Source organism: Pristiophorus japonicus, chromosome 4 (genome assembly GCF_044704955.1).
Source record: "Pristiophorus japonicus isolate sPriJap1 chromosome 4, sPriJap1.hap1, whole genome shotgun sequence".
NCBI lineage: Eukaryota > Metazoa > Chordata > Chondrichthyes > Pristiophoridae > Pristiophorus > Pristiophorus japonicus.
Genome location: NC_091980.1, coordinates 309,402,640 through 309,461,859, shown reverse-complemented (window position 1 = coordinate 309,461,859; position 59,220 = coordinate 309,402,640). Strand labels below are relative to the sequence as shown.

General features: G+C 46.8%; 1 protein-coding gene across 1 annotated transcript; it reads right to left on the bottom strand.

The window, feature by feature from the left end:
• Positions 1–2,832: 2,832 nt before the first annotated feature.
• LOC139262798 (uncharacterized) lies at positions 2,833–36,582 on the bottom strand. Its single transcript, XM_070877950.1, has 4 exons — positions 36,387–36,582; positions 22,031–22,304; positions 3,710–4,590; positions 2,833–2,864 (listed from the first exon to the last, which is right to left on the bottom strand). The coding sequence occupies exons 1-3, from the start codon at positions 36,580–36,582 to the stop codon at positions 3,990–3,992; spliced, it is 1,071 nt and encodes a 356-aa protein (XP_070734051.1). The 3' UTR covers positions 2,833–2,864; positions 3,710–3,989.
• Positions 36,583–59,220: the final 22,638 nt, after the last annotated feature.

The window sequence follows — 59,220 nt, the reverse complement described above, 5'->3', positions numbered from 1 at the left end:
TCACATTATACTGCATCTGCCATGCGTTTGCCCACGCACCTAACCTGTCCAAGTCACCCTGCAGCCTCTTAGCGTCCTCCTCACAGCTCATACCGCCACCTAGCTTAGTGTCATCTGCAAACTTGGAGATATTACACTCAATTCCTTCATCTAAATCATTAATTTATATTGTAAATAGCTGGGGTCCCAGCACTGAGCCCTGCGGCACTCCACTAGTCACTGCCTGCCATTCTGAGAAGGACCCGTTTATCCCGACTCTCTGCTTCCTGTCTGCCAACCAGTTCTCTATCCACATCAGTACATTACCCCCAATAACATGTGCTTTAATTTTGCACACCAATCTCTTGTGTGGGACCTTGTCAAAAGCCTTTTGAAAGTCCAAATACACCACATCCACTGGTTCTCCCTTGTGCACTCTACTAGTTACATCCTCAAAAAATTCTAGAAGATTTGTCAAGCATGATTTCCCTTTCATAATTCCATGCTGACTTGGACTGATCCTGTCACTGCTTTCCAAATGCGCTGCTATTTCATCTTTAATAATTGATTCCAACATTTTCCCCACTACTGATGTCAGGCTAACTGGTCTATAATTACCCATTTTCTCTCTCCCTCCTTTCTTAAAAAGTGGGGTTACATTAGCTACCCTCCAGTTCATAGGAACTGATCCAGAGTCGATAGACTGTTGGAAAATGTTCACCAATGCATACACTATTTCTACGGCCACTTCCTGGGATGCAGACTATCAGGCACCGGGGATTTATCGGCCTTCAATCCTATCAATTTCCCTAACACAAGTTCCCGCCTAATAAAGATTTCCTTCAGTTCCTCCTTCTCACTAGACACTCGGTCCCCTAGTATTTCAAGAAGGTTATTTGTGTCTTCCTTCGTGACACAAATAACCTTCCTTCCTTGTTTTTTAAAATACCAGAAAAGCACCACTTCCCTGAAAGCACCGAATTCCGAGTTTAGCATTATGTAGAGCAGTACTCTCTCAAACTGGACTCCATTTTACTTACTCTGTGCGTTAGCAAAAGCCTCATGTATTCATACCAGCAGAAATTCCAGATCCTTGCTGACAGTAATCAATTCTAGCTAGCCAGCTAATTAACTGTGCAAACTGCCACAGGCAGGCAGCTTGTTTACCACTGCCTAACATTGCGAAAGAAACTACAAGTTAAGGTTAAAGTTAATAAAAACAGAGAATGCTGGAAATCTCAGCGGGTCAGGCAGCATCTGTGGAGCGAAAGACAGAGTTAATGTTTCGGGTCGATGACCCTTCGTCAGAACTGGTGGATGTTCGAAAAGGCACTTTACAGACTTCTGGACTCAACATCGAGTTCAACAATTTCAGAGCTTAGCCTCTGGCCAGCTTTGGCTCACTATCTCTCCCCCTCCATCTTATGTTTTTTTTTTCTTCTTTATTCTTTTTTTTCTCTTTGTCTATAATGGCAGCCAGTCATTACTACGCCATTTACACCTTAAAGCACTGAAAGGGGGAGGGGAAGAAAGAACAAAAGGGAAGATCTGTGATAGGGTGGAAGGCAGGAGAGATTAGAGAGACAAAAGGGATGATGGTAATGATAGATGTTAGAAAAAGTTTTATATGGATAGGGTGTGAGAGGCGTCTGCCATTATAAATAAAGAGAAAAAAAAAGAATAAAGACGAAAAAACAACATAAGATTGGGGGGGTGGGGAGGCGGGGGGGTGGCAGGAAAAGGGAGCCAAAGATGGCCAGAGTTTCTGGTCTGAAATTGTTACTCGATGTTGAGTCCAGAGGTTGTAAAGTGCCTAAACGAAAGATGAGGTGCTGTTCCTCGAGCTTGCATTGAGCTTCGTTGGAACAGTGCAGGAGGCCGAGGACGGAGAGGTCAGAGTGGGAGTGGAGCGGGGAATTAAAGTGACAGGTGACCGGAAGCTCAGGGTCACTCTTCGGACTGAACGGAGATGTTCCGCAAAGCGGTCACCCAATCTACGCTTGGTCTCACCAATGTAGAGGAGACCACATCGTGAGCAGCGAATACAGTATACTACATTGAAAGAAGTACAAGTAAATCGCTGTGTCATCTGGAAGGAGTATCTGGGGCCCTGGACAGTGGGAAGGGAGGAGGTAAAAGGGCAGGTGTTGCATCTCCTGTGCTTGCACGGGAAGGTACCGTGGGAAGGGGCGGGGGTGCTGGGGGTGACTGTGGAATGGACCAGGGTGTCACGGAGGGAGCGGTCCTTTCAGAACGCTGAGAGGGGAGGGGAGGGGGAGATGTGATTGGTGGTGGGATCACATTGGAGGTGGCGGAAATGGCGGCGGATGATCCATTGAATGTGGAGGCTGGTGGGGTGAAAGGTGAGGACAAGGGGTATCCTGTTGTGGTTCTGAGAGGGAGGGGAAGGGGTGAGAGCAGAGGTGCGGGAAATAGAACAGACACAGTCGAGAGTCATGTTAACTATGGCGGAGGGGAATCCTTGGTTGAGGAAAAAGGAAGACATGTCAGAGGCACTAGTGTGAAAGGTGGTGTTGTCAGAGCAGATTCGACAGAGACAGAGAAACTGGGAGAATGGAATGGAGTCCTTACAGGATGCAGGGTGGGAGGAAGTGTAGTCCAGTTAGCTGTGGGAGTCAGTGGGCTTATAGTGGATACTGGTCGAAAGCCTATCCCCAGAGATGGAGACAGAGAAATTGAGGAAGGGGAGGGCAGGTTAAAGTTAAGTTGAATGCTAAATGCAAAAATTAACTACTTTTTAGAAAGATATTGACCCTTTAACCCTTAAAATTCCCTCACTCACCAAATTCCGAGTTTAGTACTCTGTAGAGCAGTCTTGTGTCGAACTGGACCCCTTGCTTTTATACGAGTTTTGCAGCTGTCACCTATTCAAAGCAATGGAGAGTTGTTGAAAACCCGACATACTTACCTGACATGATCCCTGAGTTATGGGAACCTCGTGGAAAAAGTTCAAAAAATGGTTAGTAGCTGGTAAAAGGCTGCTTAAATACCTTTAAATTGCTTGACCTGCCACTTAGTGCCGGGTCTGCAAAGCACAGGCAGAGCAGGCACTTGGGAAGCTTACAAGGAGGCGGGTCAGAGCGGGATACCGCCCCGCTGTCAATCTTTTAGATTTTGACAGTGGACCCGCCTCCAAACGCCAGCAAAATCCAGCCCAATAAGTGCTTACTTTTCCATTAGTAGATGCTTACACTAAGTATAAGTGTAAAACCATGGGCATTTCACTCAAGGTCACAAGATAGGTTTCTATCTTGAGGACACGTCAGGTCACTTCTTCCAGAATACTGAAGCTTACTATGCCAGCATTAGTACAGAAGAATGGGGCCTCTTGCGTATGCTCAGTTGTTGAGTGTATTCAAGATGGAGATTGGATTTTTGGACACTATGGGAACCAAGGGATAGGGCGGGAAAGTGGAGTTGAGGTAGAATATCAGCAATTATCTTATTGAATGGTGGAGCAGGCTCGAGGGGTTGTATGGCCGACTCCTACTCCTAATTCTTACGTTTTTAATGTTCCTTCTTAATTTGGCCATTCCTCTTGGAAGGGACTGTTCTAGGCACAATGGGGCTGCACTTAGAATGAGAAGGTGCTATGGAATGGAAAATAAATGGCAGCTTACTTAGAGAAGAGGGGGGCAAATGTAATAATAAAGTGGCATTGCAGGATGAAAGGACTTAGCTGCGAATTAGAAGGGGATATAAGCCAAACCTCCAGGGAGATGAATCCTCAGTAGCAGGTGAAACCTTAGAAGCCGATGAACCCCGGGCAGATGAAACCTTAGCAGAAGTTGAGCATTAGCTGCTGATGATCTGTAGCTGCCTGCTTGGCAGACAATAGATTTATTGTAGGTGAGCTTGAATATTTTGGGGCTATTTGCTGTTGTGTATGTAAACTTCTGTTAAGCCACCTGGAGTGAGATTTATGTATGTGAAGAAATCTGATGCTAAATAAACAATGAATTATTTAAACTCATCTATTTATTCACGTGTTAAACCGGTCCCCTCTCCCTGATTAGTGAACTGCAGTGTGGTTCGACAGAGATATCAGTCAGTAGGGAATTATTTGAGATAGAAGTGGTCAGGTCCCGACCCTGTCTGTCAAGACAGCTGAAGTGGTTACTGTACACTTGGGAAAATGTGCCAAGCTCCTTTTTCAGAGATTTCAATGAGTTGGACGTTGGAGATTCTGCCACTTTCTCAGTATAGATACCCGAGAGAGTGCTGGTCTCACCATGGCCCTGCTCAACACTGTCATTCCGAATCCTGGTATCTTGAGGTAATGGAGATCCAGCTGCTTTGATTCTCAACCCCTTCTTCAGGCCCAAGGAGCTCTCTGTCTTCACGTGGAATTTGTACGGGTTTTCCTCAGGGCCTGTTTTCAGGCTTTGCCTCTGCTGCTGTCCATCATTCCCAGTCTGCAGAGAGTAACTGGAGAGTCCTTGTTGTTTATCCGTCAGGCCTGTGATCCAGTGCTGATGATGAGGAAGGACAGACTCTCCCATTCTTGTAGCTTCCTCTTCGTGCCCACATGCGCTATCCGAGAAGTCCAAGCAATTGCACAATGCTGATTTGGAGGCAGCTGATGATATTCTGTGGATTCAATATTGCATTTAGCACAATAAATATTTACAGCAGTTTTACTGCATTACAAGTAGCAACAAAGGAACTTACATACTAGCAAAGAACTACAAAAAGATTCATAGTAAGTTTATTCCTTGTAGCATAGTGATGTGGTGGAATGCATACTACATGTTAGTTACAGTTTGTGTACCAACATGCAGTTTATACTTTGATTGCAGGGAGATTATATTAGTGTGAAGTTAAGTGCTAGCATATGTGTCTATTTAATTTTGGTTGGTCATGTGTCTGACTGGCACAAAAACCCATCACCCATCTCCAGGAACATGTCTATCCCTCCAGGTTCCCTTTGTGAGCCAGCTTGCCATGTCAGTTATCACCAATGCCCCGAAGTATTGCAGACCTGTCTGGTTCAAGGTATTGGATTACCAAGTCTGCCACAGAGGATTGACTCAGTTCCTATATTTCATCATCAGGTCAGGTGTAACTTGGAACCACTTCAACCCCAAGGAGACCCTGCTTGCCTTTCTCGAAGGAGGATGGTCGGCAGTTAGCCATTAGACAACAAACAAAGGCAGGTCTAAGCCCTTGCTAGGGATACAGCAGCTTCCAGGTGCTTGTCGTGAGTGACATGGAGAGCAACCTAACCCACTATCAATCATGTAGGTAAATGATCACCATCGTCCTGAGCACAGCATGGGCATACACTACACCCACTGAACAGGTGGAGGTGCAAAACTTTAACAGCAGCTAAGTGCCTACCTGCAGCCCATTCATGATCGGACTGAACCGAGGATATATGGGCGCACATTCTCATACCCAGGTAACTTCCCACCATCAGCTGTCATCCTTATCGAATTTCTTTATCAACTTTACAATAGACCTCTGCCTTCTGTGTGCACCACACTTTAGGGAGGGCATGAAGGCTTTGGAGAGGGTACAGAAGCGATTTACTAGAATGGTTCCAGGGAAGAGGGAATACAGTTACATGGATAGACTGGAGAAATTGGGGTGGTTCTCCTTGGAGCAGAGGAGGGTAAGAGGAGATTTGACAGAGGGGTTTAAAATCATGACGGATTTAGATGGAGTAACTAAAGAGAAAATGTTTCCAATGGGCACAGATTTAAGATGATTGGCAAAAGAACCAGAGGTGCCATGAGAAAAACATTTTTACGCAACGAGTGGTTAGGATTTGGAATGCACTGCCTGATAGGGTGGTGGATACAGATTCAATAACAGCCTTCAAAAGGGAATTGAATAAATACTAGAAGGAGAAAAAATAGCAGCGATAATGGGTAAAGAGCGGGGAAGTGGGACTTACTGGATTGTCCTTCAAAAGAGCCGCCGCAGACTCAATGGAGCAAATGGCTTCCTTCTGTGCTGCACTATTCCGTGATTCTATGTAAGGACAGCTTGCAATGTGACGAGTGCGTTGATGCTCTAGGCAGCTAAGTGCTGCAGTGCTGCACACCAGGCTTACTGAATACCAACTGCCTGGTCCAGGTAAGAGCAACATGCCTCAGCAGCAGACCAGTGTCGGTTGCAATTCTTTCCTTGCGACCATTTCTCCCTTTTGCCACAAACCCATCACACAGCTTTAGTTCTGGATTTCACATGTGGGATAAAGGTATGTTCCACACCTAGGAGGTCCAAACCATGAAGGAGTGATATTTGGACATGCGTTTTATTCATCACAGTGTTAGCCTGCATTCCGATTTGGCTATCATCGAAGCAGAAGCAATGCATCTTTCAACTTTTTTTTTAGTTCAGTTCTAAAGAACTGTCTCCAAGCTTAAGTTAGAATCCACCAGAACCGAATGGTACCAATACAAATCAGCAATCAGGATGTAGGACCTTGTATCTTCCAATCAATACCTTAAAAACCCATTTTTGAGCCATAATACCGAACTTAGGCCCCCGAACAGTAGCAACTCTGTTGGTCGGAGTATAAACCAAGAAATAATGCGGGCTTGTAAAAAGGGAACAAGAATAATCAAGGATGATTTTAACCTCCATATTGATTGGACAAATCAAATTGGTCAGGGTAGCGTTGAGGAAAAGTTCATAGAGTGCATAAAGGGCGGGTTCCTTGAGCCGTATGTAACAGAACCAACCAGAGGGCAGGCTATCTTAGATCTGGTCCTGTGTAATGAGACAGGATTAATAAACAGTCTCCTAGTAAAAGATCCCCTTGGAACGAATGATGATAGCATGGTTGAATTTCAAATTCAGATGGAAGGTGAGAAAGTTGGATCTCAAACCAGCATACTAAGCTTAAATAAAAGAGACAACAAAGGTATGAAAGCAGAGTTGGCGAAAGTGGACTGGAAAAATAGATTAAAGTGTAGGACGGTTGATGAACAATGGTGTACATTTAAGAAAATATTTCATAACTCTCAAAAAAAATATATTCCAGTGAGGAGGAAAGGGTGTAAAAGAAAAGATAGCCATCCGTGGCTAACTAAAGAAATAAAGGATGGTATCCAATTAAAAACAAGAGCATACAAAGTGGCCAAAACTAATGGGAGGACAGAAGATTGAGAAGCTTTGAAAAGCTGGCAAAGAAAGACTAAAAAAAATGATTAAGAAAGGGAAGATAGATTATGAAAGTAAACTAGCACAAAATATAAAAACAGATAGCAAGAGTCTCTACAGGTATATAAAAAGGAAAAGAGTGGCTAAAGTAAATGTTGGTCCCTTAGAGGACGAGACCGGGGAATTAGTGATGGGGAACATAGAGATGGCAGAAACTCCGAACAAATATCTTGTATCAGTCTTTACGGTAAAAGACACTAACAATATCCCAACAGTAGATAGTCAAGGGGCTATAGGTGTCATGTATTCAACTATCATTGGAACCCATGTATAAGCTGACCTAAGTTGTACACCTTGAGAACATTGACCACTAGGTGGTGAACTTGTGGGAGACACTCCTAACCGGACTTTCAGGTATAACAGGGGAAGCTCTACCCACCTTCATCACTTGAGGACTTGGTAATAAACGTAACTGGTCAAAGAGTGACCTTCTCTCAAGTATGGGCCTCGTGAGCATTTATACTGTATAGTAAGGATATATCATTGGCGACGAGAAACTGGGATTTAAACCATGCGAGCATGGCCACTAGCAGCACAGAAGAGAGATACTGTGTTGGTGATGATTGGGACAACTTTATTGAGAGATTATAGCAAAGTTTTGTCACTAAGAAATGGTTGGGACAGGATTCGGCCGACAAATGTCCGATTGCCCTTGTCTGCCTAGAGAACTGTGTGCCGTATTAATAATGTTGACTCCCTGGTCGTTTGCCGCATTTGAGCCTGACGGTTTGTGGATCCAGAACGTACTCCCTGATGAAGGATCTTCTAGCGCCAGAGAAGCCGGCGGACAAGACGTTCGAAGAGCTCAATAAGTTGATCGGGGAACATCTTAAACCGGCGTGCAGCATGCACATGGCGAGACACCGGTTTTACACGCACCGGCGGCGAGAAGGGCAAAGCGTTCCAGACTTCGTGGCAGATCTCCGGTGACTGGCGAGCCTATGTAAGTTCCCAGATGCATGCAGAGCGGAGATGCTGCAAGACATTTTTTATTGAGGGCATCGGGCACGCTGGGGTTTTCAGGAAACTGATTGAGACCAAAGACTTGACCTTGGAAATGGCGGCTTTGATGGCCCAGACATTTATAACAGGGGAGGTAGAGACCAGAATGATGTATGACAAAAATCTTGGCTCAAATGCGGCAAACGACCAGGGAGTCAACATTGTTAATACGGCACACAGTTCTCTAGGCAGACAAGGGCAATCGGACATGCCCCAGCATGTACTCGAACCCAAAGGGGGAATTCAACAGAGACAATGGCTAGCTGAACGGTGATTCATGCATTCGCAATGGACAATGCGGCCAGTAATGGGGCCATCAACACCTGTTAATGGTGCGCTTAAGGACAGTTACAGAGACAGTCAGAGATGATCGACTGGTAATGGACCTTTTGTTTCCAACAACGGGGCCCCCAGCTCATGCAATATACCTGCAGAAACCGCAATGTCAGCGGTCACTTGGCGCGTATGTGCAGGAAGCCTGCAGCCAGGTTGATGTACGAGGAGGACAGGCCTAATGTAAGCCCTACGAGGCCAAATGAATACTGAGGGAAATCGATGGAAGCTGAAGGTCAGCGAGTTTATGTGAAGCACATATACAGTTCATATACCAGGACGCCACCGATAATGTTGAAAGTGCTCCTCAATGACATCCCAGTATCAATGGAGCTAGACACGGGGGCCAGACAGTCCCTGATGAGTATCAAACAGTTCGAAAGGCTGTAGGTGTCCAAGGCCAGGAGGCCAAAATTATTGCCGATTGACGCACAGCTACGGACATATACAAAAGAGATCATTCCGGAGTTAGGCAGCACCACAGTAGTCGTGACCCAAAAAGACTCGGAGAACAGGTTGCCACTCTGGATTGTCCCGGGGGATGGTTTCGCACTACTGGGGAGGAGTTGGCTTGCTGTCATGAACTGGAAATGGGGCGATGTCAATGCAATTTCTTCTGTGGAGCGAGTATCATGCTCACAGATCCTGGACAAATTTGACTCATTATTTCAACCCGGCATCGGCACTTTCATGGGGGCCATGGTAGTGATTCACATAAACCTGAACGCCAGACCAGTACATCACAAGGCCAGAGCGGTGCCGTACGTGATGCGGGAAAAGATAGAAGGCGAATTGGACCGCCTGTTGAGGGAAGGCATCATCTCGCCAGTCGAATTCAGTGACTGGGCGAGCCCGATTGTGCCGGTGCTCAAGGTGGATGGGTCGGTCAGGATATGTGGCGATTACAAGGCCACCATCAATCGGGTGTCACTCCAAGACCAGTACCCGCTACCGAAAGCAGAGTACCTCTTTGCGACGCTATCTGGTGGCAAACATTTTTCAAAATTGGACCTGACCTCAGCTTACATGACCCAGGAGCTGGCGCGTGAGTCGAAGAAGCTGACCACCATCACAACACACAAGGGGTTGTTTGAGTACAACAGATGTCCGTTCGGGATTCGCTCGGCCGCCGCGATCTTCCAATGAAATATGGAAAGCCTCCTCAAGTCGATTCCAGGGACGGTGGTTTTTCAGGACGACATCCTCATTACGGGTTAGGATACTGAAGAACACCTCCACAACCTGGAGGAGGTGCTACGCAGACTGGACCGGGTAGGGCTGCAACTGAAAAAGGCGAATTGCGTCTTCCTAGCTCCAGAGGTAGAATTCCTGGGGATGAGGGTAGCAGCAGACGGGGTCAGCCCTACTGCATCCAAGATGGAAGTGATCCAGAGAGCACCCAGACCCCACAACGGAGCTGCGTTCGTTCCTGAGGCTCTTGAAGTATTTTGGGAACTTTCTTCCCAAATTGACCATGCTGTTAGAGCCGCTACATGTGCTCCTATGCAAAGGTCGCGAATGGGTCTGGGGGGACAGCCAGGAAAGAGCTTTTGATAGAGCACGCAATTTGTTATGCTCCAACAATCTGTTAACGCTATATGACCCATGTAAGAAACTTGTTTTAACGTGCGATGCGTCGTCCTATGGGGTCGGGTGTGTGTTGCAGCATGTGAATGCCAATGGTCAGTTACAGCTGGTAGCTTATGCCTCCAGAAGTCTGTCCCAGGCAGAAAGGGGCTACGGGATGATAGAAGAGGAAGTGCTAGCATGTGTATATGCTGTAAAAAAAATGCACCAGTACCTGTTTGGCAGGAAATTTGAGCTGGAGACAGATCACAAACCCCTAACGTCCCTTTTGGCCGACAACAAGGCCATAAATGCGAATGCATCGGCCTGCATACAGAGGTAGGCACTCACGTTAGCCGCCTATGACTACACAATTCGGCACAGACCGGGCACTGAAAACTGCGCTGATACACTCAGCAGGCTCCAACTAGCCACCACTGAGGGGGCAACTGAGCATGATGCTGAGATGGTCATGGCTGTTGAAGCTTTCAAAAGCAAAGGCTCACCTGTGACAGCCCGTCAGATTAAAGTCTGGACACACAGAGACCCGCTACTGTCTTTAGTTAAGAAATGTGTCCTGAATGGGGACTGGCAGCCACGTACAGGGCATGCCTGAGGAATTTAAACCGTTTCACAGGCGCAAGGATGAACTCTCGATTCAGGCCGATTGCCTACTGTGGGGAAACCGAGTAGTCATGCCCCAGATGGGCAGAGAGGTGTTTATCAGAGAACTTCACAATGAGCACCCGGGCATTGTCATGATGAAGGCAATTGCCAGGTCACACAATTGGTGGCCAGGGATAGACGCAGATCTGGAACTTTGTGTTCGCAGGTGAAACACGTGTGCCCAGCTGGGCAACGCACCCATGGAAGCCCACCTTAGCCCCTGGCCATGGCCCGCCAAGCCATGGCCATGCATCCATGTGGACTACGCAGGTCCTTTCATGGGAAAAATGTTTTTGGTTGTAGTAGACGCCTACTCCAAATGGATTGAGTGTGCCGTTTTAAATTCAAGCACATCCTCTACCACGGTAGAAAGTCTACGGGCAATGTTCACCGCCCATGGTCTACTGGATGTCTTGGCCAGCGACAATGGCCCGTGCTTCACAAGCACTGAATTCCAGGACTCCATGGGAGGCAATGGAATCAGCCATGTCAGAACGGCACTGTTCAAGCCGGCCTCAAACGGCCAGGCGGAACGAGCAGTGCAGATAATCAAACAGGGGACGCTCAGAATCCAAGGGGGTTCTGTGCAAAGCCGCTTACCATGCCTCCTGTTGGCCAATAGATCCCGACCACACTCGCTCACAGGGGTTCCACCCGCAGAGCTGCTAATGAAAAGGACGCTCAAAACCAGGTTATCCCTTATACACCCCACCATGAAAGAAATTGTTGAGAGCAGGCATCAGTCACAATGTGACTACCATGACAGGAATGCGAGGGCGCAGTGTATTGATGTCAATGATCCTGTTTTTGTCCTTAATTACGCTGCAGGGCCCAAATGGCTTGCAGGCACTGTGATTGCCAAAGAGGGGAATAGGGTTTTGGTAGTTAAACTTACCAATGGACAAATCTGCCGCAAACACGTAGATCAAACTAAAAGGAGGTTCAGCAACCCCATAGAAGAAGCAGAGGAAGAACACGACGTAGAGTTTACTCCACCACAGGTGACCGAACACCAGAACCAAGTGGAGGAGAGCCCAGTCACTGTGGACAGTCCGGACAGGCCTGAGGCACCGCAAACAGCAGACACTCAGGCCAGCGCCCAACAACCGGAGCCCCAACTCAGGTGCTCTACAAGGGAGCGTAAACCACCAGAGAGACTCAACCTGTGATCTCAATAAGACTTTGGGGGGGAGGTGATGTCATGTATTCAACTATCATTGTAACCCATGTATAAACTGACCTAAGTTATACACCTTGAGAACATTGATCAAAAGGGGTGAACTTGTGGGAGACACTCCTAACCTGGACTTTCAGGGATAAAAGGGGAAGCTCCACCCACCTTCATCACTTGAGGTGTTGGTAATAAAGGTAACTGGTCACAGAGTGACATTCTCTCAAGTATGGGCCTCATGTGCATTTATACTGTATAGTAAGGACATATCAATAGGGGGGGAGGAACTTATCACAATCACAATCACTAAGGAGGTAGTACTGAGTAAGATAATGGGATGAAAGGTAGTTAAATCCCCTGGACCTGATGGCTTGCATCCTAGCGTCTTAAGAGAAGTAGCGGCAGGGATTGTGGATGCATTGGTTGTAATTTACCAAAGTTCCCTGGATTCTGGGGAGGTCCCAGCTGATTGGAAAACTGCAAATGTAATAGCCATATTTAAAACAGGAGGCAGACAAAAAGCAGGAAACTATAGACCAGTTAGCCTAACATCTGTGGTTGGGAAAATGTTGGAGTCCATTATTAAAGAAGCAGTAGCAGGACATTTGGAAAAGCAGAATTCAGTCAGGCAGAGTGAGCATGGATTTATGAAGGGGAAGTCATGTTTGATAAATTTGCTGGAATTCTTTGAGGATGCAACAAATAGAGTGGCTAAAAGGGAACCAGTGGATGTGGTGTATTTGGACTTCCAGAAGGCATTTGACAAGGTACCACATAAAAGGTTACTGCACAAGATAAAAGTTCACGGGGTTGGAGGTAATATATTAGCATGAATGGAGGACTGGCTAAGAAACAGAAAACAGAGAGTCAGGATAAATGGTTCATTCGCGTGTTGGCAACCAGTAACTAGTGGGGTGTTGCAGGGATCAGTACTGGGACCCCAGCTATTTACAATCTATATTAACGACTTGGAAGAAGGGACTGAGGATAAGGTAGCCAAGTTTGTTGACAATACAAAGATGGGAAGAAAAGCAATGTGTGAGGACACAAAAAAACCTTCAAAAGGACATAGACAGGCAGATGGAGTATAATGTTGGAAAGTGTGAAGTTATGCACTTTGGCAGAAAAAAAATCGAAGAGCAAGTTATTATTTAAATGGAGGAAAATTGCAAAGTGCTGCAGTACAGCGGGACCTGGGGGTCCTGATGCATGAAACACAAAAGGATAGTATGCAGGTACGGCAAGTGATCAGGAAGGCCAATGGAATCTTGGCCTTTATTGCAAAGGGGATGGAGTATAAAAGCAGGGAAGTCTTGCTACAGCTATACAGGATATTGGTGAGGCCACACCTAGAATACTGCGTGCAGTTTTGGTTTCCATATTTGAGAAAGGATATACTTGCTTTGGAGGCAGTTCAGGGAAGGTTCTCTAGGTTGATTCCAGAGAAGATGGGGTTGACTTATGAGGAAAGGTTGAGTAGGTACGGCATCTATTCATTGGAATTCAGAAGAATTAGAGGTGAATTTATCGAAATGTACAAGATTATGAGGGGGCTTGATGAGGTGGGAGTTGTGTACAGACCACCAAACAATAGTAGGGAGGTTGGAGACGGCATCAAACAGGAAATTAGAGACGTGTGCAATAAGAGTACAGCAGTTATCACGGGTGACTTTAATCTACATAATGATTGGGCTAACCAAACTGGTAGCAATACTGTGGAGAAGGAGTTCCTGGAGTGTATAAGGGATTGTTTTCTAGACCAATATGTCAAGGAACCAACTAGAGAGCGGGAGTTCGGGCAGTCGAGCGGCCTATAAAGGCCCGAGAGTCGGAGGAGGCGGCCACAGGAGCGGGAGTTCAGGCAGTAGAGCAGCCTATAAAGGCGCGAGAGTTGGAGGAAGCGGCCACAGGAGCAGGAGTTCAGGAGTCGAGCGGCCTATAAAGGCCCGAGAGTCAGAGGAGGCCAGCTGGTGCAGGGGCAGAAGGTAAACAAAGAAGTAAAAAGAAATCGAAGTGGGACGTCACAGCAAAACGGGTAAGTGATTGGCTGGTTGGTGAGTATTTGATCTTTTATTTTTCTAAGTAGTAAGAAACCTTTGGCATTGTGACAAATTAAGTTAATCTAAGGGTTAAGTCATGGCAGGAGAGCCCAGATCTGTGTCATGCTCCTTCTGTGCTATGTGGAAAATCAGGGACACTACCAGTGTCCCTGACTACCAGTGCCCTGTGCTGGAAGTGTATCCAGCTGCAGCTCCTTACAGACCACATTGCGGCACTGGAGTTGCGGATGGATTCACTCTGGAGCATCTGCGATGCTGAGAACGCCATGAATAGCACGTTTAGTGAGTTGGTCACACCGCAGGTAAAGGTTACACAGGCAGATAGGGAATGGGTGACCATCAGGAAGAGCAGTGGAAGGCACGTAGTGCAGGGGTTCCCTGCAGTCATCTCCCTCCAAAATAGATACACCGTTTTGGGTACTGTTGTGGGAGGTGGCTCATCAGGGGAGGGCAGCAGCAGCCAATTTCATGGCACCGTGGGTGGCTCTGCTGCACAGGAGGGCAGGAAAAAGAGTGGGAGAGCTATAGTGCTAGGGGATTCTATTGTAAGGGGAATAGATGGGCGTTTCTGCGGCCGCAAACGAGACGCCAGGATGGTGCAAGGTGCAAGGGTCAAGGATGTCTCGGAGCGGCTGCAGCGCATTCTGGAGGGGGAGGGTGAACAGCCAGTTGTCATGGTGCATATAGGTACCAACGATATAGGAAAAAACGGGATGAGGTCCTACAAGACGAATTTAGGGAGCTAAGAGTTAAATTAAAAAGTAGAACCTCAAAGGTAGTAATCTCAGGATTGCGACCAGTGCCACATGCTAGTCATAGCAGGAATTGCAGGATAGCTCAGATGAATACGTGGGTGAGGAATGGTGCAATGGGGAGGGAATAAAATACCTGGGACATTGCAACCGGTTCTGGGGAGGTGGGACCAGTACATACTGGACGGTCTGCACCTGGGCAGGACCAGAACTGATGTCCTCGGGGGAGTGTTTGCCAGTGCTGTTGGGGAGGGTTTAAATTAAAATAGCAGGGGAATGGGAATCAATGCAGGGAGGCAGAGGGGAGTAAAAAGGGGGCAGAAGCAAAAGGTATCATGGAGAAAAACAAGAGTGGAGAGCAGAGAAATCAAGGGCAAAAATCAAAAAGGGCCACATTACAACATAATTCTAAAAGGACAAAGAGTGTTAAAAAAACAAGCCTGAAGGCTCAGAGTTTCAATGTGAGGAGCATTCGTAATAAGGTGGATGAATTAACTGCACAGATAGCTGTTAACGGATATGATGTAATTGGGATTACGGAGACATGGCTCCAGGGTAACCAAGGCTGGGAACTCAACATACAGGGGTATTCAATGTTCAGGAATGATAGACAGGAAGGAAAAGGAGGTGGGGTAGCGTTTCTGGTTAAAGAGGAGATTCACACAATAGTAAGGAAGGACATTAGCGTGGATGATGTGGAATCTATATGGGTAGAGCTGCGAAACACCAAAGGGCAGAAAACATTAGTGAGAGTTGTGTACAGACCACCAAGAAGTAATAGGGAGGTTGGGGACGGCAACAAACAGGAAATTAGGGATGCGTGTAACAAGGGTACAGCAGTTATCATGGGTGCCTTTAATCTACATATTGATTGGGCTAACCAAACTGGTAGCAATACTGTGGAGGAGGAGTTACTGGATTGTATAAGGGATGGTTTTCTAGACCAATATGTCGAGGAACCAACTAGAGAGCAGGCCATCCTAGACTGGGTGTTGTGTAACGAGAGAGGATTAATTAGCAATCTGGTCATGCGAGGCCCCTTGGGGAAGAGTGACCATAATATGGTAGAATTCTTCATTAAGATGGAGAGTGACACAGTTAATTCAGAGACTAGGGTCCTGAACTTAAAGAAAGGAAACTTCGACAGTATGAGACGTGAATTGGCTCGGATAGGCAGGCGAATGATACTTCAAGGGTTGATGGTGGATAGGCAATGGCAGACATTTAAAGATCACATGGATGAACTTCAACAATTGCACATCTCTGTGTGGCGTAAAAATAAAAAAGGGAAGGTGGCTCAACCATGGCTAACAAAGGAAATTAGGGAAAGTGTTAAATCCAAGGAAGAGGCATATAAATTGGCCAGAAAAAGCAGCAAACCTGAGGACTGGGAGAAATTTAGAATTCAGCAGAGGAGAACTAAGGGTTTAATTAGGAGGGGAAAATAGAGTATGAGGGTAAGCTTGCAGGGAACATAAAAACTGACTGCAAAAGCTTCTATAGATATGTGAAGAGAAAAAGATTAGTGAAGACCAATGTAGGACCTTTGCAGTCAGAATCAGGTGAATTCAGAATGGCAGACCAATTGAACAAATACTTTGGTTCTGTCTTCACTAAGGAAGATATGAATAACCTCCCGAAAATATTAGGGGACCGAGGGACTAGCGAGAAGGGGGAACTGAGGGAAATCCTTATTAGTCAGGAAATGGTGTTAGGGAAATTGAAGAGACTGAAGGCCGATAAATCCCCAGGGCCTGATAGTCTGCATCCCAGAGTACTTAAGGAAGTGGCCCTAGAAATAGTAGGTGCATTGGTGGTCATTTTCCAACATTCCATGGATTCTGAATCAGTTCCTATGGATTGGAGGGTAGCTAATGTAACCCCACTTTTTTAAAAAGGAGGGAGAGAGAAAACAGGGAATTATAGACCGGTCAGCCTGACATCGGTGGTGGGGAAAATGCTGGAGTCAATTATTAAAGATCTAATAACAGCGCATTTGGAAAGCAGTGATAGGATCGGTCCAAGCCAACATGGATTTATGATAGGGAAATCATGCTTGACAAATCTTCGAGAGTTTTTTTGAGGATGTAACTAGTAGAGTGGATAAAAGAGAACCTGTGGAGGTAGTGCATTTTGGACTTTCAAAAGGCTTTTGACAAGGTCCCACACAAGTGATTAGTGTACAAAATTAAGGCACTTGGGGGTAATGTATTGACGTGGATAGAGAACTGGTTGGCAGACAGGAAGCAATTAGTGGGAATAAACGGGTCCTTTTCAGAATAGCAGGCAGTGACTAGTGGGGTACCGCAGCTATTTACAATATACATTAATGATTTAGAGGAAGGAATTGAATGTAATATCTCCAAGTTTGCAGATGACACTAAGCTGCGTGGCAGTGTGAGTTGTGAGGAGGATGCTGAGAGGCTGCAGGGTGACTTGGACAGGTTAGGTGAGCAGGCAAATGCATGGCAGGTGCAGTATAATGTGGATAAATGTGAGATTATCCATTTTGGTGCCAAAAACAGGAAGGTAGATTATTATCTGAATTGTGACAAATTAGTAAAAGGGAAGGTGCAACGAGACCTGTGTCATGATACATCAGTCATTGAAGGTTGGCATGCAGGTACAGCAGGCAGTAAAGAAAGCAAATGGCATGTTGGCCTTCATAGCGAGGGGATTTGAGTATAGGAGCAGGGAGGTCTTGCTGCAGTTGTACAGGGCCTTGGTGAGACCACACCTTGAGTATTGTATTCAGTTTTGGTCTCCCAATCTGAGGAAGGACATGCTTGCTATTGAGGGAGTGCAGCGAAGGTTCACCAGACTGAATCCCGGGATGGCAGGACAAACATATGAGAAAAGACTGGATCGGCTAGGCTTATGCTCATTGGAATTTAGAAGGATGAGAGGGGATCTCATAGAAACGTATAAAATTCTGACGGGATTGGACAGGTTAGATGCGGGAAGAATGTTCCCAATGTTGGGGAAGTCCAGAACCAGGGGTCACAGTCTAAGGATAAGGGGTATGCCATACAGGACCGAGATGAGGAGAAACTTTTCACCCAGAGAGTTGTGAACCTGTGGAATTCTCTGCCACAGAAAGTCGTTGAGTCCAGTTGATTGGACATATTCAAAAGGGAGTTAGATGTGGCTCTTAAGACTAAAGGGATGAAGGGGTATGGAGAGAAGGCTGGGGTGGGGTACTGAGGTTGAATGATCAGCCATGATCATATTGAATGGCGGTGCAGGCTCGAAGGGCCGAATGGCCTGCTCCTGTACCTATTTTCTATGTTTCTATGTTTCTATGAAAGGGAGATTAGAACTAGGGGGCATAATCTTAGAACAATGGGCCGCCCATTTAAAACTGGGATGAGGAATTTCTTCTCTCAGAGGGTGGTAAATCTGTGGAATTTGCTGCCTCACAGAGCTGTGGAAACTGGGTCATTGAATACATTTAGGACAGAGATAGACAGTTTCTTAACTAATAAGGGAATAAGGGGTTATGGGGAGCGGGCGGGGACGTGGACCTGAGTCCATGATCGGATCAGCCATGATCGTATTACGCGGCGGAGCAGGCTCGAGGGGCCGTATGGCCTACTCCCTCTCCTATTTCTTATGTTTTTATGTTCTTATATATAGAAAGATATGAACACAGGGCTAGAGGGTGTCAGCGATCGGCACGAAATGAGGAGGGCGGTTGGCAGGTTGGCATGTTGTTATCCGGGTGCATGCAGGGTTGGGCAGCTGGGGTGTGCAAGCACTATCAACAACTTGCTTCTATATAGCGCCTTTAAAATATTGATACGTCCCAAGGTGCTTCACAGGAGTACTATCATACAAAAATTGACATCAAAATATAAGGAGCTATTAGACAGGTGACCAAAAGCTTGGTCAAAGAGGTAAGTTTTAAGGAGCATCTAAAAGGAGGAGAGAGAGGCAGAGAGATTTAGGGAGGGAATTCCAGAGCTTAGGGCTTAGGCAGCGGAAGGCATGGCCGCCAAGGGTATGACGATGACAATCGGGGCTACACAAGAACAGCTAGGGTGGCAAACGCATAGCATATATACTGACTACGACTGTGTTGTCCAATAGAAATTGCTGACTAGCTAGAGGTGTGGCCTTGCGACACCACTTTAGCCACATGCACTAATTTTAGTAGAAAAAGTCTTACATACAATAAAGGTAAACATACTTCGCATTTGTATATTTACTTAACAAACATCTGCCACATTTAGTAACCAAAGCTCAAGCATTCACAATTATATAAAAAAACACATACACTGCTCTTCATCTCACCATTTTACCAAGAAATGCACAGAAAGGTTAAAATACACATGCATACACCATGCAAATTGAGGTCACATAGCCAATGCCGGTAAAAAAATCCTAATTTTTTACTTGCTAATCAGAATGGCAATTAGTCATATCCAGATTCCCAATTAGCCACATGTGGCTAGTGGCTAACTATTGGACAACATTAGACTAGGGTAACATAGAAGCATAGAAAATAGGTGCAGGAGTAGGCCATTCGGCCTTTCGAGCCTGCACCGCCATTCAATACGATCAGGGCTGATCATGCAACTTCAGTACCCCTTTCTCTCCATACCGCTTGATCCCTTTAGCCGAAAGGGCCACATCTAACTCTCTTTTGAATATATTTAACGAACTGGCCTCAACAACTTTCTGTGGTAGAGAATTCCACAGGTTCACAATTCTCTGAGTGAAGAAGTTTCTCCTCATCTCGGTCCTAAATGGCTTACCTCTTATCCTTAGACTGTGACCCCTGGTTCTGGACTTCCCCAACATCGGGAACATTCTTCCTGCATCTAACCTGTCCAATCCCGTCTGAATTTTATATGTTTCTATGAGATCCCCTCTCATTCTACTAAATTCCAGTGAATATAAGCCTAGTCGATCCAGTCTTTCTTCATATGTCAGTCCTGCCATCCCAGGAATCAGTCTGGTGAACCTTCGCTGCACTCCCTCAATAGCAAGAATGTCCTTCCTCAGATTAGGAGACCAAAACTGAATACAATACTCAAGGTGTGGTCTCACCAAGGCCCTGTACAACTGCAGTAAGACCCTCCTGCTCCTATACTCAAATCCCCTCGCTATGAAGGCCAACATGCCATTTGCTCTCTTTACTGCCTGCTGTACCTGCATGCCTACCTTCAATGACTGATGTACCATGACACCCAGGTCTCATTGCACCTCCCCTTTTACTAATCTGTCACCATTCAAAGAATAACCTGCCTTCCTGTCTTTGCCACCAAAATGGATAACCTCACACTTATCTACATTATACTGCATCTGCCATGCATTTGCCCATTCACCTAACCTGTCCAAGTCCCCCTGCAGCCTCCTAGCAGCCTCCTTGCAGCTAGCACTGCCACCCAGCTTAGTGTCATCTGCAAACTTGGAGATATTGCATTCAATTTCTTCGTCTAAATCATTAATGTATATTGTAAATAGCTGGGGTCCCAGCACTGAGCCCAGCGGCACCCCACTAGTCACTGCCTGCCATTCTGAAAAGGACCCGTTTATTCCCATTCCTTGCTTCGTGTCTTCTAACCAGTTCGCTATACACATCAATACATTACCCCCAATACCATGTACTTTAATTTTGCACACTAATCTCTTGTGTGGGACCTTGTCAAAAGCTTTTTGAAAGTCCAAATACACATCCACTGGTTCTCACTTGTCCTCTCTGCTAGTTACATCCTCAAAAAACTCTCGAAGATTTGTCAAGCATGATTTCCCTTTCATAAATCCATGCTGACTTGGACCGATCATGTCACTGCTTTCCAAATGAGCTGCTATTACATCTTTAATAATTGATTCCAGCATTTTCCCTACCACCGATGTCAGGCTAACCGGTCTATAATTCCGTTTTCTCTCCCTTCTTTTTTAAAAAGTGGGGTTACATTAGCTACCCTCCAATCCATAGGAACTGAACCAGAGTCCATAGAATGTTGGAAAATGACCACCAATGCATCTACTTTTCTAGGGCCACTTCCTTAAGTGCTCTGGGATGCAGACTATCAGGCCCTGGGGATTTATTGGCCTTCAGTCTCTTCAATTTCCCTAACACTATTTCCTGACTAATAAGGATTTCCCTCAGTTCCCTCTTCTCGCTAGACCCTCGGTCCCCTAGTATTTTCGGGAGGTTGTTCGTGTCTTCCTTAGTGAAGACAGAACCAAAGTATTTGCTCAATTGGTCTGCCATTTCCTTGTTCCCCATTATGAATTCACCTGATTCCGACTGCAAGGGACCTTCATCAGTCTTCACTAATCTTTTTCTCTTCACATATTTATAGAAGCTTTTGCAGTCAGTTTTTATGTTCCCTGCAAGCTTACTCTCATACTCTACTTTCCCCCTCCTAATTAAACCCTTAGTCCTCCTCTGCTGAATTCTAAATTTCTCCCAGTCCTCAGGTTTGCTGCTTTTTTTGGCCAATTTATATGCCTCTTCCTTGGATTTAACACTTTCCCTAATTTCCCTTGTTAGCCACGATTGAGCGACCTTCCATTTTTTATTCTTACACCACACAGGGATGTACAATTGTTGTAGTTCATCCATGTGATATTTAAATGTCTGCCATTGCCTATCCACTGTCAATCCTTTAAGTATCATTTTCCAGTCTATCCTAGCCAATTCACATCTCATACCATCGAAGTTTCCTTTCTGACATTAGCTTGGATGGTGTGGAATCTATATGGGTAGAGTGCGAAACACCAAAGGGCAGAAAATGTTAGTGGGAGTTGTGTACAAACCACCAAACAGTAGTAGGGAGTTTGGGGATGGCATCAAACGGAAATTTGGGATGTGTGCAATAAGGGTACAGCAGTTATCATGGGTAACTTTAATTTACATATTGATTGGGCTAACCAAACTGGTAGCAATACTGTGGAGGATTTCCTGGATTGTATAAGGGATGGTTTTCAGGACCAATATGTCAAGGAACCAAATTGAGAGCAGGCCATCCTAGACTGGGTCTTGTGTAATGAGAGAGGATCAATTAGCAATCTGGTCGTGGACAGCAAGCTCCCACAAGCTCTCTTGGGGAAGAGTGGTAGAATTCTTCATTAAGATAGAGAATGACACAGTTACTTCAGAGACTAGGGTCCTGAACTTAGAGAGGGTACTGGCTAATGGTGATATTTCCAGTAGGAAGGACTATCGGATGTGCCAGATGGGTGACTAGAAGTGTACACCAGACCTAGGATAATAACTGGGAATGGATACACACATATCATAGTGACTAGATATGCTAGGAGAATCAGTGGAGCTGCCCAGATGTTTCCCTCACCTGTTTTCAGTGAGTGACTCGTTGCTGGCCTTTAATTCTGCTCCACGTTTTGTTGTTGGCAAATTGAACCTGGTGGACTTCGCTGACAAGGTGCGAGAGACAACTCTCATTGGCTGCTTACTGCCTGACTGACAGTTGTGTGAATGTGTGCCCTGCCACATTTGCGTAAAGGCAGTCATTTGATCTGATCCAGGCCGGCTCTTCATTCTTTCCTTTATGATCCTCAACCTTGTATTTGCACTATCCAAGGTATCCACCCGCTCCTCACTGAAAACTAAGAAAGGAGAGACAAAAGTGTCACAAAAAGTAGAACCAGAGCCACTCAATGTAATGTGTCCTATAGAGCCTATGTGTCAAGCTCAGCAGTTAAAGTCGGCAGGATATTCATACAAGGGCCTATCACTGTTGAATCCAATCTTGTCATCACCTAGCATCCAACCATGCTGTAGGGGGTGCTCTGGTCTACACTGAGTAAGAAGGTTGTGGGTTCATGTCCCACACTTGAGCACAACAATCTAAGCTGACACTCCACTGCAGTGCTGAGGGAGCGCTGCACTGTCAGAGGTACCGTCTTTCGGCTGAGACATTAAGCCGAGGCCCTGTCTGCTCTCTCAGGTGGATGTAAAAGATCCCATGGCACTGTTTCGATGAAGAGCAGGGGAGTTCTCCTTAGTGTTTTGGCCAATATTTATCCCTCAATCAACATAACAACAGATTATCTCATCATTATCACATTGCTGTTTGTGGGAGCTTGCTGTGCACAACTTGGCTTCTGCATTTCCCATATTATAACTGTTAAGTCCTGACTCTAATGTACTGACTTACACGAGACACATGCTGAAGTCAAGGTCACTCAGGACCTGCACCTTTAATTCCAGCTCTCCAGTGCTGCGCTTGCCTGAGACCTCCTTTTATATACCTCAGTGGGACAGGTATGGAGTGTCTCCTGCAAGTGCACCCCTGGTGGTAAGGTATGCTTATTGTTACAGGTCATATCCAGTTACAGTTATGTATAGTATGGTAAGATACAGTAATGTGAGATACATGACATCACCCTCCCCCAAGGTCTTATTGCCTTTATCGATTCAGTCTCTCAGGCGGTCTGCGCTCTCGCGAGGAACGTCTTAGTTGTGGTTCAGTTGTTTGCCTTGGTGCCTGTTTTTCGTTCGGTGTGATTGCTGGTATCTCGCCTGGGCTGTCTGTTTCGTTCAGTGTGATTGCTGGTATCTCGCCTGGGCTGTCTGTTGAAATTGCCCTTTCCTCAGGTTGTTCCACCTGTCTGTCCACCAGGTGTGGTGCGAGTTCCACATTGTAATCTGCCTCTGGTTCTTCAGTGTTATCAGTGAATCTATTCTTTACTTGGTCTATATGCCTCCGGCAGGTTTGGCCATTGTCCATTTGTACAACCAGTAGCCTGTTTCCCTCTTTGTCTGTTACTGTCCCTGCAAGCCATTTGGGACCCCTGCCATAGTTTAGCACAGACACTTTCTCCCCTATCTCATTCCATCTCCCCCTTGAATTTCGAGTTAGCTTTTGACGCTTAGCCTCAACAATTTCATGCAAGTCTGGGAGGATTAACGAGAGCCTGGTCTTTAAGGTTCATTTCATCAATAGTTGCGCGGGGGGAACCCCAGTCAACGAATGCGGACGAGATCTGTATGCCAGCAGCAGTCGCGACAGGTGGCTCTGCAGCGTGGGACCTTTTCAGAATGGCAGGCAGTGACTAGTGGGGTACCGCAAGGTTCTGTGCTGGGGCCCCAGCTGTTTACATTGTACATTAATGATTTAGACGAGGGGATTAAATGTAGTATCTCCAAACTTGCGGATGACACTAAGTTGGGTGGCAGTGTGAGCTGCGAGGAGGATGCTATGAGGCTGCAGAGTGACTTGGATAGGTTAGGTGAGTGGGCAAATGAATGGCAGATGAAGTATAATGTAAAAACAGAGAGACAGACAATTATCTGAATGGTGACAGATTAGGAAAAGGGGAGGTGCAACGAGACCTGGGTGTCATGGTACATCAGTCATTGAAGGTTAGCATGCAGGTACAGCAGGCGGTTAAGAAAGCAAATGGCATGTTGGCCTTCATAGCGAGGGGATTTGAATACAGGGGCAGGGAGGTGTTACTACAGTTGTACAGGGCCTTGGTGAGGCCACACCTGGAGTATTGTGTCCAGTTTTGGTCTCCTAACTTGAGGAAGGACATTCTTGCTATTGAGGGAGTGCAGCGAAGGTTCACCAGACTGATTCCCGGGATGGCGGGACTGGCATATCAAGAAAGACTGGATCAACTGGGCTTGTATTCACTGGAGTTCAGAAGAATGAGAGGGGATCTCATAGAAACGTTTAAAATTCTGACGGGTTTAGACAGGTTAGATGCAGGAAGAATGTTCCCAATGTTGGGGAAGTCCAGAACCAGGGGTCACAGTCTAAGAATAAGGGGTAAGCCATTTAGGACCGAGATGAGGAGAAACTTCTTCACCCAGAGAGTGGTGAACCTGTGGAATTCTCTACCACAGAAAGTTGTTGAGGCCAATTCACTAAATATATTCAAAAAGGAGTTAAATGTCGTCCTTACTACTAGGGGGATCAAGGGGTATGGCAAGAAAGCAGGAATGGGGTACTGAAGTTACATGTTCAGCCATGAACTCATTGAATGGCGGTGCAAGCTCGAAGGACCGAATGGCCTACTCCTGCACCTATTTTCTATGTTTCTATGGTTCTACCTTGGATTTTAAGCATGCCTTGTTTATGATCTGCACTGCTCGCTCCGCCTGGCCATTGGAGGCCGGCTTGAAAGGTGCCGTCTTAATGTGATTTATACCGTGGTCAACTATAAAATCGTGAAATTCTGCGCTGTTGAAGCACGGACCATTATCACTGACCAATATGTCAGGAATGCCGTGCGTTGCGAACATGGTTCCAAGGCTCTCCACAGTGGTGGAGGTGGTGCTCAAGTTTAAAATGGTGCACTCGATCCATTTTGAAAATGCATCAACGACTATGAGGAACATTTTGCCCATGAATGGGCCCGCATAGTCTACATGTACCCGCCACCACGGTTTGGTGGGCCAGGGCCAGGGGATTAGGGGAGCCTCCCTGGGGGCTTTACTGAGTTGGGCACAAATGGTGCACCGACGGACGCAGAGCTCTAAGTCTGCGTCAATGCCAGGCCACCAGACGTGGGATCTGGCTATGGCCTTCAGAAGGACGATCCCCGGGTGCTTGCGATGGAACTCCCGGACAAACGCCTCTCTGCCTCGCAAGGGCATAACTACTCGGTTGCCCCACATCAGGCAGTCTGCCTGTAGTGAGGGTTCATGCATGCGCCTATGGAAGGGTTTGACCTCCTCGAGGCAGGCATCTCGAGCCTCTGCCCAGTCACCGGTTAAAACGCATCTTTTAACTAGAGATAACATGGGGTCGCTGGTCATCCAGGCTCTGATTTGGCGAGCCGTCATGGGTGAACCTGTGGATTCAAAGGCATTCACAGCCCTGTTCGTCGGACCCTTCTGTGGTTGCCAGGGGTAGCCTACTAAGCGCATCGGCACAGGTGTCTGTGCCTGATCTGTGCCTTATCGTGTAGTCGTAAGCCGCCAGCATGAGTGCCCACCACTGAATGCGCGCCGAGGCGTTGGCGTTGATTGCCTTGCACTCGGATATTAGGGACGTGAGGGGTTTGTGGTCGGTTTCTAATGCAAACTTGGCCCCGAAAAGGTATTGGTGCATCTTTTTGACACCGTACACACATGAAGCGCCTCCTTCTCAACCATACCGTACCCGCGCTCCGCCCGCGAAAGTGACCTGGAGGCATAAGCAACGGGCTGCAATTTACCCGCATCATTGACGTGCTGTTAAACGCACCCGACCCCGTACGCTGACGCATCACACGTAAGGACTAACTTTTTGCCTGGGTCAAAAAAGGGTAAAACACTCTTGGAACATAGAAGGTTGCGTGCCTTATTGAAGGCGCGTTCTTGGGCGTCCCCCCAAAACCAATCACACCCCTTTCTGAGTAGCACGTGGAGAGGCTCCAGCAGCGTGCTCAAGTTCTGCATAAAGTTCCCAAAGTAATTGAGTAGCCCGAGAAAGGTACGCAGTTCTGAGACATTCCGGGGCCTGGGTGCCAGGCGAATCGCTTCAGTTTTGGATTCGGTTGGGCGATTCCATCAGCGGCAATCCTTCTGCCCAAAAATTCAACCTCAGGCGCGAGAAACAGACACTTGGATTTCTTAACTCTGAGGCCTACCCGATCCAATCGACTTAGTACTTCCTCAAGGTTGTGGAGATGAGAGTCGGTGTCCCTGCCCGTGATGAGTATGTCATCTTGAAACACAACCGTCCTCGGGATGGACTTGAGCAGACTCTCCATGTTGCGTTGGAATATAGCAGCTGCCGACCTGATGCCAAATGGGCATCGATTGTACACAAAAAGGCCTCGATGTGTGTTGATGGTGGTGAGTAGCTTAGACTCTTCGGTCAGTTCTTGCGTTATATACGCAGATGTGAGGTCAAGTTTCGAGAAAAGTTTTCCTCCAGCCAACGTGGTAAATAGGTCCTCCATTCTGGGCAGCGGGTATTGGTCCTGTAGGGAGACTCTGTTTATGGTAGACTTGTAATCCCCACAGATTCGCACGGATCCATCAGGCTTCATGACGGGGACGATGGGGCTTGCCCAGTCGCTGAATTCCACGGGAGAAATTATGCCTTCCCGCAGAAGCCGGTCCAGTTCGTTTTCAATCTTTTCCCTCATCACATAAAGCACAGCTCTAGTCTTGTGATGGACCGGCCTGACATTCTGTGTGATGTAGATTCTAACTTTAGCCCCTTTGAAGGTGCCCACACCTGGCTGAAAGAGATGTTCAAAACGGCTTAGAACAGTTGAGCAGGAGGTCCGTTCCTCTGACGACATGGCGTGAACATCATCCCATTTCCAATTAAGTTCTGCTTGCCAGCTTCTCCCCAACAGAGCTGGGAGATCCCCGGGGACAATCCACAGGGAAAGTCGGTTCACCATCCCTTTGTGTGTGACTGAGAGCATGGCGCTGCCAAGGACTGAGATGATTTTTTTAGTATAGGTCCTTAGTTTGGTGTCAATCTTTGTGAGTTTTGGTCTGTTGCTTTTGTGCGACCACAGCTGTTCAAATTGTTGAACATTCATGAGGGATTGACTGGCCCCCGTGTCCAGTTCCATGTTGACGGGTATCCCGTTGAGTAGAACCCTCATCAGAATTGGAGGCGTCTTGGTGTAAGAACAGTGGACATTGATCGTGTTAACCCGCTGTACCTCGGCGTCCCGTGCACTGTTCCAACCGTCTTCTGATCCGCTTTCCGACCCTTCCAATTCATATACCAGCTGAGCTGCTGTTTTTCTGCACATGCGAGCCAGATGCCCTGTGTAGTTGCAGTTTCTGCAAACGGCATGCTGAAATCGACACACCCTGGTTGAGTGCCTTCCCCCACATCTCCAACACAGACCGTTTCCATTGTTTCCAAAGGATGAGCTGCGTCTGGCTGATCTCCCTTGAGCTTCCCTCAGTCTGTTGTTGATTGCTCGCCTCGTGGGTTGATGAGGTGTGATCGGCCGTTCATGTGGCCCTTGATTTTGATGGCTTCTGGCGCCACTGTCTGCTGTTGAAGGCCTGCTCTCCTGCCTTTGTCTGTGTGTGGGGGTAACGGTTTGTTGAACACCTTGTTCCGATGCCTCGTTGGTTGTCGTACCCGAAGCATAGATCAGCCTCGTTTCTTCTTCGCCTGCCAAGAACATCTGTGCAACCAGTGCTGCTGCCTCTAGAGTCAAGTTCTTAGTCTCTATAAGCTTTCGGAATATGCCTGCGTGGCCTATTCCTTCAATAAAAAAAGTCTCTCAGTACTTCTCTCCTTAGTTCATCGGGGAACTCACATAAACTAGCCAACCTCCGAAGTTCCGCCACGAAGTCGGGTATGCTTTGGCCCACACAGCGTCTGTAGTTGTCGAACCTGTGTCTGGCCATGTGTAGGCTGCTCGCTGGCTTCAGGTGGTCTCTCACCAGTGTGATCAACTCCTCAAACGACTTGCTTGCTGGTTTCTCGGGTGCCAGCAGGTCTTTCATTAAAGCATATGTTTTTGAGCTACAGCTGGTCAAGAGATGGGCTCTTCTCTTGTCTGCCTTATCGTCGCCCAGCCAGTCTTTGGTCACAAAGCTTTGCTGGAGCCTTTCTATAAGTCAGCTAAATTGTCTCCAGCATTGTATTTCTCATCTGAGCTGTTGGTAGCCATTCTGTGGATTCAGTGATCCCGTAACTCGTCGCCACTGTTAAGTCCTGACTCTAATGTACTGACTTACACGTGACACATGCTGAAGTCAAGGTCACTCAGGACCTGCACCTTTAATTCCAGCTCTCCAGTGCTGCACTTGCCTGAGACCTCCCTTTATATGCCTCAGTGAGACAGGCATAGAGTGTCTCCTGCAAGTGCACCCCTGGTGGTAAGGTATGCTTATTGTTACAGGTCATATCCAGTTACAGTCATGTATAGCATGGTAAGATACAGTTATATACAGTAGTGAGATACATGACAACAACAGTGACTACACTTCTTTCTTTCTTTCTTTTTTTCTTTCTTAGAACGCTGCGCCCCAATCACCTTCGCCCAGAGATCGTGACGTCATCGCTGTGTGCATCACCCCGATAGCGCCCCAGACCAGAAATTGAGTTCTGCCCCCTGCAGCAGTGCCAGATGAAAACAATGACAGCTGCAGGAGACTTGCATCGGGCGGACTGCCGCTTTGGGGGCGATGCTTAAAAGCGAGGTGGCCAAGGTAAGCAAAAAAAACTTACCTTCTCTCTTGCAGCTTTTTTTGCACATTCTTGCCTACTTACCTGGCGAGGTCCCAGCGGATTGGAAAACCACAAATGTAACGCCCCTATTTAAAAAAGGAGGGAGCGAGAAAGCAGGTAACTATAGACTAGTTAGTCTCACATCTGTCATTGGGAAAATGCTGCAGTCCATTTTTAAAGAAAACAGAAAACAGAGAGTCGGGATAAATGGGTCATTTTCTGGTTGGCAAACAGTGACTAGTGGGGTGCCGCAGGGATCAGTGCTGGGTCCTCAACTATTTACAATCTCTATATTAATGACTTGGATGAAGGGACAGAGTGTAATGTATCCAAGTTTGCTGATAATACAAAGATGGGTGGGAAAGCAAGTTGTGAGGAGGACACAAAAAATCTGCAACGGGATATAGACAGGCTAGTGAGTGGGAAAAAATCTGGCAGATGGAGCATAATGTGGGAAAATGTGAGGTTATCCACTTTGGCAGGAAAAATAGAAAAGCAAATTACAATTTAAATGAAGAAAAATTGCAAAGTGCTGCAGTACAGAGGGACCTGGGGGTCCTTGTGCATGAAACATAAAAAGTTAGTATACAGGGAAAGCAAGTAATCAGGAAGGCAAATGGAATGTTGGCCTTTATTGCAAGGGGGATAGAGTATAAAAGCAGAGAAGTCCTGCTACAACTGTACGGGGTAGTGGTAAGGCCACACCTAGAGTACAGTTTTGGTCTCCGTATTTAAGGTAGGATATACTTGCATTGGAGGCTGTTCAGAGAAGGATCACTGGGTTGATTCCGGAGATGAGGGGATTGACTTATGAAGATAGGTTGAGTAGGTTGGGACTATACACATTAGAGTTCAGAAGAATGAGAGGTGATTTTATCGAAACATATAAGATAATGAGGGGGCTCGACATGGTGGATGCAGAGAGGATATTTCTACTCGTAGGGGAAACTAAAACTAGGGGACAAAGTCTCAGAATAAGGGGCCGCCCATTTAAAACTGAGATGATGAGAAATTTCCTCTCTGAGGGTTATAAATCTATGGAATTCTCTGCCCCAGAGAGCTGTGGAGGCTGGGTCATTGAATATATTTAAGGCAGAGATAGACAGATTTTTGAGCGATAAGATAGTAAAGGGATATGGGGAGCAGGCAGGGAAGTGGAGCTGAGTCCATGATCAGATCAGTCATGATCTTATTGAATGGCGGAGCAGGCTTGATGGGCCAAATGGCCTAATTCTGCTCTCATTTCTTATGTTCTTATGTTCTTATTAAAGAAGCAGAAGCAGGACATTTGGAAACGCTTAATACAGTCAAAGAGTCAGCGTGATTTTATGAAAGGGAAATCATGTTTGACAAATTTGCTGGAGTTCTTTGAGGATGTAATAAGCAGTGTGGATAATAGGGAACCAGTGGATGTGGTGTATTTGGATTTCCAGAAGTTGTCACATAAAATGTTGAAGGTGCCTGTGTGTGAGTTCTTTTAATGGTGGGTGGAGTGACAGGGACTGTGCTTCTCGTATTGGACTGTTCAGTCACCTAAGAACTAATTTTTAGAGTGGAAGCAAGTCTTCCTTGATTCCAAGGGACTGCCTATGATGATGATATAAAAGGTTACTGCACAACAGAAAAGATCACGGGGTTCGGGATAATATATTAGCATGGATAGAGGATTGGCTAACTAACAGAAAACGGAGAGTCAGGATAAATGAGTAATTTTCCAGTTGGCAAATGGTAACCAGTGGGGTGCCGCAGGGATCGCTGCTGGGGCCTCAACTATTTACAATCTATATTAACAACTTGATGAAGGGACCGAGTATAATGTAGCCAAGTTTGCTGATGATACAAAGATGGGTGGGAAAGCAAGTTGTGAGGAGGACACAAAGAATCTGCAAAGGGATATAGACAGGCTAAGTGAGTGGGCAAACATTTGATAGATGGAGTATAATGTGGTAAAATGTAAGATTATCCACTTTGGCAGGAAAAATAAAAAAGCAAATTATTATTTAAATGAAGAGAGATTAAAAATGCTGCTGTACTGAGGGATCTGGAGGTCCTTGTGCATGAAACACAAAAAGTTAGCATACAGGTACAGCAAGTAATCAGAAAGGTGAATGGAATGTTAGCCTTTATTGCAAGGGGGATAGAGTATAAAAGCAGAGAAGTCCTGCTACAACTGTACAGGGTATTGGTGAGGCCACACCTGGAGTACTGCGTACAGTTTTGGTCTCCGTATTTAAGGTAGGATATACTTGCATTGGAGGCTGCTCAGAGAAGGTTCAGTAGGTTGATATCTGAGATGAGGGGGTTGACTTATGAAGAAAGGTTGAGCAATTTGTGCCTATGCTCATTGGAGTTTAGAAGACTGAGAGGTGATCTTATTGAAACATATAAGATACTGAGGGGGCTCGACAAGGTAGAGTGAGTCTAGAACTAGGGGGCATAGTTTCAGAATAAGTGGTCGCCCATTTAGAACTGAGATGAGGAGAAATTTCTTCTCTCAGAGGGTCGTAAATCTGTGGAATTCTTTGCCCCAGAGAGCTATGGAGGCTGGGTCATTGAATATATTTAAGGTGGAGTTAGACAGGTTTTTGAATGATAAGGGAGTGAAGGGTTATAGGGAGCGGGTAGGGAAGTGGAGCTGAGTCCATGATCAGATCAGCCATGATCTTATTGAATGGCGGAGCAGGCTCGAGGGGCCAAATGGCTGACTCCTGCTCCTATTTCTTATGTTCTTATTATGTGCGATCGATCAGACCGCACTCTGCTTGAGTGCCGGGCTGATCGCATGGTGTCACGGCTGCCCTCGTGGAGAAAGTAAGTTTCTTTTTTCTTTGCGGTGCCTGCAGTGATGGCCGTTCCCTGTAAGGGAGGGAAGGAGCCTTTCAACGAGGCAGCGCTGCAAGACCCAGTGTACAGCACTGCTGAACTCACTGCCCCGCCTGCTGCTGATTACGCTCCAAGAAGGAAGTGGAGCGCTTGATTTAGTGCTCCACTTCCTTCTTGAAGCGCAAACGCCAATTTTTTTAAAGTTTGAAATGATTAGCGTTCGCCACTAATTTTTCAAACTTTTAAAAGTTGACGCAACAAAAGGGGCGGTCCTCAATTTCACCCCCAACGTCCCTGAAATTCCCTGGGGGGGGGTGAGTTCCTGGGGGTGGGTGTTTGCTGATCGCCTGCTGAGCCTCCGAGGAAACAGCGGACATCGGGTTATGTCAGGTCTCCACAATTTCTGAGAGTCTCCTGGTTTCCTTGTAAGGGGTGGAACTGCCATAAGCCCCTTACAAGACAAATGACGAGGGGGGGGGGGGGTGGGGGGGTGAGGGGGCAGAGGCATGGCCTTCGTAAGCTGAGCCCCACCAGTGGGCTCCAAAATTGGACCCCTGAAGAAGAGATTCTCCTTGATTCGGCCCCTTGCTTGCCAGCTGATCGGAGTAATAGCGGGGATAGATTTGGGTGGAGGGACCAGGCCAACCATCTCCCCAACCATCGATGACCAGCAGCCACATTTCCACTGTAATGGGATAGGTAGGTGCCACAGATGTCCGAAGTGGCACTCAGAGCCACATGCAAAAGAGGCGCCCTCCCACTGACCCGCAAACACTGCCGAGTTCAGCACCGGCGTGCCCCAGCGGACATAACCTGGGCGTAACCGCTGGATCATCGCCCGTGGAAATTCAGGGCCTTGCTGTTTGAAATAAAGAAAGAGAGTTCCACTCCTCAGCACTAACATCCCTCACACTGATGAGCACAAAGGTTCTCACGCAAAAAAAAATTCATACCCACGAGGAGGATGTGACCGCCAGATCAACCCAATGCCTCAGAATGCAAGTCTAGGAACATCCCAGCTTTAATGCCTGGTCTGTGCTAAGCTAGCAGATTCTCAGCCAGAGCAGTGCTCGGGTTAGGTGGCGGAATAGTAAGTCAGGGTGCCTTCTCCTGATTGGTGCTTTAATAACTTCTCAAGGAAGAGCAGCCATGAGCAAAGCCACAGCACAGAGGAAAAAGTAGTTATATGGGGTTGAGAGTTGAGTACAGAACCATGCTTGCAAATAATGGTGAGGCTTTGAGGGGACAGGAAATTAGCCAGTTGTGGCAGAGTGCCCAGCTTCTAGCCCGCCTGTAGTCATGGTGTTGCAATGGCTGTTCCAGTTCAGCTTCTGGTCAATGGTGTCTCCCAGAATGTTGGTGGCTCTCAGGAGGTGAAGGGCTTTTTCCACAAGAGCTGAGAAAGTTAAAGGCCTGATAAAGGTTTTCAAGATTATGAATAGTTGAATGGTAATTGTAAACGGATTATTCGCATTGGTCAATGAGAGTAATGCGAAGGTATAAATTTAAGATAATCATAAAAGCAATTCAAGGGGAAGTTAGAGAAAAATGTTTTACACAGAGGGTAATCAGAATTCTCTACTACAAACTATTGAGTCCGTAAATGCTTTAAAAGGGGAATAAATTGCTTGAAAATGAAAAATATTAAAAAGTTTGGAGAGCGAGCAGGAGAATGATAATTAAATTAGGCAGCTCATGCCGTGAATAACTCCAGCAAAGGCTTGCATCAAATAGCCTGTTTCTAAGCTGTAACATTTTGTGATTTCTGTTGGAAAGTACACATCTGTGGACATCGAGTGAGGTCAGGATCCAGCAGTGTTTTAACGCTGTAATTAATCATAGAATTATAGAATGGTTACAGCACAGAAGGAGGCCATTCGGCCCGTCGAGTCCGTGCCGGCTCTCTGCAAGAGCACTTAATCCAGTCCAACTCCCCCGCCCTTTCCCCATAGCCCGACAAATATTTTTCCTTCAGGTACTTATCTAATTCCCTTTTGAAAGCCATGATTGAATCTGCCTCCACCACCCTTTCAGGCCGTGTATTCGCGATCCTAACCACTCGCTACGTAAAAATGTTTTTCCTCATTTCACCTTTGGTTCTTTTGTCAATCACCTTAAATCTGTGTCTGTGTCTCGATCTTTCTGCCAATGGGAACAGCTTCTCTCTATCTACTCTGTCTAGACCGCTCATGATTTTGAATACCTCTATCAAATCTCCTCTCAACTTTTCTGCCCTGAGAAGAACAACCCCAGCTTTTCCAGTCTATCCACATAACTGAAATACCTCAGCCCTGGAATTATTCCCATAAATCCTTCCTGCTCCCTCTCTAAGGCCTTCACATCTTTCCTAAAATGTGGTGCCCAAAATTGGATACAATACTCCAGTTGAGGCCAAACCAGTGTTTTATACAGGTTCGTCATAAATTCCTTGCTTTTGTACTTCTGCGTGAGGGAATCTAGAACTAGCGGACGTTGTTTCAGAATAAGGGGTCGGGTATTTAAAACGGAAATGAGGAGGAATTTCTTCTCTCGATGGGTTGTGAATCTTTGGAATTCTCTGTCCCAGAGAGCTGTGGAGGTTGGGTCATTGAATGCATTTAAGGTGGAAATAGATAGATTTTTGAACGATAAAGGAGTCAAGGATTATGGGGAACGGGCGGGAAGTGGAGTTGAGGCCAGGATCAAATCAGCCATGATCTTATTGAATGGCGGGGAAGGCATGAGGGGCCAAATGGCCTACTCCTGCTCCTATTTCTTATGTTCTTATGTACTCAATGCCTCTATTTATGAAGCCCAGGATCCTGTATGCATTTTTAACCACTTTCTCAACCTGCCCTGCCACCTTCAATGATTTGTGCACATATACCCCCAGGTCTCTCTGCTCATGCATCTCCTTTAGGATTGTACCCTTTAGTTTATAGTTCCTCTCCTCATTCTTCCTACCAAAATGTATCACTTTGCACTTTTCTGTGTTAAATTTCATCTGCTACGTGTCCGCCCATTTCACCAGCCTGTCTATGTCCTCTTGAAGTCTATCACTATCCTCCTCGCTGTTCACTATACTTCCAAATTTGAAATTGTGCCCTGTACACCCAAGTCCAAGTCATTAATATATATCTAGAAAAGCAGTGGTCCAAGTACCGACCCTGGGGAACACCACTGTATACCTTCCTCCAGTCCGAGAAACAACCGTTCACCACTACTCTCTGATCCCTGTCACTGAGCCAATCCCATATCCATGCTGCCCCTGCCCCTTTTATTCCATGGGCTTCAACTTTGTTGGCAAGCCTGTTATGTGGCACTTTATCAAACACCTTTTGGAAGACCATGTTTACCACGTCAACCGCATTGCCCTCATCAACCCTCTCTGTTACCTCATTAATAAACTCAATCAAGTTAGTTACGATTTGCCTTTAACAAATCCGTGCTGGCTTTCCTTAAATAATCCACACTTGTCCAAGTGACTGTTGTCCCTGATTTTTATTTCTAAAAGCTTCCCCACAACCGAGGTTAAACTGACCGGCCTGTAGTTGCTGGGTTTATCCTTACACCTTTTTTTTTGCAATTCTCCAGTCCTCTGGCACCAGCCGCGTATTTGAGGAGGATTGGAAGATTTTGGCCAGTACCTCGGCAATTTCCTCCTTAACTTCCCTCAGCATCATAGGATGCATCCCATCCGGTCCTAGTGACTTATCGCTGCCGAAATTCAGCCTCCCGAAAACGCCTCTTACCGCTGGAAAGCAGCGGCCACGCGGCGGAGTCGCCTGGCAGGCAATTTGGAGTCGAATGGCCGCTGCTAGCGAAACTCTACTAAGTGGTTTTTCCAACGGTCCCCACTTTCGCCCCACTGCTGCCGACCCCTCCGAAGTGCATCATCAAAACGCGCACCACCGATCTCCCGTACCTCCATTGAAATTCACCTCAAAAAATCTTCAGGTTGCCGAGCAGGGCCCCTGACCGCTTTGTCGGTCGTTGCACTGTCTTCGCTGTGTGCGCGACTCGGCTGTGCGGCGGATATTCAAGCGGAGGGCGCATTGCCGCGGCTGCCATTTTTTTTTTTTTTAATGTTGGCCAGCTGCCAGGTCGGCCCGACAATTATGCCCTCACCTCGGCCTGGCAGCCCCTCCAGGGTGCCAGGCCACTGGCCCAGCCGAAACCATCCCTGGTGGCCCAGTGAACCTGACAAAAAATAATCCACAGAGCTCGCAGCGACCCTCCCCTTTAAGTGAAGGGGAGAGGCGTGGTGATGCACGCGCCTGGTGACGTCATCAGCGCAAGGCTGATGACTGACAGCCTCGGAGACTCCGCCCCGCCTCCAGTTCCGCCCCCCCTAGAGTGCCCACGGCCGCACTTCCGCTCCCATGATGACCGACTTCCGGTCCGCTCTAAAAGAAATGACAAAGAGCTGAATTTCGCGAAAGCGGCCACCTCATCTGCCGTTGCGGTGAAAACACTTCAAAAGCAGTCGGTGCGGCCCACTTCGGGCGGACCTGAACTTCTACCCCATCAACTTTAAGTACAGACAGCCTTTCTCGTACCTCGGCTTTAATAATTTTTTATCTCATCCAGTATCTCCACTACCTCCTCTTTCAATATTAATGAATATTAATGAATTACAATTACATTTCTTGATACCCCAGTTAAAAAAGTGTACTCCTGCACAAAGAGCATTCCTAAAAAAAAAACACAAGTGCCCGCCTGGACAGGACATTACCTTGTTTTCCAGAGTAAGGCTGATGGCTTCTGTCCCTAATTCCTAATCTGCTACTGGCCAAATCAGGCGAGACCACGAGCAGGCATTCATCTGAACACACCTCCTCTTGATGATTGGGATCCGCGTCATGCGCGTGTGTCTGCTCTACCCGAGCTGAGTCCAGTACAGACTGGGAGTCAGTCGTCGATGAGGGCATTTCACTGCTGTAAGATATTGTGAGTAAACATATTAAGCAGCCTGTTAATTATCAATGTCAGGACCACGATTTGTAACATTCACAACAACCTCAGTGTACACTTCCTTTTTCTTGGAGGGGGCACTAGTCATTTTTAAAATTGTACGTATTTTATGCATTTAAGGAGAAATTGAATAAGTACTTGAGGGAGCAAGGAGTTGGAGGATACGGTGACAGGGTGAGAGGAAATAGAGTGAGAGGAGGCTCGTGTGGAGCAGAAATACCGGCACAGACCAGTTGTGCTGAATAGCCTATATCTGTGCTGTAAATTTGATTTAAAATTCACTTTCCTGGATGAATCATCATGATATATAAACCACTGATCGTCAGCTTGGCTCAGTTGGTTATACTCTTACCTCTGAATCATGAAAGCTCAAGGTTCAAGCTCAACTCCAGGAGTTAAGATCATTAGTACAGGTGTATAGTAGTGTAATGGTTATGTTGCTGGACTAGCAACCCAGATAACTTTAGTTCAAAAATCCTACCTTGAGAATTTGAATTCAGTTTTGACTCAATCAAAATATTTAAAAGGGAATTAAGCAGTTGAAGAAGAAAATATTAAATGGAGAAAGAAAAGGGACGTGGGACTCGAGTTGATGATTCTGATGTGGAACGGGCACAATGTACCGAAGATTCTACAACTATGAAAATCACACCAGCAATTGAAAGTATAATCCTTCCCACTTACCTGACGTTGCCTGCTGTTAGGAGGGATGGAGGCACAGCGAGAACTTTATAGAAAGTTTCTATATTTGAAAAAAAGCAAAAACATGTCATGCCTCCCCTTTATTCAGGTATCTACATCTCAACCCAGTGCAGTGCCCTTGGAGATAGGGATTGAAGCAGCAATGGCATCCTTACGTTGTTAACTGGCTCAGTGGTAGCACTCTCGCCTCTGAGTCATGAGGTCGTAGGTTCAAGTTTCACTCCAGAGACTTGAGCACAGAATCTAAGTTGACACTCCCAGTGCAGTGCTGAGGGAGTTCTGCACTGTCAGAGGTGCCGTTTTCAATTAGATGTTAAACCGAGGCCTTGTCTGCCCTCTCAGGTGAACATAAAAGATCCCGTGGCCACTATTTCGAAGAAGAGGAGTTCTTCCCGGTGTCCTGGCCAATATTTATCCCTCAACCAATTTTACGAAATACAGTTTATCTGGTCATTATCACATTGCTATTTGTGGGCGCTTGCTGTGCGCAAATTGGCTGCCGTGTTTTTGACATTACAACAGAGATTACATTTCAAAATGTACCTCATTGGCTGCAAAGCACTTTGGGATGACTTTCTTCTTCCTAATACAAGAGTGTGCTATAAGCCCTCTCCTCTCTCTCCATGACCAGCATTCTCCTCTCGCTGTTTTATCGATAACACTACACCGGTCTGAACTTTCCTTTTTTGTCCTCTTTAACGTCTTAATTTGTTGCCTTACTCATTAATCTTCAAATTTGCTTTCAATCCTAGGTCCTCAAACCTGTGAAACTCCTCAGCTCCCTCAGCGTACCTTTCCTTCTGCAATCTGCAGGAATTGAACACCCAAACTTAGAATCGTAGAATGGTTACAGCACAGAAGGCGGCCATTTGGTCCATCGAGCCCATGCCAGCTCTCTGCAAGAGCACTTTAGCTAGCCCCACATCCCTGCCGCCCTGCAATATTTTTTTTCTTTGGGTACTTATCCAACTTCCTTTTGAAAGCCACGATTGAGTCTGCCTCCACCACCCTCTCAGGCAGCGCATTCCAGATCCTAACCACTCGCTGCGTAAAAAAGTTCCCCTCAATTTGTTCTTTTTCCAATCATCTTAAACTTGGCTTTAATCAACCCATTCCTTCTTGATATATTTAATCTTCTCTTTTAATTATTATAGGGTCCAAAGTTCTGATGGGGCACCGGGTGGAACAGAGGCCTGTGGCCCGATGAACTGGACAGCTGGCATGAATCCTGGTGAGGCCCCAGGAAAGGCTCCAGAATCTTTGCATCGAGATGGGATTGATTACCCTAAATTTAGTGGCTCAGGTTCGACTTAGGAGCAATTTTTCAATTATTTTGTCTCCTTACCTTCGTCCCTTCCCGGGCCACCAATCAGCCATTGGTGATAAATGGTGTCACTCCCAGCTGCTGCTGTGGGGGGGAGGGGGCACCACTAATGTGGCCTTACAGGCGCAGAACATCCTCCTAGATAAGGATTCTAAAAAAACAACAACATACATTTCTACAGCACCTTTCACGACCACCGGACGTCTCAAAGCATGTTGCAGCCAATGAAGTACGTTTAGAGTCTAGTCACTATTGTAAAGGGACCAGATAATGTTGACCACGGCAAGTTATTTCAGCTTGTCCAGAACAGTAGAACCAGAACACATGACCTGTGCTTGGAGGAGGGTAAATTCAACACTAATCTGCAGAAACAGTGAGTGAGTGATCAATCCATGGAACAGGCGCCCTAAGCAGACAGTGGGAGCAGTTAGCGTTGATTCATTCAAATGTAAATTGGATAGATTGCTCTCATAAAGTAACATTTTGGGACACAGTATGTGAGTAATTTGAGACATGACGTGTGGTGAGTGTCGTATGCTCCGGAAGAACAGGTAACTTTGGACCTGTGGTTCCTAAAGCTCCCCACTACTGGGGTTTTCCTCACCACGTGTCTAGGTCTGTCGTAGTCTCTTGGGACCCAACATTGCCCAAGCCGTTTTATCGGCATACTAACCTGAAGCGCACTGACTTTGTGTGCTGGAAATGGCGCCAGAAAAAAGGGGCCCAATCCTGGCCCCTCTTCAGAGTCCCCAGAGTCATGGCATGACGTGCAGTCTGAAGGGGGGGTGGTGGGGCGCGGGGGCAGAGCAACAGGCCAGCACAGAAAGCACTGCCGACACCTGCGCGCATGCTCAGTGAGGGCTGCGCGCATGCTCCTGCCCTCCCAGTGCGTCCTGTGGGCTGTGAGCAGGACCCGATGCTCGCAGCCCCTATCCCCGGCCGAAGGGACGCCCGATCTCACCGTTCCCTATCCCCGGCCGAGCGGACTCCTGCAGTGGCCGGCTGGCCCGCTGAGTTCCCGGGCAGGTAGGACTTCGCTTTATTTTTTATTTAGTGGCTGTGCTTGCGTGGCTGTGCTTGAGACTTTTGATTGGCCGGGGGGGGCAGGAGGAGAGTTTTGGGGGGGTGGGGGGGAGGAGAAGAGTTTTGGGGATGGGGGAGGAGGAGAGTTTGTGGGGGGGAGAGAATGATTGTTTTGGGGGGGGGGGGGGAGGAGAGAACGAGTGTCTCTCTGGCTACCCACAACCCCCTCCCCTGTGACATCGCGGCCAGCAACTCGCATTTCTCCAGTAGGATTTACTTAATTTTTATTAGTAGTTTAATTGTTTGAGCTTTTCCTTGCAATGTTTGGTGCTTGGTTGTTGAGGACCTCTCCAGTTCCCTTCCCTCCCCTATCCCTACCCTAATGTCTACCGGATGTGCGCTGCTTTTTCTTCACTGTCCGCAAGGTATTTCAGAGCTGGCCACATACGCTGACCTAAGTCGATTCAAAGTAAGTTTTTGCTGGCCAAAGTGGCATAAATGGCCCCTCTGGAGCAAATTTTGGGGGGAAAATGGCATTTTTTAACTTGCACCAGAAAAAACAACTTACTCCAAAAAAACTGATGCCAGTCATGGCCAGGATTGGGCCGATTGATAGAGATTGATCACTAGGATTAGTCAACAACTCCATTATTAAGGCAACCGCAACCGAGACTCCAGGATGTTATGTTGCCTCCCTGGTGCAAGGGTCAACGATGCCTCGGAGCGGGTGCAGGACATTCTGAAAAGGGAGGGTGAACAGCCAGTTGTCGTGGTGCACATTGGTACCAACGATACAGGTAAAAAAAGGGATGAGGTCCTACGAGACGAATTTAAGGAGCTAGGAGCTAAATTAAAATGTAGGACCTCAAAAGTAGTAATCTCGGGATTGCTACCAGTGCCACGTGCTAGTCAGAGTAGGAATCGCAGGATAGCTCAGATGAATACGTGGCTTGAGCAGTGGTGCAGCAGGGAGGGATTCAAATTCCTGGGACATTGGAACCGGTTCTGGGGGAGGTGGGACCAGTACAAACCGGACGGTCTGCACCTAGGCAGGACTGGAACCAATGTCCGAGGGGGAGTGTTTGCTAGTGCTGTTGGAGAGGAGTTTAACTAATATGGCAGGGGGATGGGAACCAATGCAGGGAGACAGAGGAAACAAAAAGGAGACAAAAGCAAAAGACAGAAAGGAGATGAGTAAAAGTGAAGGGCAGAGAAACCCAAGGTAAAAAACAAAAAGGGCCACTGAATATATAGGAGCTGCAGGAGGGGTCAAAACTAAAAATCATGGTTTAAAAACTAGTATTAAAACATTCTACCTAAATGCACACAGCATTCGAAATAAAGTAAATGAGCTGACGGCACAAATCATTACAAATGGGTATGATTTGGTGGCCATTACAGAAACGTGATTGCAGGGTGGCCAAGACTGGGAATTAAACATACATATCTGACAATTGAGGGTGAGGAAGTACTGTCTCAAATGAGCGTACTATGCTTAAACAAAAGGGACTAAGTAGGATGAGGGCAGAGTTGACTAAAGTAGACTGGAAACACAGACTAAACGGTGGCACAATTGAGGAACAGTGGAGGACTTTTAAGGAGCTCTTTCATAGTGCACAACAAAAATATATTCCAGTGAAAAAGAAGGGCGGAAAGAGAAGGGATAACCAGCCATGGATAACCAAGGAAATAAAGGAGAGTATCAAATTAAAAACCAATGCGTATAAGGTGGCCAAGGTTAGTGGGAAACTAGCAGATTGGGAAAATTTTAAACGACAGCAAAGAATGACTAAGAAAGCAATAAAGAAAGGAAAGATAGATTACGAAGGTAAACTTGCGCAAAACATAAAAACAGATAGTAAAAGCTTTTACAGATATATAAAACAGAAAAGAGTGACTAAAGTAAATGTTGGTCCCTTAGAAGATGAGAAGGGGGATTTAATAATGGGAAATGTGGAAATGGCTGAGACCTTAAATAATTATTTTGCTTCGGTCTTCACAGTGGAAGACACAAAAACCATGCCAAAAATTGCTGCTCACAGGAATGTGGGAAGGGAGGACCTTGAGATAATCACTATAACTAAGGGGGTAGTGCTGGACAGGCTAATAGGACTCAAGGTAGACAAGTCCCCTGGTCCTGATGAAATGCATCCCAGGGTATTAAAAGAGATGGCGGAAGTTATCGCAGATGCATTCGTTATAATCTACCAAAATTCTCTGGACTCTGGGGAGGTACCAGCGGATTGGTAAGCAGAATTTTCCAATCTTGGTGTCGAGCTTAGATGCATTCTAGGCTGAGCCTGAGGTGAGTTTTTCTCAAAGGGCAACCCTTGATCTACATTTTGACTCTCTGCAACTTCAGACTGTTTGTCTGCCTGACTCGGACTCAGACAAAAATTCTGACTTTCTTTTTGACTTGTTTCTCGAACATCTGATGTAGGATTTGCTACTGGTACTCTAATTGTAACAAGACAAGTAGAGTAAAAGTAGCATTAGCTAATGTAACGCCTCTGTTTAAAAAAGGGGGCAGACAAAAGACAGGTAACTATAGGCCGGTTAGTTTAACATCTGTAGTGGGGAAAATGCTTGAAACTATCATTAAGGAAGAAATAGTGGGACATCTAGATAGGAATAGTGCAATCAAGCAGACGCAACATGGATTCATGAAGGGGAAATCATGTTTAACTAATTTACTGGAATTCTTTGAGGATATAACGAGCATGGTGGATAGAGGTGTACCGATGGATGTGGTGTATTTAGATTTCCAAAAGGCATTCGATAAGGTGCCACACAAAAGGTTACTGCAGAAGATAAAGGTACGCGGAGTCAGAGGAAATGTATTAGCATGGATAGAGAATTGGCTGGCTAACAGAAAGCAGAGAGTTGGGATAAATGGGTCCTTTTCGGGTATGAAATCTGTGGTTAGTGGTGTGCCACAGGGATCGGTGCTGGGACCACAACTGTTTACAATATATATAGATGACCTGGAAGAGGGGACAGAGTGTAGTGTAACAAAATTTGCAGATGACACAAAGATTAGTGGGAAAGCAGGTTGTGTAGAGGACACAGAGAGGCTGCAAAGAGATTTAGATAGGTTAAGCGAATGGGCTAAGGTTTAGCAGATGGAATACAATGTCGGAAAGTGTGAGGTCATCCACCTTGGGAAAAAAACAGTAAAAGGGAATATTATTTGAATGGGGAGAAATTACAACATGCTGTGGTGCAGAGGGACCTGGGGGTTCTTGTGCATGAATCCCAAAAAGTTAGTTTGCAGGTGCAGCAGGTAATCAGGAAGGCGAATGGAATGTTGGCCTTCATTGCGAGAAGGATGGAGTACAAAAGCAGGGAGGTCCTGCTGCAACTGTATAGGGTATTGGTGAGGCCGCACCTGGAGTACTGCGTGCAATTTTGGGCACCTAACCTAAGGAAGGATATACTGGCTTTGGAGGGGGTACAGAGACGATTCACTAGGCTGATTCCAGAGATTAGGGGGTTATCTTATGATGATAGATTGAGTAGACTGGGTCTTTACTCGTTGGAGTTCAGAAGGATGAGGGCTAATCTTATAGAAACATTTAAAATAATGAAAGGGATAGACAAGATAGAGGAGGAGAGGTTGTTTCCACTGGTCTGGGAGACTAGAACTAGGGGGCACAGCCTCAAAATACAGGGGAGCCAATTTAAAACCGAGTTGAGAAGGAATTTCTTCTCCCAGAGGGTTGTGAATCTGTGGAATTCTCTGCCCAAGGAAGCAGTTGAGGCTAGCTCATTGAATGTATTCAAGTCACAGATAGATAGATTTTTAACCAATAAGGGAATTAAGGGTTATGGGGACCGGGCGGGTAAGTGGAGCTGAGTCCACGGCCAGATCAGCCATGATCTTGTTGAATGGCGGAGCAGGCTCGAGGGGCTAGATGGCCTACTCCTGTTCCTAATTCTTGTGTTCTTATGTTCTTATTAACTAGCAGGATGGTAGAAGGCGACCTAGATGGACCTAGGCCTTTTATCATTTAGCAATTGCTAAATCCCTGTGAATATGGCCTTGCACTGCACCTGCTCCACTCATCAGAAACATATTTCCTAGAGGAACCATTAAACAGGTGTTAGGCCTCTCATTAACATATCCCAAGTGGCTGGACCACTCTTTAAGGTGGCCGCCTGTGACACCTAGAAAATAAGCCCGATGAGTGGCCAGAACACATGCGCTGTCCCACTGCTAAATCAGCCAGCATTGCACCCATTTTATGTCCGGAAAATGGCCACATCACATACCAATTTCAACTCCATTAACTAATATTTAATCTTATTTGCTGTTTGCAATTGGCTGCCACGTTTGCCAACATAACAACCAGTCCAAGTATTTCTTGGATTTGAAGCACCTTGAGGTGCTCTGAGGTGATATATAAATGTAAGTTCTTTCTCTCCTTACTAGTTCAGATATTGCATGCACTCACCTGGTCATGAGGAAACGAAGTCAAAACTAAGCACATTAACACATTGGCCGGAATTTTCTTTTACCTGGGTGGTTAGGGTACGGGCGTTCGCTGTGGCGGGTCGCGACTCCATTGTAGTTTCCATCCACTCCAGAAATCGACTTTGCGCTAATGGGGCCGATTACATAAGAACATAAGAAATAGGAGCAGGAGTAGGCCATTTGGCCCCTCGAGCCTGCTCCGTCATTCAATAAGATCATGACTGATCTGATCTTGGCCTCAACTCCACTTCCCTGCACGCTGCCCATAACCCTTGACTCCCTTATTAGTCAAAAATGTTTCTATATTCAATGACCCAGCCTCCACAGCTCTCTGGGGTAGAGAATTCCAAAGATTCACAACCCTCAGAGAAGAAATTCCTCCTCATTTCTGTTTTAAATAGGCGGCCCCTTATTCTGAAACTATGCGCCCTAGTTCTAGATTCCTACAAGAGAGGAAACATCTTCTCAGCATCTACTCTGTCAAGCCCCCTCAGAATCTTACACGTTTCAATACAATCACCTCTCATTCTTCTAAACCCCAATGAATATAGGCCCATCCTACTCAACCCCTTCATCTCAGGAATCAACCTAGTGAAACTTCTCTGAACTGCCTCCAATGCAGTATACCTCTCCTTAAATAAGAGGACCAAAACTGTATGCAGTACTCTAGATGTGGTCTCACCAATAGTTGTAGTTCCCTACTTTTATACTCCATCCTCCTTGCAATAAAGGCCAACATTTCATTTGCCTTGCTCATTACCTGCTGCTAACTTGTTGTGTTTCATGAACAAGGACCCCCAGATCCCTCTGTACTGCAGCATTTTGAAATCTCACCCCAGTTAAATAATAATTTTCTGTTTATTATTCCTACCAAAGTGGATTCCCACGTTATACACCATCTGCTAAATTTTTGCCCACTCACATAACCTGTCTATATCCCTTCGCAGATTTTTGCATTTTCCTCACAAGTTGCTTTACCAGCTATCTTTGTACTATCAGAAAATTTGGCTACATTACACTCGGTCCCTTCATCCAAATCAATTATATAGATTGTAAATAGTTGAAGCCCCAGAACTGACCCCACTAGTTACCGTTTGCCAACCGGAAAATGACCCATTTATCCCGACTGTTAGTTAGCCAATCCTCTATCCATGCTAATATATTACCCCAACCCTGTGAGTGCTTATCTTGTGCAGTAACCTTTTATGTGGCACATTATCGAATGCCTTCTGGAAATCCAAATACACCACATCTACCGGTTCCCCTTTATCCACCCTGCTCATTACATCCTCAAATAACTCCAGCAAATTTGTCAAACATGATTTCCTTTTCATATTAAGTCCAGCCTGCACGTTAATCGGCCTTATTGAATGGTGTGGGTCTGATGACATCATCCATTACGCCTTTTCAACCGAGATATTTAAAGGAGCCATGGCCACACTGCATTTGAAGATTAATCTAGGAGTCTGCAGACAGCACACTGTCAAATCGACTGTTGCAAACAGTTCCACAGATGACTGCACAGAGACAGAGGGCTGCACCCAAGTTCTCTAATGACTCCCTCCCTTCAAATGGGCGGAAGAGACCTCCCCAGGAGACAAAAAGAGCCTGGCTCCAAATTGCAGAGGAGGTTAACAGCAACAATGTGGTCAGGAGGACCAGGGTACAGTTTCAATGAGCTCATTAGATCAGGAAAGGTGAGTACAAAAAGTCACACTCAACTTCATCCTGCTGTGCCTCTCATCACATCCCCATCACTCTGCCTTCCCAACACATCCTTACTCACACCAATATAGCTTTCATGTCCACCCATCCTTGTCTATCTTCATTATCACATTCCCATCTGACTACACAAGCACACAAGAAATAGGAGCAGGAGTAGGCCAGTTGACTCCTCGAGCCTGCTCCGCCATTTAATAAGATCATGGCTGATCTGGTCCTGGACTCAATTCCAATTCCTGCCCGTTCCCCATAACCCTTTATTCCCTTATCGCTCAGAAATCTGTCTATCTCCACCTTAAATATATTCAATGACCCAGTCTCTGGGCAGAGAATTCCACAGACTTACAACCCTCAGAGAAGAAATGTCTCCTCATCTCAGTTTCAAATGGGTGGCCCCTTATTCTGAGACTATGCCCCCTAGTTTTAGTTTCCCCTATGAGTGGAAATATACTTTCTGCATCCAACTTGTCAAGCCCTTTCATTATCTTATATGCTTCGATAAGATCAGCTCTCATTTCTCTGAACTCCAATGAGTAAAGTCCTAACCTACTCAACCTATCTTCATAAGTCAATCCCCTCATTTCCGGAATCAACCTAGTGAACCTTCTCTAAACAGCCTCCAATGCAAGTATATTCTTCCTTAAATACGGAGACCAAAACTGTACGCAGTACACCAGGTGTGGCCTCACCAATACCCTGTACAGTTGTAGCAAGACTTCTCTGCTTTTATACTCTATCCCCCTTGCAATAAAGGCCAACATTCCATTTACCTTCCTGATCACTTGCTGTACCTACATACTAACTTTTTGTGTCATGCACAAGGACCCCCAGGTCCCTCTGTACTGCAGCACTTTGCAATTTTTCTCCATTTAAATTATAATTTGCTTTTTCTATTTTTTCTGCCAAAATGGATAACCTCACATTTTCTTACATTATACTCCATCTGCCAATTTTTTGCCCACTCACTTAGCCTGTCTATATCCCTTTGTACATTTTTTGTGTCCTCCTCACAATTTGCTTTCCCACCCATCTTTGTATCATCAGCAACTTGGCTACATTACACTCGGTCCCTTCATCCAAGTCATTGATATAGATTGTAAATAGTTAAGGCCCCAGCACCGATCCCTGCGGCACCCCACTAGTTACTGTTTGCCAACTGGAAAATGATCCGTTAATCCTGACTCTCTGTTTTCTATTAGTTACATCCTCAAAGAACTCCAGAAAATTTGTCAAACATGATTTCCCTTTCATAAAACCATGCTGACTCTGCTTGATTGAATCATGCTTTTCCAAATGTGCTGCTACTGATTACTTAATAATGGACTCCAGCATTTTACCAATGACAGATGTTAGGCTAACTGGTCTGTAGTTTCCTGCTTTCTGTCTCTCTCCTTTTTTAAATGGGGCGTTACATTTGCGGTTTTCCAATCCGCTGGGACCGCCCCAGAATCCAGGGAATTTTGGTAGATTACAACCAATGCATCCACTATCCCTGCAGCCACTTCTTTCAGGACCCGAGGATGCAAGCCAGCAGGTCCAGGGGACTTGTCTGCCTTTAGTCCCGAACCAACTCTCACACTCACCCTTATCCTAATGCAATCATCCCAACTAACAACATACAAGGAGGTCACTTGGTATTGGCACTCCATTCCATCATAGTCTCCTTCTAAAGATGTAACCCATCCATTCCTTACACTCATTCCATCACTCTAACTCAACCTGCGCTTCTTTTCCTCCTTGCAGGTGCGCAGCTTTGCCTGAACCGGGACCAACTTGGATCGTTCAGCTTGATTGTCCCATAGCCTCTCAAAGACTGCTTGATTCATTACTGACTGGCTCGCCCCTGTGTCCATCTCCATGAAGACTGGAGCACCATTTATCTCGACTTCCATCCTCATTCTGTGGTGCAGGTAAACATTCCGTACACCTCATCGTGGGGCTATTCTGACCACTTCTTCATAATCCACGCTGGATTTATGGCCCTCTGCAGACTCTTCATCAACATGGTGAGTCCTATTTCTTTTACACATTCGCTGGAGATGGCCCTATGTGTTGCACCCTTTGCACATATAGTCCTTAAAACGTCACTAGTGAACCCGGTGATTTCCTCCGCAACGCCAGCATGGTGCTAACTGATTAGCCCCCTTCGTTGGACTCTGAGTTAAGGGACTCGGGGGCCTGTTCTCTCTCCCCTGAGGAGATTCACGTTCTACAGTCCAGCCTCTAAAAGGCACCAGTCTGTGTACAGTATTTGCCGGTTTTGAGTCCTGAGGATGAGTCATCCACCTAGAGCCGCAGGCCGAGGTCATGAATGCCTGGCTCATGGCGATGGCCTTCTGCAGTGTGACTGTGGTATCTACAGACAGTAGCTTGTGAAGAAGTCCCTCGTGGCCGATTCCGATGACAAAGATATCCCGCAGCGCTTCGGTGAGGTGGTCACCGAAATCACACGGTGCCACCAACCTCCTGAGGTCTGCAGCATATTTTGCAATTTCCTGGCCTTCGGGTCGTCGGTGGGTGTAAACCGGTGTCTGGCTGTGAGAATGCTCTCTTTGGGCTTGAGTTGTTCTTGGATCAGCGTTACAATGTCTTGGTCGTTGTCTTCGCTGGTGCCAGCAAGTCCCTGACGAGGCCACAGATGGCGGCCCACAACTGGTTAGCAGGATAGCTCTGCACTTATCAGTCAGTGTGGCCGGATCATCACCTGCCAGGTCGTTTGCTGTGAAGAAATGGTGGAGCCGCTCCACAAAGGCATCCCAATCATCACCATCGGCGAACTATGGGGATGATTGGGATGTACCAATGTAGCCATTTTCGTGGGAAGGTCCATAATCTCATCGCCAATTGTTATGTCTTTAGATGCTCTCATAATGACTCCTCGAGGCAATGTATTGCACTTGAACTGTAGTGACCTTAGTCCATTTAATATAGCTCCAGAGTGAGATCATACATGGTGGCCTGCCTTTTATACTAGGCCTGGCACACCTGTATAGGTAATCTACAAGTCTCCCACTGCAGTGCCCTCTGGTGGCACACCTTAGTGACCATACAGCTGGTGTACAAGGTTCCCATACTAGTGCCCTCTGGTGGCACATCATATGTAATAGTACAAGCAGTAAACATGTCTGGATACATGACACATGGCATACATCAGTCTCTCATATGGGACCTGATATCAACAAGGCAGTGACTGGTCAACATGTGCATAATGGTATCTGTACCCATTCTTCATATGACATATCGAATTCATTTCTTTACTCTCCCACAGGTCCATCAAAACCCTGCCCCCATTGTCCAGGAGGAAGAGGAAGATGACTCCTCAGAGGAGCCTCTGAGGGTGCACCATTAGCAGACATAAGCGCACCTAGCACAGATACGCACACCTCGGTTGGCCCCACGTGAGTAGTGTTGTCACCTGGTGTCTCACAACTCACAAGTGAGCAAGAGCAGATGATGGAGATAGGGACAGCAGTGGAGACTCCTTGCCGGAGGGCTCAGGACTCTCCCAGCTCTACTCAGCTGCATGCAGACATTGAGCCTCGGGAGCCATCCAGAAAGAGGGCGGCCCTGGAGGGGCAGCAAGAAGTGCAGGAGGCTTTGACAGGTTTTGCGAGTGCGATGTCTGCAAATGTGCAGAGAATGGAGGAGTGCATCTCCAACATGAGCACCACCATGTCGCAGGCGATGGCGACTATAGGTTCTTCCATGGATAAGATGGCCACCAGCATGGAGCAGCTAATGCACCACTCACAGGACCATATGGTATCTATGGAGAATAGATGGCAGAGGCTCATAGACCTCCTCTCTAGGAGGGATGCTAGTGTAGACATGGGTCCCCATGACCCCACTGATGTGCAGCCTGGTGCTCTCCAGCTCCTTGCTAACAGGGAAGTGCGGGTGGCCCATGAGAAGGATGATGGTGAGAGGGGACATGGAAGTGGGAACTCCTCTCAAAGCGTTCCCGCATTATCATCCATTCAGTCAGAGCCCCAGATGCCTCCTTGAACAGAGATGGCAGAGTGTGCCCCTGCACTGTCGCAGGAGGAGGTTTGGCTGGGACATCAGAGGCTCCAAAACCCAGAGGACGTCCGCCAAGAATGTCTAAGCAGTCGCAGTAGGGAGGTAAGCAGGCTGAGTCTATCTCTGCTAAAGCCTCAAGGGTAGAACCTCATAGAAGCATGCGTAAGGGAGAGATGACACACAAGTGGATTCGCAACTATAGCCACTTGGCTGTTTTATTCAATTTTTATTTTCACCACTCTTGGACAAATTTGTGTGCACCTTGGAAGCGGCGTGCTGAGTTGGAGTGAATGGTGAGACATAATGGTATCTCCAGCAATGGTGGTCAGTGTGAAGGAATGGCTTGGTCATTGTAGGGATGCTTTATGGTGTTGCTGTGGGCTGGTGCCAACCCGGCGCAGTATGTGCAGTCATATCAGTGTACTGCATAAAGTTAAGTAAAACTAGTCATGATAAGGCCATTCCTGGCCTCCCGGGTAGCAATGTGCTCGGGTGCTGGTGGGATCTGGCCTGTTGGTTCCTCCAGCTCCTCCTCCTCGTCTTCCAGCTGATGTTCTTCCTCCTCCTCCTGTTCTTCCTCTGAAGAGGCTGCGCGCTCAGTGCCTTGCTCCTCATACAACATTATTCCTCACTGTTGCACTTTGTTGTGCAGGGCACAGCAGACCACGACGATTCTGGTGATCCTGGCTGGAGCATGCTGAAGGGCTCCTCCAGGTCCATCAAGGCATCTGAAGCGCATTTCGAGCAAGCCTATTGTCTGCTCTATGACACATCATCTCTGTGGCAGACACATGCATGATGATTTTCCTATGGTGGCAGACAAACTGCACAGTGAGAGAGTCGAAGCCCTTGCGTTTGACAAAGACTCCTGGGTTATGATGGGATGCCTGATGACAGCCAGAGTGGCAAAACCGAGCGCATGCTCAGTAGCACTGGCTCCATCAGTGACAAAGTTGATATAATTGGTTGACTTGTCAAACAGGGCATTGGTGACCTGTGTGATGTATCTGTGGGTGGCCGACTGTGAGATGCTGCAGATTCCTGGAAGTAGCCGAAGAAGTTGAAGGCGCTGGTGACTTTGCCAGCCACTGGTAAGGCATGTCTGCCCGCTCCTCTGGGCTGCAGAGCTTGCTCCACCAATGTGCAACGACCTGGTGCGATAGCCTGAGCCTCCTTTGGCACTGTTGCACAGTCATGTTGAGGAAGCTCATCCTCTGCCTGTATACCCTGGGCCCGAAATTCACTGTCCCCGAAGAGACGGCTATCGCGGAGTTTGGGTGGTCCATCGGAAAAAAGAATTGGCATCAGCATCGTGCAGAGAGGCAGCGGGCAAGGGAGGCAACAGCCATGATTTGTTCATTCTGCGCCAGACCAGTGTGCTTACCGGCTTCACTGGCCTGAATCAGGATCAGATTGGCTGCTTGGGGACAAGGGATATCCCGTGTCCCCTTGGCTGCTCACTCTTCAGCGGAACCCCAGGACAGCGCCAGAGCATGCATTCAATGACGCTCATTGTGCCACCAGGTGCATCATCGAGCAGTGCATAGACATCCTTAAGCAGAGGTTCCGGTGCCAGGACCGCTCTGGTGGCACCTTGCAGTACTCTCAACGGGTCTCCATAATCGTCGTGGTCTGCTGCATGCTGCACAACCTGGCCATCATGAGGGGACAGCCGCTGGAGGTCGAACCAGCAGTACCACATGAGGAGGAAGAGGAGGAGGAGGAGGAGGATGTGCAGGAGGAGAAGGAGGCGGCGGAGGAGGAGGAGAAGCAGGAGGATCCCCATCACCCCAGAGCTAGGAGGCGTCGACCCATCGCCACCCTGGAAGGGCTGGGTGCAGACTGGCCAGCACCCTCCTGGGAGGGTGCATCCTCACATACATGGAGGTGCCTGACACCTCCCCTGCAATCTCCCTCCATGCATTATGTACTGCTTGTCTGCCAGGTCTCCCCACGTCAGAAAACAGTATTCTTCTTCTGTCCTCCACACTGTCCATCAGTGTCTCCAGCTCCATATCAGTGATCCTTGCACCTCTTACACCAGCCATCCTTCCAACCTCCTTCCCGCCCCCCCCCCCTCTCAGGGCCTTGCAGCTTCTGCCTGAGGAAAGTGAACAGCTGTGAGGTGAGAGCTTTTATAGTGCAATTCATACTGTCATATAATCAGCTGGATCAATGGCCAATCAACTCCTGCCTCAGGTTGATAGACGTGGTTCCCAAGCTGCATGATTCCCGTGGTCATCCAGGGAAATTTGAAAGGTAGGGTTAAAAATGCGGTTAAGGATCTAACAAGTACCTGCTAATGATTTAAATTAGGTCTCCCGCCTCTGCCATTCAGGTCGCTGCTGCGCTGGCAAACGCGCCCAATGGGAAGGCTTTTGGGAGGTGGGATGATTGCGGGTTCCCGACCCGCTCCAACATATTTCAAATTTCCCACCCGAATCGCCTCCGATCGCGCCCGCACGGACCACAGATAATTCCGGCCATTGATACACTTAAAGTAATCTTACTGAGCGACACATTAAAATCCTTGGATTTTCTCTTACCTCTTCTGGCTGCCCTCAAGTCCCTGTTCTGCATGTGGTCAATGATGGGAAGCTTTGTTTTTCTAACAGGAAAGAAACGCGCTGGGGACACAAACGACTGTGGTTTTAAGTGAGCTGCTTCCAGGCTGACAGGTTGGTTTTTCGGAACCCACTCAAGTTCTAAAGCATGGAAGAAAAAGTCATGAGCGTTTTTGGGTGAACTATACTATGCATTGATGTGTGCAAATTGTAGACGACAGCAGCATGTGTGGGAGCAGCTCTTTCATTATTTTATTTCGCTCAAAACCAAATAAGAGAGGGCTGGGAGTTCGACACTGACCTTTCACCTCTGAAACCTGAGTTCAAATCCAGCTCAGACGGGTGATAGAAACATAGAAAATAGGTGCAGGAGTAGGCCATTCAGCCCTTCGAGCCTGCACCACCATTCAATAAGATCATGGCTGATCATTCACCTCAGTACCCCTTTCCTGCTTTCTCTCCATACCCCATGATCCCCTTTAGCCGTAAGAGCCATATCTAACTCCCTCTTGAATATATCCAATGAACTGGCATCAACAACTCTCTGCAGCAGGGAATTCCACAGGTTAACAACTCTCTGAGTGAAGAAGTTTCTCCTCATCTCAATCCTAAATGGCCTACCCCTTATCCTAAGACTGTGTCCCCTGGTTCTGGACTTCCCCAACATCGGGAACATTCTTCCCGCATCTAACCGTCCAGTCCTGTCAGAATCTTATACGTTTCTATGAGATCCCCTCTCATCCTTCTAAACTCCAGTGACTAAAGGCCCAGTTGATCCAGTCTCTCCTCATATGACAGCCCAGTCATCCCTGGAATCAGCTGGTGAACCTTCGTTGCACTCCCGCAATAGCAAGAATGTCCTTCCTCAGATTAGGAGACCAAAACTGAACACAATATTCCAGGTGAGGCCTCACTAAGGCCTTGTACAACTGCAGTAAGACCTCCCTGCTCCTATACTCAAATCCCCTAGCTATGAAGGGGCCAACATACCATTTGCCTTCTTCACCGCCTGCTGTACCTGCATGCCCACTTTCAGTGACTGATGAACCATGACACCCAGGTCTTGTTGCACCTCTCCTTTTCCTAATCTGCCGCCATCCAGATAATATTCTGATAGGAAAGTCCTTCTCTCTTGCCTGTAATGTGCAATGAGTATTGAGCATTCGCTGTGCCTCCATCCCTCCTAACAGCACTCCAGTTCCTGAGAGAGGCCACAGAAGGACTAGTGTGGGAAGTAGTGGTGAGGCAGAGGGGGTTGGTGCAAAATGGAGAGGGCTTTACGCTGCATCTTACCATGCTGAGCCTGACCGGGTGCAAAGGGAAAAATGCTCCATTGCCAAGCACTAACATCCCTCACCTTAATAATTAGGAACATAGGAACAGGGGTAGACCATTTGGCCTCTCGAGCCTGTTCTGCCGCTCAATTAGATCGTGGCTGATCTGTATTTTAACTCTATCTGCCCGCACAAAAGGTTTACATAGAAATTACTACATGGAAGCAAGCCGTTTGGCCGAACGAGTGCATGTTGGTGTTTATCCTCAATCTGTGCCTATGCTGATTCCATATCCTTTCATTCATTTTCTCAGCCAGTGGCTCTCGCCTCTGTCAGAAGGTTGTGGGTTCATGTGGTGTTCCCCACGGGTTGGTTCTAGGGCCACTGCTTTTCTTGATATATATTAATGACTTAGACTTGAGTGTACAGGGCATAATTTCAAAATTTGCAAATGACACAAAACCTGGAGACTTGGAGAACATTGAAGCTTGGCCTGATAAGTGGCAAGTAACATACACACCACGCAAGTGCCAGGCAATGACCATGTCCAACAAGCGAGAGTTTAACCACCATCCCTTGACATTCAATGGCATTACCATCGTCAAATCCCCTACCATCAGCATTCTGGGAGTCACCATTGACCAGAAACTTAACTGAACCAGCTGCATAAATACTGTGGCTACAAGAGCAGGTCAGAGGCTGGGTATTCTGCGGCGAGTGTATCACCTCTTGACTCCCCAAAGCTTATCTGGATGAGTGTAGCTGTAACACTCAAGAAGCTCGACACCAGCCAGGGCAAAGCAGCCCGCTTGATTGGCAGCCCATCTATCACCTTCAATAGTCGCTCCCTCCATCACCAGTGAACCATGGTTGCATTGTGTACTATGTACTAGATGCACTGCAGCAACTCGCCAAGGCTTCTTCGACAACACCTCCCAAACCCACGACCTCCGTCACCTAGAAGGACAAGGGCAGCAGGCACTTGGCAACACCATCCAAGTTCCCCTTTAAGTTCCACATCATCCTGACTTGGAAATATATCGTGTTTCCTTCATCGTCGCTTGGTCAAAATCCTGGAACTCCCTCTCCAACAGCACTGTGGGAGTAACTTCACCACAAGGACTTCAGCGGTTCAAGAGGAAGGCTCATCACTACCTTCTCAAGGGATGGGCAATAAATGCTGGAGTTGTCAGCAACACCCACATCCCTGGACAAATAAAAAAAAAAATGTACATGCCCTGTTCCCCTATCCCTTCAAGCCCTTTTCCTTCACCCACCTATCCAATCTAATGAAGGTTGACATAAGCTGGCAATTTACTCACAGATGCTCCGGCCATAATTTCCTCTACCTCGGCGGGTCTGGTGCGGCCAGGGTCAGTAGCGGGTCCCGACCTCGCTGCTGGCTCCAGTCCGCTGTGTGAAATGATTTCACCGTGATTGGGTTTGTGAAGCCCGCCTAGCGCGTTTGCCAGCTAATTGAAGGAAGCGAGTCTGATGAGTCAGAACCCGTCACCATCCCTGGTCACACCGGACCGTGGTGTGTCTGGTGCTGCTGGCGTTGGGGATGATTGTGGTGGGATTCTGAGGACCAAAGTGAGATCGTTTCAGGGACACCGATGCTGATGTAATAGAAACATAGAAAATAGGTGCAGGAGTAGGCCATTCAGCCCTTCGAGCCTGCACCACCATTCAATAAGATCATGGCTGATCATTCCCTCAGTACCCCTTTCCTGTTTTCTCTCCATACCCCTTGATCCCTTTGGCCGTAAGGGCCATATCTAACTCCCTCTTAAATATATCCAATGAACTGGCATCAACAACTCTCTGCGGCAGGGAATTCCACAGGTTAACAACTCTCTGAGTGAAGCAGTTTCTCCTCATCTCAGTCCTAAATGGCTTACCCCTTATCCTTAGACTGTGTCCCCTGGTTCTGGACTTCCCCAACATTGGGAAAATTCTTCCTGCATCTAACCTGTCCAGTCCCATCAGAATTTTATATGTTTCTATGAGATCCCCTCTCATCCTTCTGAACACCAGTGAATACATGGAAGGTTCCCGACCCGCTGTTCGAAAACAATTCCCATCCGGCCCGCCACCGAACGCGCCCGCTGATTTCCTTCCCTAAAGGACATTAGTGAACCAAATGGGCTATTATGACAATCCAGTAGTTTCATGGTCACCATTACGGACATCGGCTTTTTATTCCAGATTTATTTAATTAACTGAATTTAAATTCCCCCAGCTGCCATGGCGGGATTTGAACTCACGTCTCTGGATCATTAGTCCAGGCCTCTGGATTACTGGTCCAGTAACATAACCCCTATGTGTCCGTATCCCTTTTGAAGATTCCTACTGAATCTGTTTCCATTATCCTATCAGGGAGTGCAGGGAGATCAAAAGGCCAGAGTCAGAGGATTGCCGACACCATTATATGGTATAGGCCGGGTAAAATAAGAATATTACTTTCAATTATCCAGAAAAGTAGGGTGGGGACCATAAATTCAAATTAGTCAGGAATTGCATTAAAATAGCTATTATTCCATTGAAAAATTATTTTAATTAACTGTGGGTTGTGATAATTAAGGTTAAATCTTTACAGATGAGGTTGACTGCCACCATTGCAGAACTGGGATTCTAGACTGATGAGTTATGTTTCTTGGGAGTTTTGATGGAATTACTCCTTCCCCTTCCAACATTTGCTTTGACATCATGGGCTAAAAATTCCTTGGCTTAGTGCCACCCATTAGCGCTGGAGAGGGCCGCTAACGGTTTGCTCAGCATCTACCGACACAGCAGCACGCTGCCCTCCGCCTCCTGAAAGCCTCAATGGAGGGATGGGGGTGGCGCTAAGAAGTAGCACTGTACACTCTAGCACCACCCACGTGGTGAGGACAGTGAGAGTGCAATGCCCCTTGGTGCTGTGGCGGCAAAATTGAATTGGATCGCCTGCTTTCCCGGCAGGCGCTATTCCCAACAGGGAAAGCAGGGAGTCCTACGAAGCGTCAGGGCAAAATGGCTGCAGAGGAGAAGCAGAGGATCAATCAACTTGATTCATTTTAAATTACGTTACTTACCTCTTTGTACTGTTTGACTTACCTGCCTTGCTTTCTCTGCAGGTTTTGAACTGGTCGACCTCATGTCCTCTTTAGATGCTAGGATGCCGGCATCCTAACGTCACATCTTCAGTAGGCCTCCCACGCTACCGCCCCATTAGCGCCCCAAGAGTAGCGTGGAATACTTCCCGTCACACTCCACTCCGCTCTTGGGGCAAGAAAAGTGAATATCCAGGTTGGAGGCAGTCAACATCGGCCAGCGCTAAAATTAGTGCCCAGGCGGTGTCACCGCCCCAAACAGGGCTATAACGAATTTCTAGCCCGATTCACCTCAGATCACAAAGCTGGTGTCTTACTATTTGTAGCGTGATGCAGTCTGATGCTTTGTCCGCCAGACGCGTGTTCCTCGCTAACAGAATCTTCAGCTGCCCCGTGCTGAGCCTGCAGGGTAGAGGTAAAGATAAGTCAAAGAATAGAAAGAAAAGATGCATTTCTATAGCATCCCAAAGGGCTTTACAGCCAGTTTTGGAAATGTAGTCATTGTTGTAATGTAGGAAATGCAGCAGCCAATTTCCACACAGCAAGCTCCCACAAACGGTAATCTGATAATGAGCCGATAATCTGTTTTAGTGATGTTGGTTGATTGATAAATATGGGCCAAGACACCAAGGGGAACTCCCCTTCCATAGGATCGTTTACATCAACCTGAGAGGGTAGACAGGGCCTCAGTTTAATGTTTCATCCAAAAGACAGCACCTCCGACAGTGCTGCACTCCCTCAATAGTGTACTGGAGTGTCAGCCTAGATTTGTGTGGATCATGGACACACCACCTTCTGACTCAGAGGCAGGAGTGCTGACCACTGAGTCACTTCCAACTTCCAACCCGTGCTTCCTTTGAGTGCCGTTGTCTTTTAGTTGTCTCATTTGCCATTTACATTTCCTTCTGTTCAGAGGTAATTTTCCGATATTATGCTCCCAGTTGAGATACTCGTTCGCCTGGAGTGCATATCAAAAATGTCAGCACTTTATACCCATGATTTTCTGACCATTTTAGTTAATGGTCAAAAACTAGTGAATTTTAAAATTTGAACTCCCAGCAGGCAAGGCTGGCCACTGGGAACACAAAGTCCAAAGATTACGCCTTCACTTTTTTTAAGTAAAGAAAGGACTTGCATTTATTTAGCACCTTTCACATCCCCAGAACAACCAAAAGAGCTTCAGACCCAATGAATTACATTGTAAGTGCAGATGATCTTTTATTTAAAATGACATAATCTAGGCCGACACTTCAAGACACAGCTGCTGTAGGTGAATAAACCGCACTTGTTTTAAGCTCCAGTGTGTCTAATTGACCACTGGGTCCTGGGCTTGCTTCAGCTTGTTATACTGGGGACTGATCTCTCCGCAGTTTGGGGGTTTATGGCTGTGTGCAAAATGGCCACCACCTTTACTTAGATAACAACAGTCAGTGCCTTCAAAGTAATTCATTAAATGATGTGTGAAGAGCTTTGTGAGAAACTTAGTGGGGCTGAAGTGCACCCGCACCTGTAGGAGCCCCGCAAGTTCCGTGTATAGGCATGCACTGCAAATGCGCTGAAATCCGAAACTTGACTTGACAGATTGTACGAATCTGAAAGAAAAGGGGATTCGCGGGCGGAGAGTGGGGCTATTTACCCAATTTCAGCCCAGTGAATGCCCTTGAAATCCTTACGTCTGGGTAAGGTAAGGCCTCCTTTTACCAGCATAAGAGTTTAAAAAAACAGAAAAATAAAGCTAGACTTTCCACTAAAATCGCTATCAGCCAAAAAATGGGCGATGTTCTGGCCTTAGTGATTTTTTTTATTTTTCAGTATCGCTGGAATATCATCCATTTTTTTGAGCGCTATTTTCAGCTTTTTATTTTGGGCAATAGCCTTAGCGGTGTGGAATGGGCTTTAGTGGTGTGAAATGGGCCTTAGCATTGTGGAAAGCTGGCGTCCATAGCAACGGCCGTTCTTGCACATGCGGTTTTTTTTGCAAATAAATTTTCCCGCGATTCGGGAGGTCAGGGGTCATCTGCGCATGCGCAGAAGACAAAGGGAGGGAGGAAGAGTGTTTGTGGTGGAAGGAGGTGGAAGGATTTGGTGAGAGAGTAAATCGACAGTAAAATACCTATAAAATACCTATATATCAGATATAAATAAGATGGACATGTCTTGTGAAGAGTCAGGGGACAGTGTCCAGGAAATTTCAGGGAGCAGGAGGGCAAAACCCTTCTCAAATGATGGAAATGAAGCACTGGTCCACGAGGTGGAGACTTGATGGGCCCAATTAACCCGGGGTGGGCGAGAGAAACCTCCATCCCGGACATATCAAAAGATTTGGGGCGAGATCGTCGATGTGGTGTCCTCGGTGTCCCACTAGCAGAGGGAATCAGATCAGTGCTGCAAGAGGTGGAA

Bases quoted from the DNA above. Each gene is read 5' to 3' on its own strand.
- LOC139262798 (XM_070877950.1), bottom strand. From the start codon at position 36,582: ATGCCCTCATCGACGACTGACTCCCAGTCTGTACTGGACTCAGCTCGG. The intron at 22,305-36,386 runs GTAATGTCCTGT...CTCCTTTCTTAG, and splicing joins GCCTTACTCTGGAAAACAAG to TTTTCAGTGAGGAGCGGGTG. The intron at 4,591-22,030 runs GTGAGGGAAACA...TTGAATCCACAG, and splicing joins GAGTCACTCACTGAAAACAG to AATATCATCAGCTGCCTCCA.